This window comes from Acartia tonsa, chromosome 13 (genome assembly GCF_053477335.1).
Source record: "Acartia tonsa isolate MP-2025a chromosome 13, ASM5347733v1, whole genome shotgun sequence".
In the NCBI taxonomy this organism is placed as follows: Eukaryota; Metazoa; Arthropoda; class Copepoda; order Calanoida; family Acartiidae; genus Acartia; species Acartia tonsa.
In genome coordinates, this window is record NC_137272.1 from 505,167 (window position 1) to 577,255 (window position 72,089).

At 30.7% G+C, this 72,089-nt stretch overlaps 5 protein-coding genes, 5 long non-coding RNA genes and 1 pseudogene across 12 annotated transcripts in view; 8 read left to right on the forward strand and 3 right to left on the reverse strand.

Annotated features, from left to right (window-relative positions):
• Positions 1-10,205: 10,205 nt before the first annotated feature.
• Positions 10,206-13,439, reverse strand: LOC145334943 (uncharacterized). The gene is made up of 2 exons (XM_080180584.1): positions 13,334-13,439; positions 10,206-11,442 (listed from the first exon to the last, which is right to left on the reverse strand). The coding sequence occupies exon 2, from the start codon at positions 11,415-11,417 to the stop codon at positions 10,704-10,706; it is 714 nt and encodes a 237-aa protein (XP_080036710.1). The 5' UTR covers positions 11,418-11,442; positions 13,334-13,439; the 3' UTR covers positions 10,206-10,703.
• Positions 13,440-21,799: 8,360 nt separating this feature from the next.
• Positions 21,800-24,282, reverse strand: LOC145335414 (uncharacterized). Of its 3 annotated transcripts, none has more exons than XR_013885214.1 (3): positions 24,185-24,282; positions 22,320-22,486; positions 21,800-22,144 (listed from the first exon to the last, which is right to left on the reverse strand). It is a non-coding gene; the product is annotated as an uncharacterized LOC145335414 (long non-coding RNA). The 3 variants fall into 3 exon arrangements; XR_013885213.1 differs by having other exon boundaries at positions 21,800-22,172; XR_013885212.1 differs by having other exon boundaries at positions 21,800-22,189.
• Positions 24,283-24,565: 283 nt separating this feature from the next.
• Positions 24,566-27,760, reverse strand: LOC145335413 (uncharacterized). Its single transcript, XR_013885211.1, has 4 exons — positions 26,283-27,760; positions 25,521-25,590; positions 25,061-25,118; positions 24,566-24,654 (listed from the first exon to the last, which is right to left on the reverse strand). It is a non-coding gene; the product is annotated as an uncharacterized LOC145335413 (long non-coding RNA).
• A 2,312-nt stretch (positions 27,761-30,072) lies between these two features.
• LOC145304089 (uncharacterized) lies at positions 30,073-32,852 on the forward strand. Its single transcript, XM_080145846.1, has 2 exons — positions 30,073-30,146; positions 31,873-32,852. Exon 2 carries the CDS (start codon positions 32,142-32,144, stop codon positions 32,850-32,852), a length of 711 nt encoding a protein of 236 aa, XP_080001972.1. The 5' UTR covers positions 30,073-30,146; positions 31,873-32,141.
• A 4,126-nt stretch (positions 32,853-36,978) lies between these two features.
• Positions 36,979-40,242, forward strand: LOC145303727 (uncharacterized). The gene is made up of 2 exons (XM_080145331.1): positions 36,979-37,073; positions 37,748-40,242. Exon 2 carries the CDS (start codon positions 37,773-37,775, stop codon positions 39,153-39,155), a length of 1,383 nt encoding a protein of 460 aa, XP_080001457.1. The 5' UTR covers positions 36,979-37,073; positions 37,748-37,772; the 3' UTR covers positions 39,156-40,242.
• Positions 40,243-40,439: 197 nt separating this feature from the next.
• LOC145303728 (uncharacterized) lies at positions 40,440-41,807 on the forward strand. Its single transcript, XR_013873797.1, has 2 exons — positions 40,440-40,583; positions 41,324-41,807. It is a non-coding gene; the product is annotated as an uncharacterized LOC145303728 (long non-coding RNA).
• A 1,628-nt stretch (positions 41,808-43,435) lies between these two features.
• LOC145303744 (uncharacterized) lies at positions 43,436-44,148 on the forward strand. The gene has a single exon (XM_080145346.1). The coding sequence runs from the start codon at positions 43,501-43,503 to the stop codon at positions 43,966-43,968; it is 468 nt and encodes a 155-aa protein (XP_080001472.1). The 5' UTR covers positions 43,436-43,500; the 3' UTR covers positions 43,969-44,148.
• A 509-nt stretch (positions 44,149-44,657) lies between these two features.
• Positions 44,658-45,843, forward strand: LOC145303743 (uncharacterized; annotated as a pseudogene).
• Positions 45,844-45,995: 152 nt separating this feature from the next.
• Positions 45,996-52,593, forward strand: LOC145303900 (uncharacterized). Its single transcript, XR_013873858.1, has 4 exons — positions 45,996-46,142; positions 46,898-46,993; positions 47,534-47,618; positions 51,372-52,593. It is a non-coding gene; the product is annotated as an uncharacterized LOC145303900 (long non-coding RNA).
• Positions 52,594-52,675: 82 nt separating this feature from the next.
• Positions 52,676-56,868, forward strand: LOC145303856 (uncharacterized). The gene is made up of 4 exons (XR_013873839.1): positions 52,676-52,763; positions 53,961-54,057; positions 54,423-54,499; positions 55,701-56,868. It is a non-coding gene; the product is annotated as an uncharacterized LOC145303856 (long non-coding RNA).
• Positions 56,869-71,750: 14,882 nt separating this feature from the next.
• LOC145304376 (uncharacterized) overlaps positions 71,751-72,089 on the forward strand; it is a 1,895-nt gene continuing 1,556 nt past the window's right edge. The window contains exon 1 of the mRNA XM_080146251.1: positions 71,751-71,890. The gene's annotated coding sequence lies outside the window, so the exon portion shown is untranslated. The remainder of the gene's footprint in view (positions 71,891-72,089) is intronic.

Below are 72,089 nucleotides of genomic sequence, written 5' to 3' on the forward strand. Positions count from 1 at the left end.
CAGAGAAAGAGATCAAAATTAATCCGTATGAGTTGTGTAGACATCAAATGCTATTAGCAAAAAAAGTCTGAATACCCAAAACTAAAAAGTTTGGTATCAACAAATTTTCGCTGGAGAAAATACATTACAAACACAAAGACTATCTTTTTAGAGACCCCTGTTTTGAAGGTCCCAAATGGGAATCAAAACAAAGCATTACCAAAAATTATAATTAAAGGAAAAAGTAATTAAAAAATATATTATTTTTTTCTTCAAATCATATAAACCTGATTTTATCTAAGCTGTTGGTACCAATGAAGGCTTAAAGAAATATTGTTTTAATATAATTTTATTTCATTTTTCTATTTGAAAACTATTTAGTATAACGCAAGAAACATTGTAAGATAACTATAATGTTCTACATTCAATAGGAGAATAATCAAAATATTAACATAATAAGTACTGATACAAAGTTAGATTTTACAGAAATTGTACCAGAGCATAAAATTAAAACAATACAAGAATTAATTAATCAAATAATTTACATTGAATAATGAAAAGTAAAAAAAAACAGTAAATACACGATATTATTAGTTAAAAATATTTGTAAATAAATCTACTAAGAATAGATATCTTCAAATTAGTTTATAATATTTCAATCTTGTGTTCAATAATGTCAATAGTAGTAATTATATTAACATCATTATGTTGACAAGAAAGTGAATCTTTATACTGATTACCCTCTTCTTCTATTTCCTTTTTTATAGTTTCTTGTGAAGATTAATATGTAACAGACCAAAACCTATGTTTTATCTAGGTATGTTTTACCAGTGCTCACAGACCAAGTATTAAACTGGATGTCTAATCTACACGAGAAGAAGAGGCCGACTTTAAATGACCAAGGGAGGACTCTTCTGCTAATCACAAGCATCCAGTGATCCTAGACCAAGAATAGTATTTTATCTAATTTTAATATAAAAATATATTCATGTGTATTTTATCTTGTCTATTTGATATTATCATTTTTATGTACCTATGAAGCTTTTATACATTCCAGAAATAGTTTAGTTTATTCTGGGGTTTTACTTTATTCAACATTAAGTCAAAGACCAAGTATTTGTGAATTTTACAGAAACACAAGATGCTGTCGTCTACCTGGATAAATGGTTACACATGTTTGTTTTGTGGTGAGTCACGCTACTTTTATTGACTTTCACATTTCTTCAACATTCTCAGCCTCCATGTTGATAGACAGAGGATCTTCATCAAGAGTTTCTTCTTTTAATTCTTCTATTATTTCTTGTTTAAAATCAGCTTCACCACAATCAACAAAACTAGTAGATGGAGCAGAAGATGGAACTGTTTTTTCCTCAGCAGATACTAACTTCTTCAAATGTCCTGCTGATTTAACAGATTCTAACTTTTTAAGATGTTTTGCTGATTTATTGTGTGTTGACAGGTTGGAACTTGTGCAAAAAGATATATGGCACAAATCACAAGAGTATGGCTTCTCTCCTGTATGAATCCTCTTATGTTCAGCTAATACATCTTGTCGCGAGAAAGACTTTTTACATAAATCACAAGAGTATGGCTTCTCTCCTGTATGGGTCCTCTTATGAACAGTTAAATTAGTTTGTTGTGCGAAAGTTTTTCCACACGTATCACAAGAGTATTGTTTCCCTCCTGTATGGATCCTCTTATGTAGAATTAAATTACTATGTTGTGAGAAAGCTTTTTCACATGTATCACAAGAGTATGGCCTCTCTCCTGTGTGAATCCTCTTATGTGCAGCTAATGTACTTTGATGTGAGAAAGACTTTTTACATGTATCACATGAATATGGTTTTTCGCCTGTATGCATTCTTCTGTGTTTTATCAAGGCACTTCTTTCTGAAAATGCCTTTTCACAAAAATCACATTTGAATGACTTCTCTCCTGTATGAATTCTCATATGTGTTGTTAATTGGCTCTTATAAGAGAATTCCTTGCAGCAGATATAACACTTGTTCATGGTGGTTTCTTAGTTGTTCTTGCACCTGGAATAAATAATATATCATGTAATACTTGTGTAAAATGTAAATAATAATTTTAAGCCTTATACATCCTTTTTATTAATCAAATATTAAGATTCTGCTACATAATATTCGTAATAGAAAACCTACTTTACTTTGCTAAACTCGTTTTTTCCTTCTTTATATAATCTTAGAGTCTCAATTCATTTTATATTCAGTCTAAAAATAAATACAATAATGATTTTACAAGTTACACAATTCAAATAATGATATTCGACTAATTGAATATAAGAAAATGAGAAATAGTAAAAGGTGTGTGTTTTAAGACTTAAAAATAGGAATAGAACTCAAAAATTTTGTATAGCAGTTGCTTAAATATAATATAGAACTGTGAAGCAACAGGGACAAAATTGCCGCTGTCTTGGAGAACCAGTATATCCCACCAATTTTTTTTTCTCGCTAAATTACATGAATTTGTATCATTCAAGACAAACTTATTATTTTCAAATAAAGTTGACCTTTTATTTGCATTGTATACATAAAATTTTGCTGTTTACGGCGGGAGCAGCGGTTTAGTCGCCGTTTTCTTACAATCCACGTAATATCCCCATTAAAGCAACTGCAACTCGTAGAGTACTACTCCTATTTTAAAGTCTTACAACATACACCTTTACGAAAATCTGCGAAAGCTACTACTTCTTTTATAAACAAAAACAGTATCTACCCAATTTAGTTGAAATATTATCAATATTTGCAAATAACTTGTTTTCAAAGAATTATGATTTTTTTTATTTAAAATTATTTTTGGAAAAGGAATATTATATACATTTACTATTAAATACAAACATTAATATAAAATAAAGCATTTACTAAAAGACGTTTACAACAAATTCGCAATTTAGGAACAATCATTTTTACTTTTATCTACTTAAACAAATTCTTCACTCTCAATTACTTCTTCTTCATTTATTTCCTCTTTTATAATTACTTCCACACTCTCAGCCTCAATCTTTATAGATATAGGATCCTCATCAAGAGTTTCTTCTTCTTTTATCTCAAGTTTTATATCAACTTCACCACAATCAACAAAACTGGTAGAAGCAGGAGATTCTGTATTCTTAGTAGTTTCCAACTTGTAGGGTGTGTCCGTCACTATGTAGGTTAATGTATATTACAGACATGGTGTACTATTTTTATTGTAATTGACATGATCATCCTTGTACATTCAGCTACTGCATTACAAGCCCTGTTGCTTATAAAGATACCTGCACTGTAACAAAAAGAAAAACTGAGTCAGCAAAAAAATTTTTGTTCAAATATCTTAAAATGAAGTAAGTAGCTCACTTATAAAATTAAGATATACATGTGTCACAGGGTTTTTTTTATAAGGAGGAAAATCTAAAAACAAAAATATCAAATGATTCCAAATTGACTGATTCTGAGAGAAATTATGAAAACAAATTCTGGCACAATCAATGAAAGTAATCACATTTACCTGATTTATCTTAAATGAAGGCTTTTATTTCATTATTATCCAATATCTGAAAAAAATCAAAAGGTTCAAAAATGATTTGATTTGCAAAATAGAAAAAATATTTTTAACCAAATAATCTTAAATAACCAGCAACAGTAGAAAAATAATATTTACAAATTTTATAAAGATAAAGTAAGTGTTTGGAGGTGAGGGGAGTTTTGCCAATTTCACTTACTACGTGCTTATTAATTCAGGTATTAATGTTAGACAACATAACCTAAAAGTAAAGTTTTATCCCAAATAACCTATAGTCTAACATTAATATCAACTCTAATAATGACAGAGTAAGTGAAAGTGGCAAAAAAGCTTCCCCCCCCCCCCCCACTCCTTTAAATACTTACATTAAAAATGATACAATATTTACAAAATTTTGTATTTCATATAAGCAACCCAATAGTTTATCATTATATTTAAATCTTGTGTTCAACGATGTCAAGAGAATCTTTATCCTCAATTTCTTCTACTTCTATTTCCTGTTTTACAGTTTCAACATTCTCAGCCTCCATGTTGATAAAGAGAGGATCCTCATCAAGAGTTTCTTCTTCTTTTATCTCTAGTTTAACATCAGCTTCAACACAATCAACAAAACTGGTAGATGCAGAAGGTTTCACTGTATTCTTAGATGTGTGTAACATATCAAGATGTGAAGTAGTTCTGTTGTGCAATGACAAGTCTGAATTAGAGCAAAACGATTTTTTGCACAATTTACACAGGAATTGTTTCTCTCCTATGTGAAACATTTTGTGTGCAGTCAAATGGTTTAGCTGTAAGAATGATTTTTCACATATATTACAAGAGTATGGCTTTTTACCTGCTTTGCCTTCCGTTAGCTCTTTTATATGGATCTTTTTATGTAAAGTTAACTCATTATTTGTGCGTAAAACATTAATACAGATTTCACAAGAGTAAGGCCTTTCACAAGTGTGGATTCTCATGTGTACAGTTAGATCAATATTTGTACCAAAAGCTTTTTTACAGATTTTACAAGAGTAGGGCCTTTCAGTATGAATCCTCTTATGTTCAGTTAAATGACTTTGTCTTGAGAAAGTCTTTTCACAAGTAGCACATTTGAATGGCTTCTCTCCTGTGTGAATTCTCTTATGTAACATTAAATTGCTTTTTGTAGAGAATTCCTTAGCATAGATATGACACTTGTTCATGATTAAAGCCTCATTTAATTACATTCATTTCTCTCATCATTATATTTATATTAAGATGTGTCCGTATGTCTGTAGGTAATATTATTTCATACGTACTCTTTGAAAACTATCTCCTTACATCTATATCAAATTTAGTATAACTACTCTATTTGTAGGGTATGTCCGACACTATGTAGGAAAAAAATCTATATGTACTATAATGTATGAAAACTATCTGCTTACATTCATATTTTATTTAGTATATCTACTCTATTTGTAGAGTGTGTCTGTAAAATGTAGGAAAAAGCATTCCAAATATGCTGTGCTGTTTGATATTTTAGGTAAATAATTAAATGCATAAGTTAAAATTGTACTGATTAACATCTAGTACTTAATCAGGAACCTCTAAAGTATCTAAAGCCTTGTTATTTTAAATGATTTAAAAAAAATTATATACGGTTTATAAATGTTGTTTAAATCATTGAAAAGGAAAAAAATAGGTATATGTGGGTCACTAAATTAAAGTTAAAATATATTTCAAGATTCTACCCATTTACATCCTAAATCAATCATATAAGATATCTTTAATATCTAATAACCTATGGCCTTACTTTAATGCCTAACCCAATATATATGTAGTGTCAAAATACCTGTTTTTATGTGTGATATTCTTATTATTTCATGTAATCAAATTTCATTTTTGTGTTCTGAAAATATAAAAAATTATTAAGAAATAAAAAATTATATGTACAGAAAACAAACAAGAATTACAGGTTTATACAAAGAGAGATTACTCTCAAATCCTTATTTAATCTATTTAAAATGTTTAAGAAAATAAAAAAAGTGAAAAAAGTCTTGTTCATATACCGAATATAAGAATAAACAACTTTGTAGGTAAGTAATATATTGTCTTTTTATATACAACAATTTAATTAACTGAAAATTAACCTTTCTTATCAAATGAAATTCTATTTTTGGATAAAATTAATACTATCATAAAGCTAATCATATTCAATCTTGTGATCAACAATGTCAATAGTGTTTATATAATCTTGATCAGGATTATGTTCAAAAGAAAGAGAATCTTTATCATGACTTTTTTCTTCTTCTATTTCCTGTTTTATAGTTTCTTCAACATTCTCAGCCTCCATGTTGATAGAGAGAGGATCTTCATCAAGAGTTTCTTCTTCTTTTATTTCTAGTTTAATATCAGCTTCACCACAATCAACAAAACTGGTAGAAGCAGAAGGTTGAACTTTATCCTTAAAAGTTTCTAACTTTTTCAGAAGTCCAGCTTATTTATTATGGTAATACATGCTAGAACTATTGTAATACAATTTCTTACATAATTCACAAGAGTTTGGCTTCTCTCCTGCATGAGTCCTCTTATGGACAGTTAAATGACTTTTTTTTGGAGAAAGCCTTTTTACAAGTAACACATTTGAATGGCTTCTCAACTTTATGAATTCTCATGTGTGTTGTTCATGATGGATTCTTAATTGTTTCTTCACCTGGAATGAAAAATATTACTGTCACTAGGTTAATGTACTCTTTAAAACCCCTTTTCCTTATTTCCAATTCTTACAACACTATGTCTCTCCACTCTCCTTAAAGGACATGGACAATATGTACAATATACTTGACATTCACAAATCTGTAACGTCTGTTATTAATCCACTAGGCTGTCTTTCTTTTGTTATTATGAAAGAACTATTGGTAATAACTTGATAACTAACAAAAAATTACTGCTTTTTATGATAGGAAAGGTTATGGCAAAATCATTTTTACCTGATTTATCTTATTTACTGGTTCCAATGAAGGATCTAAGAAATTAACTTTTCATTTTGCATTATCTGAAAAAAATTAGTACAATGCAACAAAAAAATCAGTTTTGATTTGCAGAATAATAAAAATACTTTTCAACAAAATATTGTTAAATTAAAAAGTAGAAAAATAATATATACAGATATCATTTTACAAAAATAAACTAATTATAACTTACATAGAAATTATTACAAAACTTACAAATTCGGGTATTTCTTATAAGAAAACCTAACGCTATCAAAAGTTAAAGTGAAATAAAAAGGATTTTTTTTGGGAAAAAAGTTTGTATCAAATGATTCACAATTGTCTAATTGACGAGAAAAAGATATTGTTTGCTTTTGGCAGTTCGACCAATGTTTTTTTTAAAGCCAAATTGTACCCCATTAAAGCAACTGCCATGTCAAGTTTTACCATTCTACTCCTGTTTTAAAGATTAGAACATATACCTTTATGGAAAATAAGCAGAAAAAATATCACCTTTTCAAATTATTTGCTCTAGTTCCTGCATAGTCCCATTTTAACAGAGAAAAATAAAATATAAGAACTTATATAATTGAATGAATCCTGGAATTAAGACAATAAATGAAAAAAAAAGGTTTATACATGATATTATTGATAAAAGTTCTTGTAATCAAAATACAATCATACACAGAGAGGGTCCTCATCAAGGGTTTCTTCTTCTTTTATTTCTAGTTTAATATCAACTTCACCACAATCAACAAAACTGTATTCTTAGTAGACTCTAACTTCTTAAGATGTCCAGCTGTTTTCTTGTGCTGTGACAATTCTGCATTTGATTTGAAAGATTTATTGCATATTTCACAAGAATATGGCTTCTCACCAGCATGACCTCTCTTATGAACAGTTAATTGACTTTTTCGTGCGAAAGTCTTTCCACATGTACCACAAGAGTATGGCTTCTCTCCTGTATGGATCCTCTTATGAAGGGTTAAATGACTTTTTTGTGTGAAAGTATGGCTTCTCACCTGTATGGATTCTATTGTGATTTGTTAATATACTACTGTTTGAAAACGCCATTTCACAAGTGTCACATTTGTATGGCTTCTCTTCTGTATGAATTATCTTATGTTTTGTTAAACTGCTCCTACTAGATAATTTCTTCAGCAGATACGACACTTGTTCATGACAAATTGTTAATTGTTCTTGCACCTGGAAAAAATAATATTTAATGTTATTCTTGTGTAGAATTTAAAAAATAATTCCACTTTTATTATTTTTTGTATTTGTATGACTTTATTATTACAGCTTCTTTTTATCTAAGGTTGTTTCCGTAGGTCTTTCACTATGTATTTTATGAAAACTCTCCTTACATCCATATCTTAACTAGTATAGCTACTCTATATGTAGGGTGTGTCCTCCAATATGTAAGTAAAAGTATTCCAAATATGATGTGCTGTTTTAATCAATGTTATGGACAAAATTATCTTTGTACATGTTAAAAACTAACTTACTTTAATTTTCTTAACTAAGACTGTGCTTGGTTTGTTTCTCTTTATGTTGACTTCAGTTTCAAATATAATTTCATTTTATTTATGTCTGAAAATAGACAAAATTATAATTTAATAAGTAGATCTAATTGAATTAGAGAAGGTATACACATTTTTGCATTCAAGAGAAGGACAGAAAAATGTATAAACAGAAACAGTATTTACATGATTTAGTGGAAATGTAATTAATATTTATAATTTTTTATCAATTACTATTCCTCAAACTTAGGTTAGGGTTATTTTGGTATGTACAAGCTAGCCCCGCAGGGTTAGGACAATTCAGATTTATGTTTAAACAATAAACAATAAAGGAAACAAAGAATATAAGACACTACCAAGGTAGTTGTCATCTTTATAAATTTTTCTTTAAAAGTGTTTTTGGAGTAGCAATATTATATACTCTTACTATCAAATCTTAAATACAAACATAAATATTAGGGTTGGCAATCCGTATCCGGAATCTGCCCAATTTTTGGCCAATTTTGGAATCCGAATCCGGAATCCGTTTTTTAATAGTTGATTTTGGATTCTTATTTGGTAGGCTAAAATTAGCGTCTTGGGTTTTTTCTTTCAACTCCTCCTCTTTGAAGGCAAAGCTTTTCATCATTATAAATAATATCTTTTAAAATCTGGTTCGATTCTCGGAAGTGAATTATAGAGAACACCAAGAACATTGATTTTTAGGACATATGTAGCACTTAAAGGGGTAGTTTCACAAAATGCATTTGAGCTTAATTTAGTGAACCGCATATTTTTTGCTACTTAATGGGTTAAACTATATTTATATGGCATATATTTGAAAGACTTTCAATTTTCTACCAAGTAGTTTTGAAAATATCAAGACTTGAAAATCGTCTTTTTGTGATATATGCAATTTAAAAAGACGGTCTTGATATTTTAAAAACTACGTGGTAGAAAATTGAAATTCTTTCAAATATATGCTATATAAATGTAGTTTAACCCATTTACTAGGAAAAAATATGCGGTTTACTAAATTAAGTTCAAATGCATTTCGTGAAACTACCCCTTTTAAATTTTTTTTTAAAATCCTTTAAAAATATTGCTAGAATCCGAAATCCGCAAAAAATAAGAATCCGGAATCCGCAAGGAATCCGCTACTTTTTTGACGGATTCTTTAAAAATCCGGAATCCGGATCCAGCCCAAAATTTCGACGGATTGACATCACTAATAAATATATAATAAAGCCAAAAGACATTTACAACAAATTCACAATTTAGGTTCATTAATTTATAAAACATCTTAAACTTAAACAAATTCTTCACTATCAATTCCTTCATCCTCTTTTATTTCCTGTTTTATAATTTCTTCAACACGATCAGCCTCTATGTTGATAGAGAGAGGATCTTCATCAAGAGTTTCTTCTTCTCTTATCTCTAATTTTACTTCACCTTCACCACAATCAACAAAACTGGTAGAAGCAGAGGGTGGAACTGTATTCTTAGTATAATGTAACTTCTTGATATGTTCAGCTGTTTTTTTATGTCTAGTCAGGCTTGAAGTGCAAATATAAGATTTCTGACATAAATCACAATAGAATAGTTTCTCTCCTGTATGAATTCTTATATGTTTAGTTAACTCACTATTTGTATGGAAAGCTTTGTCACATGTATCACAGGAGTATTGCTTCTCTCCTGCATGAATCCTGTATGAATGGCCAGTTAAATGACTTTGTTGTAAAAAAGTCTTATCACATTTATCACAAGAGTATGAATTCTCTTTTGGACTGTTAACTCACTACTTGTAAGGCAAGCTTTATCACATGCATCACAAGTGTATGGTTTCTCTCCTGTTGATCTTATTGAGTGAGTGGGGGAAGATCAACCAATTAAATTAATTCTTGCCAAGCAAGCATAAGATTCACTCCCCCTATTTTTTTTTATAGAACATACGAGATATTGAGTTTCTTTTCTTGTATCCTCCTACCCAGTTCCCAATATAACCTAACCTAAAGTAAAACACAAACATAAAAAAGACTACCCAGCAATATAGAGTGGAGGGGGGGGAGGGGGAGTTCTGAATTTGATTAGGCATATTGAGAGAAACCATTCTTATAATAAATGAGAGTAAAAATAAACGGAAAACAGACAAACGATTATTTATTTTAATTTGATAAAATAAAACTTACTCTTATGTTTTATGATCTTGAGTCATATTTCATTTTATATTCAGTCTGAAAATAAATATAATAATAATTTTACATCTAACAAAATTTTAATATGAGAAAATGAAAAATTTATAGGAAAAAAAATTAATTAAAGAAGGTATACAACACATTTTGGCATTCAAGAGAAGGACAGAAAAAAATAAATAAACAGAAAAAGTATCTACACGATTTAGTTTAAATAAAATTAATTTTTACTTTTTTATATCAAATAGTATTCATCAAACTTAGGTTAGGGTAAATTGGGTATGTATATGTACAAAGTAGCCCTGTAAGGTTAGGACGACACAGATGTTTAAACAATAAAGCAAACAAAATATATAATATATTACCTATTTACAAATTTTGACAAATAACATTTTTTCAAAGAATTATGATTTTTTCTTTAAAATAATTTTTGGAGAAGAAATATTATTTACACATTACATCAAATCTTAAAAATAAACATAATTAAGCACTTGTTTAAAGACATTCACAACAAATTTGCAATTTAGGTTCATTCATTTATCAAACATTTTATTTACTTAAACAAATTCTTCACTCTCAATTCCTTCCTCCTCCTTTATTTCCTCTTTTATAATTACTTCCACACTCTCAGCCTTCATGTTGATAGAGAGAGGATCTTCATCAAGAGTTTCTTCTTCTTTTATCTCTAGTTTTATATCAGCTTCACCACAATCAACGTAACTGGTAGAAGCAGAAGGTGGAACTGTATTCCTAGTAGATTCTATTTTCTTTAGATGTCCAGCTGATTTATTATGTATTGCCAATTGTGTACTAGTTTTATAAGATTTCTGGCAGAATTCACAAGAGTATGGCTTCTCTCCTGTATGAATCCTCTTGTGGACTGTTAACTCACTACTAAAACGGAAAGCTTTGTCACATGTATCGCAAGAGTAAGGCTTCTCTCCTTTATGGATCCTTTTATGTTCTTTTAATACACTTTGATGTGAGAAAGCCTTTTCACATGTATCACAAGAGTATGGTTTCTCACCAGTATGGATCCTTTTGTGAATTGTAAGGTGACTACTGACTGAAAATGTCTTTTCACAAAGATCGCATTTAAATGGCTTCTCTCCTGTATGGATCCTCTTGTGGACATATAAAGCACTTGTGCCTGAGAAAGCTTTTTCACATTTATCACAAGAGTATGGCTTCTCACCTGTATGAATTCTCATGTGTCTTATTAAACTACTCTTTGTAGAGAATTCCTTGCAGCAGATATGACACTTGTTCATGGTGGATTCTTATTTGTTCTTCCACCTGGAATAAATAATGTTTATTATAATATTAGTGTAGATTTAAAGATAATAATTCCAATTATTTATCATCATTTTTGAAACATTTCATTTTTTTTTGAATTTAAGATTTATTTAAGATCATGTCTGAAGTCCTTTCAACACGTAGAAAAGTGCATTCTATGAAAACTTTCTCCTTATGTTAATATCTTAACTAGCATAGCAACTCTATAATCTTTACCAGTATTTCCATACATAAAAAATTTCAAATATATTAATTTTTAACTATTTATATGATTTTTTAAATAATAATTCCTAGGACAACAAAGAAGATTGTTGTAACCAAAGCATTCCTATTATCAAGTACTAAAAATGTAAGTTTACTAAAACTGTTTCATCTATTCAAGAAATTCAAATTTACACACAATTTTGTTTAGACGTGTAAAGGGATAGTTTCACAAGTGCAAGTGCATTTGAAAAAAAATAGTGAACTTTTAATTTTTATTGTTTTAAATAACGTAGTAATGCATAATATTAGGTTATTGATAAAAAGAAAAAAAAATGACAAGGGATTTTTCACAAAAAATGAGTTTTCATCTTAATATTCAGCTTATTTACATGTGATTTATGGCAAAAGCTTTTTTGTCAAAAATGAAACTTTAAAGAGCATTTACTAATCAATAGAACTTTTAACATTTGGAACAACAAAATACAGGGACATTTTATTGGTTATGGAAAAGAAAAAAATCGACCAGAGATTTTTCACAAAAAATGAGTTTTAAATCTTTATATTCAGCTTATTTACATGTGATTTATGGCAAAAACTTTATTGTCTAAAATGAAACTTTAAAAAGCATTTACTAATCAATAGAACTTTTAACATTTGGAACATCAAAATATAGGGACATTTTATTGTTTATGGAAAAGAAAAAAAATCGACCAGGGATTTTTCACAAGAAATGAGTTTTAAATCTTTATATTCGGCTTATTTACATGTGATTTATGGCAAAAACTTTTTTGTCAAAAATGAAACTTTAAAGAGTATTTTATATTGTTTGTATTGATGTTAAAATAAGTTGTTGTTGCTCTATATGGTACATTACTTGTATAATATCTTTATTAGTTTTAAAGAATAACTCATGTATAATTATACCTAGTCAAGTGCTATTTTAAATAATGATATTGTGATTTATGTACGATCTTTACATATGATCTCAGTTATTCTTTGAAATGTGTATTTTTGTAATATTGATGTAAAACTTACATAAGTGTGTGTGTATACCTATGTACCTATATATATATATATATATGTTTATATTGTATGATTTGTTATTTTGTATATCGTGTGAAATAATGTGTATATCGTACTTAAACCGGACGTTTTTTTTTGTTTTTTTTAAAGAGTTTCTATAGAAAAACCTGTCCCATGACGTACCGGACGTTATTTTTTATGTCTTTTTAAGTAACTATAGAACAATTGTCCCAAGGGGAACCCCTGTTCAATTTTTTAAAAACTCTTGTGAATTATGTGGAAATATATTCTCTAATACTGGAATACTGGTGTTTTGGGTATACATATTAGGGAAAAAAGACCATTCTCATTTAATTTATGTGGCAAATAACTTTAACTTTTTTTAGAATTTGCTGAATAAAAAAAGTTCTGTCAGGTCAAAGTTAAAAATTCTTTTACAGATCATTAAATGCCTAATATATTCTACTAAGACCTATAAAAGTTCACTACTCTAAGTACCTTAACTCTTTAAATACACTTCTTAGAACTATCCCTTTACATTCTGCTTATTAAGTTTTCACTCTCAACTGGTGTTAATGTTTTTATGTACTACAATCTGATATTTAATTGCATTGCTTTTGTGGATGTTTTCAAACTTGTTTTTATATATAAAAAACTAACTTACTTTGATTTGCTAAACTCAATTTACTAGTCTTTTCTTGATCTTTTTGTTTCTACGGACTTTAGTTTTATAATCTTCACTTCAGTATTATTTCATTTTAAATTCAGTCGGAAAATAAATTAAATGTGGTATTTTCTAACACAATCTTTACCATAAATGAATATTCACATCCCAAGATATTACATGAACAAGAGATAAACCACTTGTATGGATCCTTAAATCTAAACATGTTTTAATAAAATAGATACTTAAATCTAAATAAATATGACTGTAAAAAAAATCATCAAACTTCGGAAAATTAAAATTTCATAATTTTAAATCTTCGTGAATCAAAATTGCGTAAAATTAAAATTGCAATTGAAATATGCAAATTAAATTTACCAAAATAAAACAAAAGCTCAATATAAGAAAAGAACTTCTCTAAATGCTGAGTTTGCAATTTCTCTCTGTTTTAAGAAGAAAGCAACTTATACATATTCAAACAGTCATAATTAAGGCAAATTGGGGCCTCAGTCAGAATGAATCCCTCAAGATACAAACTAACAAATCCATCAAATATTAATAATTGCCATGTTCCAGCTATCCTGTCGGACGTTATGACTTTTCATCACAATTTTTGATACTGCATAATTTCTAACAGGATTTCTGGCGCAGGGCTACATCAACTGAACAAACATAATTAGTGATGTTTAATCAAATTAAATAAAAAGAATCATGAAATAATTCAAAGAAAACTTTTAAATCATCAATCAAAGCAAATCGAAATTAAAAAACAATTATCTTATGCTTTAGTTTTGCCGTTCTGCGGTATGTCTGGCCGAGGAAACAGAGCTAAGATACACCGTAGAGCGGTCTTATTAAGCTTAATTCTTCGATACTCAAAGAATCTACTTATTCATCAGCGAAAAAAATCTGCATTTTTTCTTTAGGTACATCAGTTCAAAGGTAAATAGTAATAATTTTAATATGCATATAATATTAAATTATTTATGTGATTATAATAAATCATAAAGAAATATTTAAATGATGTAAAAAATCTCATTTTGTTAATTTCTTATCATATCAAATTTCAATCCAACAAGGATAAAAATGTTTATATCTGCGTAGGTACCTAGGAAAATTTCCGCGAAAAAAATCCCTGGTCCCGGAAAGACTTAAATCATTGAAAGAACTTGCGTAAACGTATAAAAAACTTAAGTTTGCATTTCAAATGAAAAAATCTTGCATCGATTTGAAAGTTTAAACGAAATTGTATCAAAATTTGCGTTACTTAAATCTTAAGAAATGAGTAATTTCTTTTTAAAAAATACTGCTTCAATTTTTATATGTGCGATAAAAATGAAGGTAGAGTTAATTTAAAATATGCATAGTTTATCTTAAATTAATTCTGTGACATTCAGATAAAATATTAATCAATATTTTAATAATATCATACATCGTGTTCATTATTATAAATGCTTAAACATGGAAATAGAGTTTTTTCGTTCATGTTTAAAGAATATATGTACCTAGGAAAATAATTGCTAAAAATATTTTCTCAAGGTTTAAAATTGTCCGAAATCGCTAGGTACGTATATTACTACGAATCTCTGCTCTCGGAATGAAGAAAAAAAAATCTTTACACGTGGATTAATAGGAATCCCAGCTCCCGGAGTGAAAGAAAACTTTTGTACATGAATTGTTAAGAATCTCTGCCTCCGGAATGAAAGAAAATCTTTGATTTGCTTACAAATTTAAACAAATATCTTGATTTTTGCGATAATCTTTTAAAATAATAATGAAGAATATTTTAAACATTATCATAATAATATTACATGTTGTGTTCTTTACTTTAATGCATTATTTCATATGAGAATCTGAGAAATAACATTTTTTAAGTAAACGTGAACCAAAAAAATACTTAATCGAGGTATTTTTATTCTGCAAAAATCATTTGGTAGTTAATACATACGAACTTTTGCTTTTCAAAATCATACTTAAAGAAACAAAATCTTTTTAAAATCTGCTTTAAAAGTCTAAACAGTTTTGTAGAATTTTTGTGCTTAGGTATGAACAATAAAATTAGTTGAATAATGAATACTTATTCTTTACAGAACCCATTTTGGTTCCCTTCACAAGCCTAATATATAACTTGTAATATTTTTTCTTTGAAGATCATTTTCACATAAATAGTTTATGTTGTAGATTAGATATGTGTGGTTTGAAAAATTTCAATGACTTTCTGGCGGCAACACCCGCCATATTTCCACCCGCCATTTGCAGGCCTCTTACCCTGTGTCGGGCGGCAAAGTTGGCGGCAGCCAAGTCGATTCTTGATTCATGACAGCACCAGGGCAAGTAATAAAAGTGTGACTGTCATAAAACTTAGAATCATCTACCGGCTTTTGTCCGGCCGGAACCGAAACTCCCGTCGGCTCTTGTCCGGTCGGAACCGAATTTCTTATCGGCTCTTGCCCAGCTGGAACCGAAACTCCCGTCGGCTCTTGTCCAGCTGGAACCGAAACTCTGATCGGCTCTTGTCCAGCCGGAACCGAAACTCCCGTCGGCTCTTGTCCGGCTGGAACCGAATCATTCAGCGGCTCAACACCCGCCGTAACAATATTATCAACGGCCACAGTATCGTTACCAATATCATCAGGAATAACTGCAGCACAACTAGCATCATTATCAGTAATAGCCACGGCAATACCCGCTGTAGCCAGGTTGTCAACGGCTGCAGCACTAGCAGAACCAAAAGGTTCATCAGCAGCGTTACAAGTAGAACCAACAGGTTCAATAATAGCATCACAAGCAGCACCAACAGTTGGCTGCGGCTGAACATCTAAGCTTTCTGGTTTTAAAAACCCTATAGCTTCACTTTCCAACTCGAAATCTGAGCAGACAACATACCTACTCTTTGCTAAACCATTAGCACTAACAGCAAAATACCCAGATCCAAACAGGCTGGAGTAAAGCATGGTTTCTCCTACTGAACGTTCAGAGTAGGGAAACATCGATGGGTGCAGGTGCCCTACGAGCAAATCAACCTGCCCATTAACCAAAGTAAAATCTTCAGGTTTCATATCAAACAAAACAGCTGCCTCCACAGGATTTATGGAGCAGATCGCCTCTTTTGAACCAATGAGAGGCACTACCACAGGTTCTAAAATGTGATAATTCTTGTGTCGATCAACTAAACATAGCTTGACCGTCGGGAGACATTTAACTTCACCGTCAGCTAGAGAAATTCTTGCTGAACGTCCAGTAAAAGGTAACTGAAGTTTATTAACAAGTGACTGGGTTACCATTGAGGTAGTTAAACCTGTGTCCCACATGGCGTTCACTGGGACCTTCTGGCGACTAAAATCAACGACGTCTAATTGTTGTAACATTAACATTAGGTTCGCCTCAGGGGAAGTATGTACTTCATAGACGGCGGCAGCCATATCAACACTCTCATGGAGAAGGTTGTTATGGGTCATACCACAATTATCCACTTTGCATCCGCCTATTACATCTGCCTTCGGGCAATCCACAGATTTATGCCCTTTTTGCATACAAAGCCAACAGCATCCAGCACTCTCTACAACACTCTTCCTGTCTGGCACTGACAGGTCATGAAATTTTGGGCACTTATAAAGTAAGTGCATGTCATCACAGCCATTAACAAAACATGACTGCTTCATCTTAGATTTACCAGGTTTACCTACGGCGGTAGCGGCTGTCGCAGGATTACCTTTCTTCTTAGAGGGGGTGTCCATATCAGTCGAACACCTCATTAAAATGGCGCCCCGCTGTTCTTCAATAATCTTTAACAGCTTTGGGACGTTTGGGACATCCATCGAGCCCAATGATAAATTGAGCTTATCTTGAAAATCACGTGGCAACTTCTTGGATAACATCTCAAGAAGTATCACGGTCAACCACTGGCTGGTGGTGACCTCATCATCTTCATCATCTTTAGTCAGCTGCTCGAGCTGGCTAACTGCACCACCAAACTCTGCTAACACAGAAACAATCTGGTTGGAGTCCGACGGTTTAGACTTCTTCTCCCATTGGTTGAAAAGGCAGAGCATTTGACGTGTTTTGGACTTGAAACGTGCGTCAAGGTAGGCCCACTGAGATTCATGCGAATGAATCTGAATTAACTGGAGTCTCAGCTCTTTATTTCTACAGACCTTCTCACTGCTCAACAATAACTGCAAATACGACGGGTCTTGTCCTACAGTAAGCTTTTTAAAAGTGTCTTTAAAACTTACGTAGGATGCTTCCAGGCCGTCGAAAGATGGAAGAAGACGTTCGTCGACACGATTCATATATCCTGGCGTGAATATAGAACCGGCGGCGAACTGTGGTGTGCCAAACGGTGACACAAATGGCGATGCTGTCAAGGCACCCGCCGTCGTTGTAGGTGGCTTCACAGGTTCAAGCTTAACCTCAGCCAAACGTTTCATCAAAGCAGACAAAGTGTTTATAATTGAATCAGGCAAGGGAAAATATGGCCCTTTAATAACTTTCACAATCTTCAAACATCGATCATAAAGTTCAGCCTGATGGTTAGGCAAATTATCACCAACTACATCAACAACACTTTGAATGTCACTAAGCTCTTCTATAGCATCAAGAGCATCTTTCAAAGCACTATAGTCTTTTTGCACAGTAACTATATCAGAATAAATGTCACTAAACTCATCAAGCTCTTGGATTCTCAACCCAAGCTTGCTAAAACCGCCCATGATGCTGTCGAACGTTTCGAACTTGTCGTGGACAAGGATTGACTCCTTAGTGAGATGTCTAACATTAAGTTCTGAAGTATCACTGACCAACTTCATCACTCTATTTAGCTCACTGGTTAGGGCATCAACGGCTGGACGCAGCCGCTTACTCAATTGTTCACCTTTATTCTTTTTAGGACCCATAATTGTCACTAAAGTTAACTGTACTGATTACGACTATAATAATGTGTGGTAAGGTATCACAACCAACACATTCACAAAACTTCACAGATCTTCATAGTTGCATCTGTTCTGTCTTGTTTTCATTGTTTCGGAACGCATGCCTTGCCGTTCTCGAAATCTTAATCTCAAGCCCTCCGAATGACCAACATAGTGAAGTTTACGAATGTGTATTTATTACCATGAAAACAGTAAGTCTAAAACAAAAATATAGAATTAATTACATAATATTAATGGCTATTATTTTTGTAAGATCGAGGTTGCGTGATTTCAATTTAATTAAAAATATAAAATTTCTAAAAACTTTAAATTGGCACGAAACATATTAAATCGCATCAGAAATTGATAATTTTAGATTCAAATGATCAATAAAATAAAGGAAAATATTTGTATGATAAAACTTAGCAGTTAAATGGTCTATTTGTTGAAAAATTAATGTTTTAAATTTCTTCATAAATTTGTACCATTCTACGCTTATTTTCAAGAATTAAAAGATAAATTCTTACCACATATGATGTCAACTAAGCAGAAGGCTTATTTGAGATATTCCACACATCAGAGCGCATGTATATTCAAGCAATACATTATTTTCATTCACGTAGCTCCTCACGTGGGACTAATCAAAGGAAAAGTGCGCGTCTTTTTTGTTCGTTTACAAGCCACGAGACGCGCGGAGATAGTTAGGAATGCCGCGTAACACACTCATTCTCTGGGGAAATTTGGTGTAAGGAAAAGGGATTAATGGGTTCGAACTTGCCAGGGAATACAAGAAATACATACCGAAACATTTAGATTCAGACAAAAAGCCTTACTACTGTATATTACAGGATTAAGAAGACATAAAATTGGATTAGCTGTACTCCAGGTATTTTATTAAAAAAAAAAAATTACCTAGGTGCCTATTCTCAAAAAGGTGAAAGTTCAGTAAAATATTTGAGACCAAAATAAAATGACCTAAAAATTTTAATTGGTTAGAGGAGGAAACCAGAGAATATTGTTATCATACCCCTGCAACCACACTAACCTAAACTCTGCTTTACAACTAGATGAATCTACCCCCCCCCCCCCTTAATTTTGACATATTAAAAAGGCACACCCACCTAACAATATTTTACCTTAAAAGAAAAGTTATTAAGTACTACGCAGCAACAGATAATATATCTATACAATATTTGATGTTTGCATTTATACAAAAAGGGCATAGGTACCTAACTAATTAAACTTCTGAGAATTTATTGAAGTTAGTTAAACTTTTTTTATAAAATAAAAATTTATTATCATACAAAATATCCTGTTTAACACCCCGTCCTCCCCCCCCCCCCTAAAGACAGGCCTGTCTTTTCAAAAGGATTATATATGATTCGGATATAAGACTGGCAAAAACCTGTGCACCCAACAAAATATGTTGCTTTGCTATACCATTTAAAAATCATATTTCTTTCATAATCAAACCTAACAAAGACTTAAAGAGGTTCAAGTCCTGATTATAGAAATATCAGAATGTCTAACATGATTGCAAATAATTTGACATGGTTGTAAATTTTAACCATTACTGATATTCATTGTTAAATATTATTTGTATTTGCTGCACTTAACATGCCATTTCACTAGAAGTTTCCAATTGTACTAATTAAGAACAATTCTACTTTATTTTAAATACATTGCTTATCATATATGTTTCATTTACATATATAATTTATATTTATAATTTTCATTTGATTTATTTTTGAACAATAACAGTAACAAAGATTTAAATCAAAAATAGTTTTGTTTACAAATAATGCTCAAATGCCGCACTTTATGTAGACTTTAAAATATTGTCTTTGATTATAGTTCATATTTATAATCTTGATTTCGTTATGAACAATAGCATTTGATATTATTAACAGTTACAAAGATCTAATTCAAAGTAGTTGTTTATAAATAATGCTCAAATGCCGCACATTATGCAGACTTTTAAATGTCGTCTTTGAATATACTTAAAACTATGTTAAAAATTCCCTTTGCATTTTCTTTGAAAAAAAAAATTAAAAAAACAAAATTTATTTATAGTTTGATTTTAATATTGTCATTAAAGTATATACAGCTAAAGATATTGACTTGTCTGCATGAAATATGAAAATTTTTATCAAAAAACAAATTTTTTTTCTGGGGAAAATATGTTCTAGAATATTTTGACCAAACGATTTTTGAAAGACGACATTTTGTAATAAATAGAGAGTGCGGCATTCGTACAGTGTAAATAAACATAGCATTTTTCAAAACAATTCCAATAACAAAGCAAATATTTGATTGTAGAATATATCTATATGTTATACCTAATCAATAATAATTAATTGGTAGAGACATATATCTGGATGGAATATCTAAATTTAGAGTATTTTTCAACATCAAAAATGTCTATTTTTCATTATTTATTAATATTTTATCATTTTTGAAAATATTTATTATAATTTTATAGATCAAACACAACTTTTTCGCACTTAGACAGAAACATTCCTAATTGTTTACAGACATTATTATTAGGATAAAAATTGTATGGATAATTGTAACCAAATTTTAAAGAAAAAGATATATTTTTTCTGGCATCAAACCATTGATAATGTAAAAAATTGTAATAAGACTGACATACAGTCAGTGACTAGAGACAGTGATTCTGACAAACAATTCTAAGTAAAAATTTTCTTACAACCCAAATGCTTCTTCCGCCCCCCCCCCCCCTTTATTACCTTAATATACGCACTTCTCTTTAGTTACAGAACAAAACAAGTTTTAGGCCACATAAATATTCAAATATTCAGCATTTTCATATGAAATTAATCATGGACCTTCCATGCAGTATCTTTAGTATTAGAAACTATCAAAATATTCCCTACAATAATGATATATAATTAAAAATCATTTTTGTGAATACATTAAAATACTTATTATGTTATACATAGGTAAGTAAATAAATAAAATAAGATAAACATTTTCTTATTCTTTCCATTTCATCTGTTTCTTGTGGAAGCTACTAAATTATTACATTACCATTATTGAGTATGCCCAGTAACATGTTTTTGAAAAATGTCACAACTTTTTCCGATGTTAACGTTTGTGACATGTCACAATGTCACACGCCTAAACTTGTGACCGGTCACACACTTTATATAGTGAGTTTGTCATCAAAAATGTGACATGTCACAAGATTTTTGAGTGAAATGTCACAAAATATTGTGTGACTTGTCACAAAGAATGTGTGTGACTTGTCACATAGAATGTATGAATGTCTCAGAATATGTGACTTGTCACAAAGAATGTTTGTGACTTGTCACATTGAATGTATGAATGTCTCCGAATATGTGACTTGTCACAAAGTATTGTGTGACTTGTCACAAAGAATGTTTGTGACTTGTCACATTGAATGTATGAATGTCTCCCAATATGTGACTTGTCACCAAGTATGTGTGTGACTTGTCACAATTTTTTATTAACATGAATTATAAGTGACACGTCACAAGTGACATGTCACAATGGTACTACAGAAATAAAAAGGTAATAAAAAATAGATTTATTTATAAATATTAACTTCTTAATAATCACACCATTTGACAAAACTTAATAATCACAGCATTTGATAATAGTTATTTCTCGCATCATATTATAAACAGCTTTCCGCGCATATAGAATATACAATTATAAGATTAAAACCAGTTTTTTTGCCCCGAGGTACCGAAGGCACGGGCTAAAAAAACTGTTTTAATCTCATGATTGTACATTTTTATATTCGTAGAAAGCTGGATATAATTCGATGCTAGACATAGTTTTTTGGTATGGATGAGAACCGGTTCCTATCCACCGGATTCGAATGAATACGAGAAAACATATTTAAAGTTTGATACTATAGAAAGAAGTATTCCCGTCTAATGCTTGCCGACCAAACAAACTATTTTGATACTTATTTTAAGTGAATTTATGTTAAGTTAATTAAGGATTAAAGACTCCCCCCCCCCCCCCTCAATACTTTTGTTGTTTTAATTTGTGGTTGGTTTGTCGCCAAGCATTATAGTAAAAACCACTGCAATTTATTTATGTTAATAAGTTCAACTCTTGCAAAACAAAAAGTTCTAATGCTAAAAATTACTCTCCCAAAAAAAGGAATGCAGGATATATGTTAATTAACGATGGAGGTCAGTTACAATAAGGCTTCGAAATCAACGGCATGCTTTCTTCTACAGTATCCCTGAAAAAGAAAACTTTATTATTAAGATTACTCTTAAAGGGAGTGTGAATGTAAAAATTTCTCATCTGATTATCAAATCTTAACATTTACTAAGCACATTTCACTACACTGATCAACCAAAAATGTCCTATTCACAAAAATATCCAGAAATAATGCCTTGATTTTATGGTATTTTGAGAGGGAAAAAGGAAAAAACAGGGAAAATCTGAACGTTTTTGTTTCTTATAATGTTTGTAGGGATATTTAACTTGTCATATATAGTTGAAACAATTTACTTACTGTTAAGGATTTATTTTATGCTATAAAATTGCCAATTCGTTTTTTTATAACGTAGTAATTAGGTAATAAAGACATATTTTAAATTCGTATTATTGACAAAAAAAATACCTCACTGTCTACAAAGGGTTGAATCTCATAGGTTATATAAAATAATAATATCCTTTTTTATTGTGTTGAACAATAAATAACCCACTTTGGAGAATTAGTTTACACTTTTATCAGACTGTTTATAAAGAAATATTGCGTCTTTATTATTTACAAATTTGTAATTAAAGGTGGGCGAGAGATGGGCCATTTAAAGTTAATTGGATACTAATAAAAAACCTGTTTCTGGCTTTGTTATTGTATTTGGTTTTCAATAAAAAAATATTGCTTATTTGATCAATTTCTAAGTAACTATACATTGGATTAAAGCAAGGATTATGTTAAAAGTCAGCTTAACTGTTAGGAAAAATCTAGAACTATGTGAAAAAGTTTAATTTTAGCTATAATGGGAGAAAAAAGCAATTTAATGCACATTTTATATAATACGGAAAATTTCTTCCTTTCCCCGTACCTTATAAAAATCGTCGGAAAAAGCCGTTTTTTAAGCAAACAAAAGCGCGTTTTGCTCTATCTGTGAGATATTATGAATGAGATAATGTTAAGATTTGATATTAAGATGAGAAAAATTTACGTTCACAGTCCCTTTAACATTCAAGTATTATTATGACCATAATACACGAATTTATGTTTTTAAAAGCGAAGCTTTTCTATAATTAGGGTCGGTCCGTCCGTCCGTCCGTCCGTCCGTCCGTCCGTCCGAGATAGATAGCTTTTATTCGTTAATTTAGGCATGTTAGAATTGTCCTATCGATTTCAAACTTTGCATGATTATTCCTGTAGTAGTTAGGTACGATTTAGAAAGCGTAGCAACTCTTTAATCATTACCAGAATGTCCGTACGTCCATTTTAAACATGTTGATTTTTCTAATTTTTTAACAGCAAATTTTTATGTGATCTAATTATCCGTTTGATGTGATTTTTGGTATATTGATTCCTGGGACAACAAAGAACAATATTTTAAGCGAAGCAACTCTATAATCAAATCCTAAAAATGTAAGTATGTCCATAAACTCAATAAACATTATCCTGTATCAAGAAGTTTTTCAACAAATTTACTTACAATTTTGCTTCGACTCTTATACTTTTATATTCTGATAATTCAGTTTAGACACTATACAAGTGTTAATGTCCGTTTGTCCTAACGTTTCAGTGCTTCGCTTTTATGGATGTTGTCATCCTTGTTTATTCTTATGATTATTAAACATGATTTTAAAGCAAAATTACTCTATAATTTGAATGCCAGTATGTCGTAAACCTTGTACATATTTTTTTAAAACATCTTAGCTGCTATTAAAGATACAGATATAGAATTACCTGTTCTTTTGCATTGAAAAAAGTCCTTGGTGATTCAGTTTTCTTTGAAATTATGTGGAATATCGGATCTTATTCTTTTATACAGGTTTCAAATCCCTATCATTTTTTTATGAATTCATAAAATAAACATTCTTAGGTTATTTCCTTTGTTCGACATGCTAGGTATTAATTCAACATTACATATTGTCATGTATCTAACATAGCAAACATAGGAAACTTTTTTTAGTTAAGTTAGAATAAGTCAAGACTCAAACAAGGAGGGGGGGGTGAAGACTTCAATAGGATGTGTCTTCTAACATAGGTTTTTTTTTATATTTGCCTTTCTATATTTTAATTGCATTTGAGACTTAAAAAAACAATAATTTGATATGAAATCTTTCCTTAGCATACAAAGCAGCCTGTGCGCTGATAAATGACTGTTACCATCCAGCTTCAGATGCTGGAAGTTTGCCCCCAGCAGTTACGACATCCTTAATGAAAATATATTATTAACTTTACTATTAAAATGAAACTACTGTATAAAAAGAATCTGTCTGTTCGTCTCGTAGAAGTATTATGAAGAAGAAATCCATTTGTAGATTATCTAAATTATCTATTATCAATTTTATCTAATTGTATAAACATCAGTATTAAAAAGAAATTTATTTTCAAGAAAAGAGCAAACAGTTTCAGAAGGACGGAAGTACGGACGGACCTAACCTAATACTAGAAAAGCTTTGTTTTTAAAAATTATTGATTATAAGGATCCTAAATTAGATCTATATAGGCTATACTCCATTCTTAATTGTGTGACACACAGACAGACATCCTGGAACTTTTACATAAGGACTTTTTTCTGGGGTGTAATGATTGTTCATGTGGGAATGTGAATATTACCTTAAGGGGCGAACGGACAGGCAAGACAATGGTGAAACTAAGCACCAAATCTGTTTAACTAAAATCAACAGAGAAATAAGGTTTACATAATATCTGGCATCTTAAGTTACAACTTTACAAGTCAACAAAAACGATAAATGTATAGGTATACATCTCCTGATAAATAAAATTAAAGAACATTTCGACTCTATTAGTGTATCTACATTTTATAGCCAACGAATATCAGAAACTAGAAAGCGTTCTTAAAACTTTGGTAGTTAGTGCAATGTACAGTCAAATGTCCCCTCCCTCCCTGATTACGACTATTTTCAGGAGACTAGGCAAAACATGCTTTTTAAAGTTTCTAGGATGTCTTCTAAATTATTTTTATAGGAACGTCTACCTATTAGTTATTAGAGATACATTTAATACATGTATAATTTTGGTTTTAAATAGGTTGTCAAATCAATTAAGCATAAACCTTATTCCTTGAGCTAGCACTAAAGTCCACAGCAGTTAATTTCGATTTCACTTTTGCTCTCGTTGCTCACCTTAACATAAAACAAGAATTTGACTTTGGTATGTGCGTATCTTTAGGTTTTAAGTTACTCTATCGTACTGCGAATAAAACAACTGTTAGTTCAATAGCAAAAAATTTTCAGGGATTTTAGGGGATAAGACTTTGGAAAAAAAATAATTTACGACTTTTGTTAGTGGGTGAACTGTCTACTATTAACAGGGATAAGACAATGGAGATAAATTGTTATACATCCCCAATAATCATGAACAAAATATAATTATTTGTTATAAACTTCAAAATACTCCCTACTAGTTTTAAACCAACCAATAAAATTCAATATTAGTACCAACCCAAAGTATTTGATCCAACGAACATGATTATAAAACTTTGGGTACAAATAGTATGTATCCCTCTCCTCTGTGATGTATTTGCTTGAAGAGTACATATAAACATCAATGTTACTTTTTTATACCTAAGCAAGTTGAAGTCATATTTTTTTTATAGATTTATAATTTTATACTATGAAGATTTTTATATTATTACTTTATTTATTTAAAAAGAGAAAGATACCTAAAGTCTCATCCTTAATCATAAGATCGATCTATAAATTTCAAAAACATAATTTTTTTCTTTTAAATGACCACGGAGTTACTTTAATCTTTTTATTCAAAATGTCATGATACCTAAGTGATTATTGACAAAATTTTAAGAAAAATAACTTGCCTATTTATTTATACAAATGATTGTTTATTCGCATTTTCAACGCTTCAACTCTGGAGTGACTACTGCTGTTAACAAACTGAAAAAGCTTTTGTAAAACTACCATACAACCCAGATTTATATATAAGCTTCAAACTCTGATATAACTCCTGCATTCTTGATTCTGAAATTTACAGATCAATTTATTAATTATAGGTTGAATTATTAAAAAGTTAATAATTATTCTTTTATAGGTACCCAAAGTTTTAAATTTAGAAAAATATTTACTTTAAAAGAAAAGCAGCTTGTTTTGCTTTACTTTAACGAAAAAAACAATATTTATAAAATTAATTATTAAAAAGATGTAAAAAATAACTAAAAAATACCACAAACTTATAACTTTTATTGTTAAATTAACGTAATTTAGAATTTTACACAAATTAATTTTGCAATTTCATTTAAATTTGAATCCGGGTGCGCAAGAGAATGCCGCGGAACATGTTACAACAGAGTTCCCGCATTTTCAATTATTTAAATCACCACATTTAAATAAAACTTTATTGTTAACCACTACATTCGACGCAAAGTTTATTTTTTTCTGATTATATGAATTCTAATACAAAGCTTTGATTCATAAAAAAAGCTTTGATGATAAAAATTAAATAAATATTTAAAAATCACTCAATTTTATTATCAATTCAGGGTTCCCGCATAATATTTTTTTATATTTGAAATATTTGGTATGGATAACTTTTTTTGTGAAATGTCACAAAAATTCTAAAATTATAAAACTAGTGACATGACACACATAACTTTTTATGAGGGAATCATTTTTTGTGAAATGTCACAAATAATATTTTTGGAGGAAATTATTTTTTTTGAATTGCTATGGATATTTTTTTTGTGAAATGTCACAAAAATTCTAAATTTATATAACTAATGACATGTCACAAATATTTTTTTTGGAGGGAATCATTTTTTGTGAAATGTCACAAAAAATTCTAAAATTGTAAAACTAGTGACATGTCACAAATAATATTTTTGGAGCGAATAATTTTTTTGTGAAATGTCACAAAAATTATAAAATTGTAAAAACTAGTGACATGTCACAAATAATATTTTTGGAGGGAATCATTTTTTTGTGAATTGGTATGGATATTTTTTTGTGAAATGTCACAAAAATTCTAAAATTATAATACTAGTGACATATCACAAATAATTTTTTTTGAGGGAATCATTTTTTTGTGAAGTGTCACAAAAAAATCTAAAATTGAAAAAACTAGTGACATGTCACAAATAATATTTTTGGAGTGAATCATTTTTTGTGTGAAATGTCACAAAAAAATTCTAAAATTAGAAAAGCTAGTGACATGTCACAAATAATATTTTTGGAGTGAATCATTTTTTGTGAAATGTCACAAAAAAATCATAAAATTGTAAAAACTAGTGACATGTCACAAATAATATTGTCACAATTATTGTGACATGTGACCAACATTTTACTGGGTGGCAGGTGTTCCATTATGTATAGAATGTTTATAGGAATAAAGAGCAGAGATGAGGAAAATCCTAATTTAATTTGTTCAATTTGTAGAGTTGCATACTTCTTGCAAACCTCATCTTTATGCACGCATCATATAGACACTAGCAAGAAACTATTATTGACAAATTATAAATGAATATGTCATTCATATTTATTGTCTGTGAAGAGAATTGAACTTATATTTAAGAAGTCAGTGGGTAATCCTCCCAAACTTCCTAATTATCAACAGTATTATTAGCTTATTTTTTCTATGCACCTCTTAAAACACATTTATGATGTTTTATTACTCAGGTACCTATATATACATAGACACTTCTCAAACCTCAATTTTAATATTATAATTAGCTACCTAGGTAACCTTAATACTTTAGTAGACTATAGTTTTCATTTAGATTTATCCTTTTGACTAGCTCAAGCTCCATGTTTAATTATGCACATTAGTCCTTGATATGTTGTCTTACAGGAGCTTCTCATTATTACCTCACCTGTATGAGTATGGCAGGTGTCTCAAATTAAATTACTAGTAAATGACGATTTTGCAGAGAAGCTAAGGCCAAGAGTTGTGAAATATTTTTTACATTCTTTATCAAAACTAGGTACTCAATTATCCACCAAGGTTATGTAGACTAAGCGGAGGCGAGAATTAGCCAGGAAGAAATCTTCCAGTCAGTCCCTTGAGTCACTAGCCTCAAATACATATTTTAACAGAAATATTTTTTTTTCAGTCAATTGAAACATAAGGAGAAAATAATCTTCAATTTTGAGTTCAGAAAAAAAGTAAGTTAGCTTATAACAAGTACAATGATAATTTTATCTATAAGTAGTTCAGAAAAAAATAAACAACATTTTAAAGAAAAATTTAAGTAACTTAAGTACTTTGTTGTATAGAGAAGCTGTAAATATAAAGCCATACAATAAACAGATTTTAAAAATGATAAAGGATTAAAATTATAATTTTTAATTCTTCACAGGTATTCATTAAATATCCGTTTATTCCAGGTGCAAGAACAGATAATAATCCATCATGAAAAAGTGTCATATCTGCTGCAAGGAATTCTCTACAAACGGTAGTTTAATAAGACACATGAGAATTCATACAGGAGAGAAGCCATTTAAATGTGATCTTTGTGAAAAGACATTTTCAGAAAGTGGTCTCTTAACTAAGCATATAAGAATCCATACAGGATACATGTGAAAAAGCTTTCCGTATAAAGTATGAGTTAAATTATCATTTTACTGAGCATAGTGAGAAGCCATACTCTAGTGAATTAACTCTACACAAGTGTCATATCTGCTTCAAGGAATTCTTTACAAAGAGTAGTTTAACAAGACACCTGAGAATTCATACAGGAGAGAAGCCATACTCTTGTGATACATGTGAAAAAGCTTTCCTATATCAATGGGAATTAAATAACCATAAGAGGATCCATACAGGAGAGACGCCATACTCTTGTGATACATGTGAAAAAGCTTTTTTATATCAATGGGAATTAAATAACCATAAGAGGATCCATACAGGAGAGACGCCATACGCCTGTGATACATGTGACAGGGCTTTCTCTCATCTAGGTCATTTAACTATGCATAAGAGGATCCATAAATCCAGTTGGAATTTTGTCACACCTTCTGCTTCTACCAGTTTTGTTGATTGTGGTGAAGCTAATATAAAGATGGAAATAAAAGATGAAGAAACTCTTGATGAGGATCCTTTATCTATAAAGATTGAGGCTGAGAGTGTGGAAGTAATTATATAAGAGGAAATAAAGGTGGAAGAAGGAATTGAGAGTGAAGATTTTGTTTAGAAATAAAAATGTTTGATGAATGCATGACCCTAAATAGCGAATTTGTTGAAATTGCCATTTTGTTGTAAATGTCTTTTAAAAAGTGCCCAATTATGTTTATTAATGTTTGTATTTAAGATTTAATAATATGTGTAAATAATATTACTTCTCCAAAAATAATTTTTTTAAAAATCATAATTCTTTGAACAAACTGTGTAAATAGTTAGTATCTTATATATTTTGTTTGCTTTATTGATTAAACATAAGCATGTGTCGTCCCAACCTTACAGGTTTACCTTGTACATACCCAAATCATCCTAACCTAAGTTTGAGGAATACTAATTGATAAAAAATTGTAATTTTTTTCTGTCCTTCTCTTGAATGCCAAAGCTTTTATAACTTCTTTAATTTTTGTTATCCAATATATTTCTCGTTTTTTTCTCATATTTAGAATTGTTTTACATGTGAAATTATTATTATATTTAATTTCAGACTGAATATAAAATGAATTGAGACTCTGAGGTTATGTAAAGAAAGAAAACACGAGAATTTGAGTAAAGCAAAGTAAATTAAGATAGTTTTCTATATTACAAATATTATTTAGTAGAATCTTTAAAGTATTAATATTAAAGATGTAGATATCTATCTGTCTGTCATAAAAGTTTTCTGTAATAAAATTATCATTTAAACAGTTTAGGTTTGTGATGGTTTTTTATATAGTATGTATTTTAAATAAAAACTGAAGATGTACAATGAATAAAACATCAAAAGTAGAGCATTTAATATCACTATATTTATGTACATGTAAGTGGATAGAAGGGAAAGTGGGATAAGGATTAGATGTGAGAGGAGAGTTTTCATAGAGTACATCTGGAATACTTTTACCTAGATAGTGACGGACACACCCTACATATAGAGTAGGTATTCAAATTAAGGTATGGATGTAAGGAGATGAGTTATAATAGAGTACTTTTACCTACATAGTGACAGACGTACGGACACACCTTGATCACAGAGTAACTGTAATAATAAAATCAGTATTTGAAATGATTATACAGTATGACACAAGAAAAAGTATCTTTTAGGGTTAACAGCCCTTATTTTTCAATGTCTCATCAAAAATAGCATATATCCGTGTTCTCTGTACATTTTCACACAAGCATATATAAAAAATTAATTTTACTTCTATTAACACCAGAGATTTTTAGAGCTAAAGTTTTGAAAAAGTGACTGAGAAAAAGATTTTTTTATGTTTCTCATAATTTTTGGATGGTTTTATTATGTCTTTCTGATAACTGAAGTATGATATACAAAGAAAAACAAGTTAACTAATTATTTTTTTTTATTCCACAAAAAAATATAAATTTTTAATGGCAAAATATACTACTGAATGAATTGATTATTTGAAAATTTCAGGCTATTTACATACCCTTGTTTATGGAAAGGATTAATTATGGCAGTTGCTATAGGATTTCTATCTTAATTTTTCTGAAAAAGTCATTTCATGTTAAAAGTTACTTTTTGCTCAGTCACTTTTTCAAAACTTTAGCTCTAAAAATCTCTGGTGTTAATGGAGGTAAAATTTTTTTTTATATATGCTTGTGTGGAAACAACATCATCAACATCAACATCAAATATTTATTTCAGTCAACATATTAAAATACAGTGATAATGACAGATTAAGAATATTTACATATAGCATAAGTTTAACGCAAACATAGAGTGCAAGCTAAAATTATATAATCAACAATTTTTAATTAGTAACCCTAGGAACATGTGGTGAAAGGATTAAGCCCTAAACAAAAAACTTAATATAAAATATACAGATGTACTGAAGTAAATGGAATTAAAGAAAATAAGAATTTAGTATTTTTTTATTAAACTCAGGAGCAAAAGAATAAGGTTTAAGGTTAAATGTTAAAATTTTTAAAGATTACAACAAAACATAAAAAAGAAGTTGACGGCGATGTAGTACGTTTAATTGGGTTGGGTTATTTAAAAAAAAACCGGGTTTTTACCAACCCTGATTCAAAGTCCAATAATTGCTTATTTTAAATGATTTAGGCTGCAAATCCTGTATATAGAGATACTTAAAATTTAATTTAAAATAATGTGCAGAGAACACAGATAATAGTTATATGCTATTTTTGATGATACATTGAGTAATAAGGGCTGCAAACCCTAAAAAATACTTTTTCGTAGGTCATACTGCTGTAAAATTATACGGGCTTAGAATTATTATTTTCATTTCTACACAAGTACCTATTGCATTAAATATTATTTATTCCAGGTGCAAGAACAATTAATAATTCATCATGAACAAGTGTCATATCTGCTCCAAGGAATTCTCTAGAAAGAGTGATTTGACAAGGCATATGAGAATTCATACAGGCGAGAAGCCATACTCGTGTGATTCATGTGAAAAGGCTTTCTCACAAGAAGTTCATTTGGCTGTCCATAAGAGGATTCATACAGGGGAGAAACCATACTCTTGTGATACATGTAAAAAGTCATTCTCACAACTGCAGGATCCGGATCCGGATCCTTGGACTTGAAAATATGCGGATCCTTGCGGATCCGGATCCAGATCCGGATCCGAAACCCTGCTCACAAGAAGTTCTTTTGGCTGTCCATAAGAGGATTCATACAGGGGAGAAGCCATACTCTTGTGATACATGTAAAAAGGCTTTCTCACAACAAAGTGCGTTAACTGTACATAAAAGGGCCCATACAGGAGAGAAGCCATACTCTTGTGATACATGTGATAAGGCTTTCTCACAACAAGTTTATCTAATTGAACATAAAAGGATCCATACACGTCAGAAGCCATTCAAATGTGATACATGTGAAAAGTCTTTCTCACAACAAAGTTCATTAGCTGATCATAAGAGAATCCATACCGGAGAGAAGCCATACTCTTGTGTATTATGCCAGAAATCTTATTACTCTAGTTCAAACCTGGCAACACATAATAAATCAGCTGGACATCTCAAGAAATTAGAATCAACTAAGAATACAGTTCTACATTCTGCTTCTACGAGTTTTGTTGATTGTGGTGAAGCTGATGTAAAAATAGAGGTTAAAGAAGTAGAAAATCTTGATGAGGATCCTCTCTCTATAAAGATGGAGGCTGAGAATTTGGAAGAAACTATAAAACAGGAAATAGAAGAAGAAGATTTTCAGAATAAAGATTCTCTTTCTTGTGAACATAATTCTGATGAGGTTAGAGTAGACACAATTGATATCATTGAGCATAAGATTGCAATGTAATTAACAATAGGTTTTCTTATATGAAATACCTGATTATGTAAATATTGTAATATTTTCAATGTTAATATTAATTACTTTTTTTATAGAATTAAATCTGTATATACTGTATTTTTTCTGCTTTTACTGTTATTTTAAGATAATTTTTTAAAAATTATATTCTCCTATTTTGTAAATCAAAACTAATTATTTTGTTACAAAGGCTTTACAGCTTCAGGTTTAGCATTTGGCATGGTTTTAATCAAGGGTATTATTATATAAATTAGTTTTGTAAACACATTTGAGAGGTGTGAAACAGTTCAAATTTTGTGAAAAAACTTTAGATGATTGTATCCATTTAATTATTATAAAAAAGCAGATCCATACAGGTGTGTAGCTATTTAAATGTTATTTATGTCACATTTTATGAAAATAGGAAGCTAATGTTTAATACAAAGTAGAATAATGTCTGTCCATCTGTCTGTCCAATGCTTAAGACCCTTCTAACCCATTTTCATCAGTATTTATGATTATCTATCTCTTATTCATGTAATATCTTGGGATGTAAACATTTATGGTAAAGATTGTGTTAGGAAATAACTCATTTAATTTATTTTCAGACTGAATTTAAAATGAAATAAGACTGAAGATTATAAAACTAAAGTCAGTATAAACATAAAGATCAAGAAAAGACTAGTAAATTGAGTTTAGCAAATCAAAGTAAGTTAGTTTTTTATATAAAAAAAAGTTTGAAAACATCCATAAAAGCAATGCAAATTAATATCAGATTGTTGGACATACAAACATTAAAACCAGTTGAGAGTGAAAACTTAAGAAGCAGAATGTAAACTTACACGTCTAATCAAAATTGTGTGTAAATTTTAAGCAAAATTTCTTGAATAGATGAAACAGTTTTAAGAAAAAACTTACACTTGATAATAGGGATGCTTTGCTTACGATTGTAGAGTTGTTATGCTAGTTAAGATATTAACATATGAAGAAAGTTTTCATAGAATACTATTTTCTACGTGTTGAAAAGCCTTTGGACATGATCTTAAATAAATCTTAAATTCATAAAAATGAAATGCTTCAAAAATAATGTTAAATAATTATAATTATTATCTTTAAATCTACACTAGTATTACAATAAACATTGTTTATTCCAGGTGAAAGAACAATTAAGAATCCATTATGATCAAGTGTAATATCTGCTGTAAGGAATTCTCTACAAACGGTAGTTTAATAAGACACGTGAGAATTCATACAGGAGAGAAGCCATTTAAATGTGATCTTTGTGAAAAGACATTTTCAGAAAGTAGTAACTTGACTAAGCATATAAGAATCCATACAGGAGAGAAGCCATACAGGAGAGAAGCCATACTCATGTGATACATGTGAAAAAGCTTTCCGTACAAAGTATGAGTTAAATTATCATTTTACTGAGCGTAGTGAGAAGCCATACACTAGTGAATTAACTCTACACAAGTGTCATATCTGCTTCAAGGAATTCTCTACAAAGAGTAGTTTAACAAGACACCTGAGAATTCATACAGGAGAGAAGCCATTCAAATGTGATTTTTGTGAAAATGCATTTACACTACAACAACATTTGGCAAGTCATATGAGGATCCATACAGGTGATAAGCCATTCAAATGTAATTTGTGTGAAAAAGCTTTCTCGCGATCAAGTTTATTAACTTTACATAAAAGGATCCACACTAGTGAGAAGCCATACTCTTGTGAATTATGTCAGAAATCTTTTTACTCTAGTTCAAACCTGACAACACATAATAAATCTGCTGGACATCTCAAGAACTTAGAATCTACTAAGAAAACAGTTCAAACTTCTGCTTCTACCAGTTTTGTTGATAGTTGTAAAGCTAATATCAAACTAGAGAAGATAGAAGAAGAAACTCTTGATGAGGATCCCATATCTATACAGATAGAGGCTGAGAGTGTGGAAGTAATTATAAAAGGGGAAATAAAGGAGGAAGAAGGAATGAGAGTGCAGAATTTGTTTAAGTAGATAAACATAAGGAAGTTTGTAAAATGCATGAACCTAAATTGCGATTTTGTTGTAAATGTCTTTAAAAAGTGCTTAATTATGTTTATTTATGTAATTAAGTTTTGATAATATGTGTAAATAATATTACTTCTCTATAAACATTTTTAAAGAAAAAATCATAATTCTTGGAAAAAAATGTACACTACGTAGAACTATCCCTTTACCCTAAACTAAGTTTTAAATATGCTAATATATATATTATTTAAAAATAATAAAATTATATTTCAACTAAATTTTTAAGATACTGTCTCTGTTTAGTCATTTCTCTTTTTATAACTTTTGTTATTTATTTTCAGACTGAATATGAAATGAATTGAGAATCTAAGATTATAAAAAGAAAGAAAACACGAGTAATTTGAGTTTAGCAAAGAAAAGTAAGTTAGTTTTCTAAATAATAAATATTATATAGCAGAATCTTTTAACATTAATAATACAAATGTAATGTCTATCTGTCTGTCATAAAAGTGAATTAGTTTTCTGTAATCAAATTATTATTCAAACAGTTGAGGTTTGGGATGGTTGTTTTCTATAGTATGTATTTTAAATAAAAGCTGAAGATGGACATTTAATAACACATCAAAAGTAGATCGGGTAATAAGACATATGCATGTTTATGTGAGTGGATACAAAGGAAAGTGAGATAAGAATTAGATGTAAGAGGAGAGTTTTCATATAGAACATCTGGAATACTTTTATCAACATAGTGACAGCAGCACGAACACACCTAAATATATACTAGTTGTTATACTAAAATCAGTATTTAAAATAGTTATTAAAAATTATCAAGGATTGAAATCATTATTTTCAGCTCTACATAGGTATTACATTCAATATTATTTATTTTAGGTGTAAGAACAATAAAGAATCCATCATGAACAAGTGTCATATCTGCTCCAAGGAATTCTCTACAAAGGGTAGTTTAACAGTGCATATAAGAATTCATACAGGAGAGAGCCATTCAAATGTAATACTTGTGAAAAAGCTTTCCGCTCAAGTGGTCAGTTAACTGTCCATGAGAGGGACCATACAGGAGATAAGCCATTCAAATGTGTAAGTTGTGAAAAAGCTTTCTTTACAAGTCGTAGTTTAACTGTCCACAAGAGGATACATACAGTAGAAAAGCCATACTCTTGTGATACATGTGATAAGGCTTTCTCACAACAAGGTTATTTGACTGTGCATGAGAGGAGCCATACAGGAGAGAAACCTTACTCTTGTGATATATGTAAAAAGACTTTCAATAAACAAGGTGAATTAAGTATACACAAGAGGATTCATTCAGGAGAGACGCAATACGCCTGTGATACCTGTGACAGGGCTTTCTCTCAACTAGGTCATTTAACTATGCATAAGAGGATCCATAAATATTGTTACACCTTCTGCTTCTACCAGTTTTGTTGATTGTGGTGAAGCTAATATAAAGATGGAAATAAAAGAAGAAGAAACTCTTGATGAGGATCCTATATCTATAAAGATTGAGGCTGAGAGTGTGGAAGTAATTATAAAAGAGGAAATAAAGGAGGAAGAAGGAATTGAGAGTGAAGAATTTGTTTAAGTAGATATAAATTAAAATGTTTGTTATATGAATGAACCTAATTGCGAATATGTTGTAAGGATCTTTTAGTAAGTGCTTTATTATATATTTATGTTCCTATTTAATATTTGATAAATGTGTAAATCATATTGCTTCTCCAAAATCAATACTAAAGAAAAAATCATGTTACTCTGAAAAAATGTTATTTATAATTAAGCACTAAAATGGTTGTCATGTTTTTTTTTTTTTGAAAAAAATACAAGCATCTATGTTGCAGATATCAGAAAAATATGAATCATAATATTTTAAAAACTACATGGTAGAAAATTGAATTTTTTTTAATCAAAAACCTTGTCCTAACCTTGCATACCACCTTGTAAATTTTTAAAATTTATTTAATTTCAATAATTTCAAAATTCATGTAGAAACGGTTTCTATTTTTTCTGTTCTTCTCTTGAATGCCAAAATATCTACTTTAATTTTTGTAAACCAATTTATATTTATCATTTTATCATCTTTAATTAGTTCTTATAACTAAATGTTACTTGTAAAATAGTGATTTTTTTTCAGACAGAATATAAAATGAAATAAGAATAAATGTTATAAAACTGAATTTTATTGAAATATTTAAAGAAAAAAAGCATAGGTATGTTTTATTTTAGCAAATTAAAGTAAGTAAATGTCTATCTGTCCTCATAAAGAGACTTCGCTTACTACTGAAATGATTCAGTATAGTATAGTATAGGTATAGTTTTTAATTTTTGTTGGAGTGTAGTACAATAATAACACACAGTGTAGTACAAACCTATAATAGTTAAAGGCCACTGAAAAAATTACCTTTTTTCATTTGAAATAATAATGATTTCCCTAGTAAAGCTCAGAAATCCCCCCCCCCCCCCTCCTATATTGGGAAGAATTCGTTCGTGCTTTTGTGTTTTACTTAAGTTCAGGTTAAGTTAGGTTATATTGGGTTGCATTGCAGCGCTAGTACACAACAGGTCTTGCAGGGTAGGGCTCCAGGACAGGAGGGGCTTAAAGAAAGTATTCCCTATTTTCAACTTATTTTATTTGTTAAAAACAAGGGTTTGTGGTTGCTTATGCTCGCTAGGCACATTAAGGTAAAGCACTAAAAAGAGAAATAATGTTGTTGGTTAAACGTCCTCCTCCTCAACACCCCCAATTCACTAAAACACAGCTAATAGTCAAAGATAAAATAATGTAAGCAAAGAATAATTATTTTCTATTCAGAATATACAATAAAAATTTGAATTTATTATTTTTAATTCACACAAGTATTACATTAAAAATTATTTATTCCAGGTGCAAGAACAATAAAGAATCCATCATGAACAAGTGTTATATCTGCTCCAAGGAATTCTCTTACAAGAGTAATTTAACAGTGCATATGAGAGTTCATACAGGCGAGAAGCCATTCAAATGTGATTTATGTGATAAAGCGTTCTCACTCAAAAATGCGCTAGTTTATCATAAGAGAATTCATACAGGTGAAAAGCCATTCAAATGTGATACATGTGAAAAGGCTTTCTCACAACCAAGTGCATTGATAGTGCATAAGAGTATCCATACAGGAGAAAAGCCATACTCTTGTGATGCATGTGAGAAAGAATTTCGTACAATTAGTAATTTAACTGTTCATAAGATGACCCACACAGGTGAGAAACCTTTCTCTTGTGACACATGTGATAAAAATTTCTGTACAAAAGCTCAATTAAATGTCCATAATAAAATCCATATAGGAGAGAAACCATACTCTTTTGGTACATGTAAAAAAGCTTTCCTTACAAAAAGAGAGTTAACTGTCCACAAGAGGATTCATACAGGAGAAAAGCAATTTTCTTGTTGTGTATGTAAAAAGGCTTTCTCACAAAAATATCATTTAACTGAACATAAGAGAATTCATACAGGTGAAAAGCCATTCAAATGTGATACACGTGAAAAGGCTTTCTCACAACCAAGTGCATTGATAGTGCATAAGAGGATCCATACAGGAGAGAAGTCATACTCTTGTGATACATGTGAAAAAGTGTTCACAACAAATGGTCAGTTAACCGCCCATAAGAGGATCCACACAGGAGAAAAGTCATACTCTTGTGTCTTACTCAGGTGTCATATCTGCTACAAGGATTTTTCTACAAAGTTCAATTTTACAAGACATATTAGAATACATACAGGAAAGAAGCCATTTGAATGTAATTTATGTGAAAAGTCTTTCTCACAACAAGGTCATTTAAATGTTCATAAGAGGATCCATACAGGTGAAAAGCCATACTCTTGTGATAAATGTGAAAAGACTTTCTCACGACGTAGTTCATTAACTCGTCATAAGATGGTTAATACATGTGAGAAACCATTAAAATTACCTTCCACCAGTTTTGTTGATTATGGTGAAGCTAAAATCAAACTAGAAATAAAAGAAGAAGAAACTCTAGATGAGGATCCTCTGACTATCAACATGGAGGCTGAGAATGTAGAAGAAACTATGAAACAAGAAACAAAAGAAGAAATTCAGAATGAAGATTTTCTTTCTTGTGAACAGAATTTGCATCTAGTACAAAAGTTAAGCTACGAGATGAAAATAGAGAAGAAAGAAGAAGAAATTCTTGATGAGGATCCTATCTTCATAAAGATGGAGGCTGAGAGTGTGGAAGTAATTATAAAAGAGGAAATAAAAGATGAAGAAGGAATTGAGAGTGAAGAATTTGTTTAAGTGGATAGATATAAAAATGTTTGATAATGAATAAACCTAAATTGCTAATTTGTTATATATGTATATATGTTTGTATTTAAGCCACGATTTAATGTGTGAATAATACCTATTACTTCTCCAAAAACATTTCTAAAATATCACAATTCTTTGATAAAAGTATATGTGAACGTCCTTTAGCAAGTGCTTATTTAAATATTTATGTTTGTATTGAAGTTATGATGTAAACTGTAAATGATAAAGAGAAAAACCATATTCATGTGATACATGTGAGAAAGAATTCCGTACAAATGGTGATCTAACTGTTCGTAAAATGACCCACACAGGTGAGAAGCCATACTCTTGTAAAACATGTGAAAAACTTTTCCGTACAAACGTTGAGTTAACTGTACACAAAAGGATCCATTCGGGAGACAAGCCATACTCATGTGATACATGTGAAAAGTCTTTCTCACAACCAAGTGCATTGACAGTGCACAAGAGGATCCATACAGGGAAGAAGCCATACTCTTTAGATATCTGTGAAAAGGCTTTCTCACAACAAAGTCATTTAATTGTACATTCGAGGGTCCATACTGGAGAAATGCCATACTCATGTGAATTATGCCAGAAATCTTATTACAACAGTTCTAGTATGTCAAACCATAACAAATCAGCTGGACATCTAAAAAAGTTAGAAACTATAAAGAATACAGTCACACCTTCTACTTCTGCTTCTACCAGTTTTGTTGATTGTGGTGAAGCTGATATTAAACTAGAAATAAAAGAAGAAGAAAGTCCTGATGAGGATCCTCTCTTTTTAAAGCTAGAGGCTAAGAGTATGGAAGAAATTATAAAAGAGGAAATAAAGGAGGGAGAAGGAATTGAAAGTGAAAAATTTGTTTAAGTAGATAAAAATAAAATGTTTAATAAATGAGTGAACCCAAATTGCGAATTTGTTGTAAATGTATTTTGACATTTGAATTTTGGAAAGTGCCAAAATGAAATATGTAGTGGCTATTTAGTTCATTTATGTGAAAAAGTTTTCATTAAAAATCAGCTCTTTCTTGTAAACAGAATCCTGATGATAATTATATAAATTCTATTGAACACAAGGTTGAAATATGATAAACTAAATGCTAATATGTAAATATTTATTCATAGTAGATTTAACAAATATTTTAAACTAATAATATTTTGTATATACTGTTTTTTTTACTTTTCATCATTCAATTTAAATTATTTTTGTTAAAATAATTCTTGAATTTTATTTTCCTCTGATATAATATCTGTAAAATCTAACTTTGTATCAATACTTCTGGTGCTATTGAATGGGGAACATTGTATTCATCTTAGTGAGTCTTACAATATACTTATTATTTTTCAGACTAAGCTAAACAATTAAATTATTTTAATGAATGTGCGAATCTTTTTTATGCCATCCAAAATCAGGTATTGAAAATTGAAAATTTTATCAGATTTGATATTTAGTTCTTACTATTTTATCCTATTACTAATGGACTCAAGGGGCACTTGAGGAGAGGGTAGTTGAATCCCAAAACCCATTTTTTATTTAGATTATAAAATAGTTTTAAAAAAAATTGGGGAGGGAGGTTGACACCTCCCCCTTTAACAGCATTTTTTACTTTAGTTTTAGAATTTTTAAGGGGGAGATTTTATACTAGTGGCGATTTCTCTCGGGAGGGTGGTGGTGCCCTCCCCCAAGATAGTTACAAACCTTTCCGGGACCTATGAGAAGATACCCTGTTAAAAAAAAGCTGATCGGTTAGCGATATCCTTCAGTACAGACAAACAGACAGACATCTTGTTACTTTATTATAAGGATTTACAGTAAGACCTCACTAAACACAAAACCAAGTTTTCCATTTTAAGAAAGCTTCCAATAGGTTCTGCGATGGTTTGAGGCTATTTTGATTTAAACTTGTAATATGTTGGATTGACAATTAGAGGGATACCACTCTCATCAAATTATACATTGAGGAAAATTTGGATTAGTCGTATATATTTAGAATATGACCTACAAACAATATCAAACAATTTCTGTAATGCACAGGAAATGCGTCGTTAGAGAAGACACATCTAAATAATGATAAGGAAATATGTATCTTTAACTTTATCTCAAAAATATTTTTACCTCCTTAATGGCTCTATTTAATTTTGTAATATTTTAGGATTTAATCAACTACAATGGTCAAGAATACTCTCCAGATAGATAGTTTTTACAGACACAATACAGTTCAAAGTGTGAATTATGCGACTAAATTATTTACATATTCTTATTAGTAGAAATAGTACCTATAGTGCTTTAACTATGTATGTGTGGCTTCCCTGTTTTTAGTTTTTTTTTAACCCAACCTAACCTAGTATTAAACAATTCAAAAGTTTATATGATTGTTATATGATCTTATCAAATTCAAATTCTTATTTTGATGATTTTCATTATGTTTGATAATATCAGTTAAAATAGTCTATAAATCCTATTTCTAATTATACTTAGTTACTAGAGACAGCTTTTACTCATAATTTTCTTACAATGTCTTTTTTCTAAATTAAAATATTTCTATTCAAATCTTGTTAATAGTTTTGTTTGATTTATTTAGATCCTATTATTGGACTTTTGTTAGTTGTAAAATGATAATCATATATATTTTCAGACAGAACATAAAATGTAATACGCCTTAACAGTATAAAGCTGAAGTCAATAAAAATTATAAACATCAAAAGAAAGAAAACTTTAGTGTAAGTTTATTAGATTAAAGTAACTCAAAGTCTGTAATAAATAACTTTGCTTACCACTGATATTCAGTTTTACTCTTTGTTGAGGTGTAGTATAATTTTTTTAAAGGAAAAGTCAGATGGAAAATTTCTCTGCAAACTATTCTTTTTTCATTCATTTAAAAACACGGTTTAAGGGCAAAGAATTATCATTTACTTTTCTACTGAGGAATACAGGGTGCGCCACATAAATCCGGACTTTTTTCAAACGGCCATAGCACCAAAACTACTTGACCAATCATGACGTTTGACCACACTATAAAAAGCTTGGGTAATTACCTTTTTGCCCATAAAAATTTTTAGACGATGGAGGACGTGTTCTCCGAGCTGGCAGCGCTTATGTTCAACATGGCAGAATCGAAACGCGCAGATAGTTTACCCTGGATTCTTGACTAGGGCCCACTAAATGTGACCTCGGCCCATCTGTAGGTGAGGTAGAGTTATGCAACTTGCTGGGGATACTGTTAGATACACAAGTAAGACACTAGAAAAGACTAGAGCTCTTTATCTGAAATGGCTTGGCCGTAGTACTCCATCAAAGTGAAACGTGGCAGATTTTGAGATGTCAAAAACGTCAAAAATCGTGAAAATTCGTGAAAATTTCTCGGTTCTCGACTACATGGGCCCATTTGTAACCTTAAAACTCGTTTTAGATTATGTGTTGCGATGATAACCCTAGCTTAATCTTCATGCCATTTCCAAAAAAGTATTGAACGTTGTTCTAGCTTAATTGTGGCCCAAATGAGAGCCGCCGTGTCGAAGAGTAGCTTGAAAGATGGGTGAATTTGGATCCTGCAGTTACTCACGTCCCTAAGGAGATATGGCCTCCCAGCAGCCCCGATCTTCATCCAATTGACTTTTGGGCTTGGAGCGCCATTAAAGCATGAACCAATAGACGCGCCCATACCACAAAGACCTCCCTCATTGCCACTATGAAGGAGAACTTCGCCAGCTTGGACAGGGACATGGTGACCAGGGTCTGGGGGCTGTTCAGGGGGCGGGTAGAGGCGGTGATTGAGGCTGGCGGCGATTTTATTGAATAATCTAATAGTCATATAGCTAGTTTGCTTCCCAGTTTTAAATTCAATAAAATCTTTAAAATTGACGATTTTATGTTCATTTTTTTAAAAATAAGAAAAAGTCCGGATTTATGTGGCGCACCCTGTATAATATATGAAATATTATATATAAATATTATATTATTATTTCAGGTGCAAGATTAGTTAACTGTTCATCATGTTGTCGTGTTATATTTGCCGCAAGAAATTTTCATTCAAGAGCGATTTACTAATACATTTAGATTTTCATGAAGAAAACAAGCCATTCAAATGTGAATTGTGTGAAGAAACATTTTCAGAGGATAGTATTTTAACAGCACACATGAGAATTCATACAGGAGAGAAACCGTTCAATTGTAATTTTTGTAAACAGGCGTTTTCAGAAAGTAGTGACCTGACTATCAGAGGATAGTATTTTAACAGCACACAAGAGGATCCATAAAGGTGAGAAAGCATTCTCTTGCAATACATGTGAAAAAGCTTTTAATAAGAATCATGATCTGACAAGACATAAAATGATCCATACAGGAGAGAAGCCTTACTCTTGTGATACATGTGTAAAAGCTTTCCGTACAAGTAGAGAGTTAACTGCCCACAAAAGGATCCACATTGGGAACAAGCCATACTCTTGTGAGTTATGTAAGATATATGTTTGCTCTAATTTAGAACTTCTAAGACATAACAAATCAGCTGAACATCTCAACAAGCTGGAACCTACTAAGAATACAGATTCACCTTATACTTCTACCAGTTTTGTTGATTGTGGTGAAGCTGATATTAAACTAGAGATAAAAGAAGAAGAAACTCTTGATGAAGATCCTCTCTCTGTCAACATGGAGGCTGAGAATGTTAAAGAAACTATAAAACAGAAAATAGATGAAGAAGAAATTCAGGATAAAGATTCTCTTTCTTGTAAACGGAATTCTGATGAGGATCATAAAAATATTATTGACATAGTCGAACATAAAGTTGAATATGATTAAGTCTATGATAGTATTAATTTTATCAAAAAAAGAATTTAATAAGAAAGATCCATTTTCAGTAAATGAAATTGTTGCATATAAATAATACTTACCTACAAAGTTATTTTATTTCTTTGTTATATATACAAGACTTTTTTTCACTTTTTTTATTTTCTTATACATTTTTAAATTTAAGTTATCTCTCAGTGTAAACCTGTAATTCTTGTTCGTTTTCTGTATATAATTTTTTTTTATTTAATTATTAATTTTTTAATTTGCAAAATATGAAAATGAAATTTTCTTACATGGTACATAAAAAATATCACGAATAAAAACAGGTACATAGTGACGGACACACCCTACATATAGAGTAGCTATATAAAATAATAAATAGATGTAATGAGATACTTTTTATACATTATAGAACATATAGAATATTTTTATCTACATAGTGACGGACACACCCTACTTATAGAGTAGCAATACTAAATAAGATATGGATGTAAGAAGATAGTTTTTATACATTAAAGAACACATAGAATATTTTTATCTGCATAGTGACGAACTCACCCAACATATAGAGTAGCTGTACTAAATAAAATATGGATGCAAGGAGATAGTTTTCATAGTGACAGACGTACGGGCACACCTTAACTAGAATTATTATTTTCAACTCTACATAAGTATAACATTAAATATAATTTATTTCAGGTGCAAGAACAATTAAGAATCCATCATGAACAAGTGTCATATCTGCTGCAAGGAATTCTCAAAGAAGAGTGATTTGACCAAACATGTGAGAATACATACAGGAGAGAAGCCATTCCAATGTGATTTTTGTGAAAGGGCATTTTCAGACAGTAGTGCCTTAAAAAGACACAGCATGATCCATACTGGAGAGAAGCCGTACTCTTGTGATACATGTTAAAAAGATTTCCGTTTGAATAGTGAGTTAATTATTCATAAGAGGATCCATACAGGAGAGAAGCCATACTCTTGTGATACATGTAAAAAGGCTTTCTTACAACAAGGTCATTTAAATGAACATAAGAGGATTCATACAGGAGAGAAGCCATTCTATTGTGATACATGTGAAAAAGCTTTCCGTACAAGTAGTGAGCTAACTGTCCACAAGAGGATCTATACAGGAGAGAAGCCATACTCTTGTGATGCATGTGAAAAAGCTTTCTCAAGACAAAGTTTATTAAATGATCATAAGAGGATTCATACAGGTATAAAGCCTTACTCTTGTGAATTATGCCAAAAATATTTTACATCAGGACCCGAACTGTCATATCACAATGTAACAGCTAGACATCTCAATAAGTTGGAATCTACTAAGAAGACAGTTACACCTTCTGCTTCTACCAGTTTTGTTGATTGTGGTGAAGCTGATATTAAACTAGAAATAAAAGAAGAAGGAACTCTTGATGAGGATCCTCTCTCTATCAACATGAAGGCTGATACTTCTACTTTTGTTGCTTTTAGTGAGGTTCAGAATAAGAAATCTTTCTCATGTGATGTTTGTTTTAAAATATTTAAATCTAAAGAAGTCTTAAGTATTCACAAATATTTACATCCAGAACCAAAAATTAAACTAGAGATAAAGGAAGAAGAAACTCTAACTGTGGATCCTCTCTCTATCAACATGGAGGCTGAGAATGTTGAAAAAACTATAAAACATGAAATAGAAGAAGAAATTGAGGATAAAGATTTTATTGATATCATAGAACAAAAAATTTAATTATGATGAACAATTGGTTTTCACATATGAAATTCAAAATATTGTATTATTTTTAATAAAAATATTAAAGGGAGGGGTGGGAGAGTTTTGCCACATTCACTTACTCGGTCATTATTAGGCTATATATTAATGTTAGACTATAGGTTATTTCATTTGGGATAAAGCTTTATCATTAAGTTGTATTGTCTAACATTAATACCTAGCCTAATAATCACGGAGTAAGTGAAAGTGGCAAAACTTTCCACCTCCCTTACTTTATTATTATTATAAAATATATTTTTTTCTACTATTTTAGATTTTTTGGTTAAAAATATTTTTCTATTCTACAAAACAAAAATTATCATTTTTTTGTACCTTTTGATTGTTTTTCAGATAACGAATAATGGATAACAATGATATGATAGTATACTTCTTCCAACCTTCATTTGAATAAACAGCTAAGATAAATCAGGTAAATGTGATTACTTTCATTAACCATTATTACTTGGGACCCTTGCCGCACCTTGATCGGTCGGAAAAGCTATCTTAAAGGAGAATCATATCGGTTCAGCGGTTTTGCGAGATCCTTTGGAACAGACAGACAAACAGACCTCCTTTTACTTTATTATAAGGATGTAAGGGTATCTTGTTTTAATTTCATGTTATGTTTTATATGGAAATCCAATCTGCAATATTGTTGTCTGTCAGTTTATACACTTCAAATAAACTTTAAATTGTGCTCTTTCTAAACAGACTATTTCATTTAAATAAAGAATATTTTCCCTGTTTTAAAGTTAGTATGTTATTCTTCCTAATCTCCCACAGGAACATAAAGGGATAAGACAATGGCCGATAATTTGTTGTACATCCCAAATGTTAATACACAAAATTACCCCCTTCTGTAGGCCTTAATTTTTGGTTGAAACATTTGGACACCCAACTTAATATACCCACCAATCGTAATGCATTTATAGTCCCCAAAGGTGTTGGTCAAAAGAATAAGAAAACGTAATTATAAAACCTTGGGACTAGCGTAATAATCAGCTCAATGTCTCCTCCCTTCCTAAATTTGCCGCCATTATCTTTATTTAAAATAACAGCATATCATATTTGCTTGTTCAGTTTCTGATTAAAAATGGGAGGAGTCCGCGCACTGAGCATCATATTTAAGTAAATGGGCGGAGATTTAGTTAATTTAAATGAGTATAACTATTGTATATGATTTAGGTTTATAATTGAATTATTGTCAGTCAGCATCTAACATTCACAGTGAACAGAGAGAAATCTCAGAGGAATTTTGATTAAGGAATAAACTCATGAAAGGTACTTTAATTTCTTTTATTAAGTTTTAATTGCAAAGCAAATCTACAATATTGTTGTCCGTTGGTTTGTACACACATACTACGTTAAATTTGTCCTGTTTAAGCCACCACCTTTCACAAATCTTATATGATGTCGTTTCCACAACCAGCAAAATACAGCTAGTTGGGTCTTTTGTCAAAATGTTAAAATTTATGACAAAAAATACAGTCATGCTTAAAGTAACTGCCATAAATACATCTAACACTAGCATTTATACATACATTCATAATTTTACATATGTTTCTTGCCAATTTTATACCTAAACAGACGGATATTTGGAATTAGCTTCATGTAATACTGAATGATCAATAATAATTTGCCGCCAGAATCTTTATACATTTTTAAATTACATAACAACCTTTTAACAAAAGTATTTGCTTGTCCAGTTTCTGATCGAAGTGGGAGGAGTCCGCACATTGAGCATGATATTTAAGTAAATGGGCGGAGATTTTGTGCTGTTTTATTTTAATAAAACAACAGTTAACTAGTATTATATTTTAGGTTGATAATTGTATTTATGTCAGTCAGTAACTAATATTAGTGAACAGAGAGAAATCCGTTATACAGATTTACTTTATATTATAAGGTATTTATTATCATTTTTAAAAGCAAATTTTTTCTATATTTACAGTTAGCCCGTCTGTCCAAAACAGTCAGCTCTTTTCGTTAATTTTGACATGTTAGAACTGTCCTATAATTTCAAACTTTGCATGATGATTCATGTAGTAGTTAAATACAGTACACTGACAAACCTCCTACTGCGACAAACATCCTAATGCGACAAACATCCTAAACGACAAACGTCCTAATGCGACATCTCTTTAGTAAAACGTTCTAAAAATTTTCAAAAATTATGAAAAAAAAAAGATATTCCAAATTTAAGTACAAAATCCTCTAATTGTAAAAATATTTAACAATATAAAATTCAAAATCGCGATAAAACAAAGGGAATATTTTTAAACTGAATTTTTTTTATTACTTCAACCATGAGCTAGATTTTAAAATCTGTCTGACAGTTTTCCCAAAGTCTGTGTTGGCCATCAAATGGAATGGTTTCGAACCTGATACAACTGTGCATTACAAAAATAGACCTTTAATTTTTTTAATTAAAAAAACATATGTATTTCCTCTTATTTTTTAACATTTTTAAATGGGAAGATTTAATTTTTGAAAAAAAAATTAGGAGGTTTTACTTAAGAGATGTCGCATTAGGAGATTTGTCGTTTAGCAGGTTTGTTATTTAGCAGGTTTGTTGTTTAGCAGGTTTGTCGCATTAGGACGTTTGTTGCAGTAGGACGTTTGCCGGTGTACCGTTAAATACGACTTGGCAATTAAGCGTAGCAACTCCATAATTGTTACCAGAATGTCCGTACATCCATTTTTAAACATGTTGATTTTTAACTTTTTTAACAACAATTTTTTATGCATTATCATTATTCTACTCATCTGATTTTTTGAATACTGATTCCTATTACAACTAAGTACAATAGCATCTCTATATAATCAAGCTCTCATCTTGAAATTAAGCAACAAATTAACTTAAAATTTTGTTTAGACTTATACATTTATATTCTGCTTATTCAGTTCTGACGTCCATTATGTGTTAACGTTTGTCCTACTGTTCCAGAGCTTCGCTTTTATGAATGTTGTAATTTTTATTTTGTAAATAATTTACCGTCCTTTTCCGAATATCGCACCTACTCTATATACCACTTGATGTGTCTGTACTGCTTTGATTCAAATTTCTATAAGAAAATTGCTTTTCCTCAGCTTTTATAAAAGATAGATTGCAGATTTTTCTTAGATTCCCCAAAGTTTTATAATAATGTTTTCTTATTCGTTTGCTTAACAACTTTGGGGACAATAGTGAATTTTGATTGGTTGATTCATTAAGTTGAGTGTTCAATCGTTTCAACCACTAATTTTAATCTACAGAAGGGTTAATTTTGTGCATCATCATAGGGAATGTACATTAATTTATAGGCCATTGTCTTATCCCTTTACATCCCTGGATTTTTCTGACTTTCTTGAGCTTGATTTTAATTGATGTTGTTGATATCCCATCATAAATTAAATTGAAATTTAAACATTTTCTTTGGAACCATTGGTCGAGTCCTTGCCATGTTAATACTAACCTTTTATCATTCTTTTCTGGTATTTAAATGGAAAATCGATATTGCATCATACTTTGCAATACAAGGGTCATTGACGGGTCAATGTACTGTTGTGACAGTACAATAGGTCAATAACAGGTCAATGTACTGTAGAATATTCCCCCTTAAATAAGTACCTATTCCTGTTTAAACATGTCTATTCTTGTCTTAAAATGGAAAATTCGATATTGCATCATACTTTGCAGTACAATAGGGTAATGACCGGTCAATGTACTGCAAGGACAAGTACATTAGGTCACTAGGTCAATAGGTCAGTAGGTCAATAGGTCAAGGTACTGTTTGATATTCCCCTAAAAAAGTACCTATTTTTAATATTCCCCTGCAACACTATTTGGGGAACATCCATTGAATGTAAAGGACTAAGGGAAAGCTTAAAGGGAAAGAATGGAGCTTCTTTCCTTCCAGAGGATTCTCCTGAGGGGATGGTAAATATGCTCTATATAAAATCCAGAATTCCCAGTAAGGCATGTCTACTTTTGGTTTACTCTCCATCTTCAAGCTTGGAAGTAATCATAAACACTCACCATACTCACAGGCAAAATTATATCTAAACTATTTAATTAATTTAACCTTAACTTATCAATATAATGGATCCTATAACTTTACTTCTTGAAATGCCTGAAGTTGATTTAAATGCTATCTTTGAGGCTATACCTGAAAAGATAGATTCATCTTGCCAAACCGAGAATAATGTCATAGACTTTGACTCATTGGTTCCTTTAGGAAGAGCTATTCAAATAGCTAATCTTATTGGTATGTGTCTTCAAGATAGGAAAGCACATAAAGGTTTTAAACCTGGCCAAGTAACTAAATTACTTAAGCTTGTTAAGAAAAGCCCAGCTTTGAAAGACTTTGAGCCCCTAATTAATGACATAAAGGATTTTAATCAAATTGAGCTATCCCAGCTTTTATTCTTTACTGAATGCATTTGCTGCATAGAATAAATATATGTTTAATTTAATGTTGTACATATTTTCTATTATTAATGTATATATCTAGTATTATTTCTTATTATGTAAAAGACAATTTGATGTGTAATTATTTAATTCATTTTTACTATGCCAATAAAATCATAAAGTAACCAGGTTTTAATTCCTAATTTATATTAAAATTGTAACCCCAAAAACCGACCTATAAAACTAATTGTAGAGTAGCTTTGATTCCTTTAAGAATATAATTAGTTATAGAGTAGCTTCGTCAATTACAGACTTGTGTGTGTGTGTGTAGCCATAGTTTCTTAGTGTTTGGACCTAAATAAGATTTATGGAGTAAAACTTTGCTTTATTTAAAAGCTACCTAGATAACCAACTCTTACCTGCACTTAGCTTTCCAGGAGAGCATTGTATAGATCACATGGTCACTTTGATTCAGTTATCAGAAAATCACTACCTAAAATAGGTATAACTTATTATATTGACATTAAACAATGGACTGAAGGAAAATAGGGTATATATGTGAGACTAGCATCATAGACTAATATAGCTTAGATCAGACTATGAGGGGGGTGGGGTGGTTGGGTTATAAAACCATATCAACCTCTGTACACAAATATAAATACTGTCATTTCATGTTTGTCAGCTTCACTTTTGTTTAATGTTGTCATCCTTATTTATTACTTTCTTTCTACAATTTTTAATAGCTAAGCTTTTATACATTTGTTTGTATATACATACACTATCGGCTTCGCCCTCAGCCTCTAGCCAAGAGGTAATTTTTAAAAAATTGGAGATGCAACCACTTATTTCGAACATATTTAACAAACAAAAAACACCACAGGACCAATAGGTATATACCCTGAAGAGTAGATTCCGATCGGTTCAGTGGTTACCAAGATCTTAAGGGATGGACGGACTGATGGATAACACTAGATCTTATCTTAAATTTAGTCACATCAGAATTGTTCTAATGATTCCTTTAACGATGTGAAGGATCTGTAAAATTGTTACTAAAAAGGTTGTTTGTTCTTTTAAAATTATTTAGCTTTATTGACAACAAATTGGATATGACTTTTAAAATTCTTTATTGTTTGTCTGTCCGTCTGTTTTTTCTTGCTTTGCTTCTATGGAAGTTGTTATCCTAGTTTCAGTTTTAACCTTAATGTTGTTTATTTGAAAATATTGGAAAAACAAAATTTTATGTTTTTATTAATAAAAATAATATTTCAGGAGATTGAGATAGGATATACCATCATGAATACCTGTGATATTTGTAATAAGAATTTTACGCAAAAATCTTATTTGGTTGTTCATATGAGGGTTCATAACAGAGAGAAACCATTCTCATGTGATCAATGTGAAAAGACATTTACAACTAGTAATAACTTGACTAGACACAAAAATATCCATACTGGCGAAAAGCCATACTCGTGTGATCAATGTAAAAAGATATTTGCATCTGATAGTGATTTGACTAGACACAAAAGGATCCATACAGGAGAGAAGCCATTCTCATGTGATCAATGTGAAAAAACATTTTCTCTAAATGGTGATTTGATTAAACACAAAAGGATCCACTCAGGTGAGAAACCATTCTCATGTGATCAATGTGGAAAGTCCTTTTATGATAAAGGTAATTTGACTAAGCACAAAAGAATTCATACAGGTGAGAAGCCATACTCATGTGATCAATGTGACAAGACATTCAGACAAAGTAGTGATTTGACCAAACACAAAAGAGTCCATACTGGTGAGAAACCATACTCATGTGATCAATGTAAAAAAACATTTACATTCAATGGTACCTTGACTAAACACAAAAGGATCCATACTGGTGAGAAGCCATACTCATGTAAACTTTGTGACAAACATTATATCTCTAGTTCAGAGTTATCAAGACATAAAAAATCCCCTGGACATTTAGAAATGATAAAAAGCTGTAATAATACAGTTCCAACTTCTAAATCTATTACTTTCATTAAATGTGAAGAAGTTTATATCAAGGAAGAAATTAAAGAAGAAGAAATATTTGAAGAGGATCCTCTCTCTATCCAGATGAGATCTGACAATATTGATCCTCTCTCTATTTAAATGTAAATGAATGAGAGTGTTGTAAATAATTTCATCAGAGAATTTCTTCCTGGCAACATAATTTATTATCCATGTAAAAAAATATCCATAACATCCCCTTGCCCCTTGCTTGATTTGAAGATTCTTTTTGTTTTTAGTTTAATACAACTTTCTAAATTAGTGAACTGTTTATCCAGCCGTTTATGAGATAGTATTGACCAAGCATACATACATCCAGAAAGACATCCTATAAGTGTATATAATAAGCTATTTGTATTTTAACTTAGAATTAATTTATTGATAATGACAAATGAAATATTTTGTTTTAATTTTGACGACAATAAATAATGTAAAATTAATGAAACCTTATTTTTATGTTTTTTGGTATGAAAACGCATCATTGATTTGTTTATTTATCTTGTAGTGTAAATAAAATGATTATCTAATGTAAATATATTATTTTCAGATTAATTTATAAAAAACAAAAAATGCACAGAGTATAGATATCAATAAGAAAGAAGTTTTAAAGTAATTTTGTTTACAAAAACACAGGTTATTCACTTTATTACTAAATATTTCTATCATTAGAGTCAGTCAGTCTGTACCTCCGTCCTTCCGTCTGTACTTATGTCCGTAATGGTAAACTCTTTAATTTAGACATGTTAGAATTGTTCTTTTTAACTTTGCATTATGATAGCTATAATTAACAGTTAGGCACGATTTAGGAAGCATAGTAACTATATAATCATTATTGTAGCAATTACATTATTGTAAGCTATGCGTCTTTTTTTAAAAATCCAAACAATTAAATATGTCCTATACTGTATTCGGTATTTAAGCAATATTGAAACTAATTTATGTTCAATTTTATTTATACTTACATATTCAAGTTCTGACACTCAGCAAAAGTTATTACTCGTTTGTCCTATCTTTTGAGTTTAGAGCTTTGCTTTTCTGGATGTTATCATCCTTATTTTATTTCTCTTAGGTAGAATAACAACTTCCTTCACTTTCCTAAAAGCTTAAAAGCGATATTTTTGGCCAACTTTCCTGATTATTGTAGCTGTTTACGAGATCTTTGTGATTTATATTTAGACAATTCAGTGGCTGTAAATCCTTGAAGATTTAATTGCTTGTCAAGGACATCCAAGCTTTTTTTTTTTTGGGGGGGGGGGGTAATTTAAAATTGGTTGGGGTAAATGGCGCATAAAATAGTTTTATCACTTGGGTAAACTGGGGAGGGGGGTTGATTACCCCCTAATTTATTAGTGATTGTTTATAACCAGTGCAGTTTTTTAAAGGGAAATTGTGCCTTCTTATTTGTTAAAACCAAGGGCCAGCAAATGTTTTTGAGGGATTTCAAGGAGGAGAGGAGATTGGTATAATCTAATATAATTCCAACCATTATATAGTGCTTTTTTGAGGGGGGGAGGGGAGTTTCACTCCTAAACAAACTTACCTATAATATCCATTCAATTTAGATGACACTTTTTCATGTCACTTTTATTAATCCAAATCTTTTCTTAAACCTATTCAAGTTTCTCATTTATCTAAACAAGAATTTGCCGCAAGAATCTTTATCTAAAAAATAACACCCCACACCTTTTAACAAAAAATAGATTTGCTTGTCTAGTTTCTTGTTAGGTATTAGTGGGAGGAGTCCGCGTTGAGCATCTTGATTAAGTAAATGGGCGGAGATTTTGTGAGGTTTTAATATTAAACAAGAGTTAACTATTGTTTTTATTTTAGATTGTTCATTGAATCAATGCCAGTCAGCAACTAACATTTCCAGAAAACAGAGTAAAATCCACAGAGGAATTTTGATTCTGGAATAAGCTCATGAAAGGTACTCTAATTTCTTATCATATTTTATGTGCAAAGCCTTTCTCCAATTTTGACAGTGTCTGTCCGTATTAAGTTCACATTTATTCTGTTTGAGCCGCTAAATTACATTCTTATTATATAATGACAAAATAACATATTTATATTTTGAAAATCTATATCATTTAATAATGCATAATAAAATAATAATTTGCCGCCAGAATCTTTATTCATTATAAAATAAAATAATAACCTTTTAACAAAATTAGTTGCTTGTCTGATTAAAATTGGGAGGAGTCCGCGCATTGGGCATCAAATTTGAGTAAATGGGCTGAGATTTGGTTTAGCTTTATTTTTATAAACAAGAGTTAACTATTGTTTATGATTTAGGTTGATAGTTGTATCAGTGTCAGTCAGTAACTAACATTCACAGTGAACAGAGAGAAATCCATTAAACATATTATAAGGTATTTCTGTATTTTTGTGCTTTATGTCATTACTCCAGACTCATTGTCTTATGCTATTCAATGCTGATGTTTAAAAGCGAAGCTTTTCTATAAATAAGGTCGGTCCGTCCGTACCTCTGTCCGGAATAACAAGCTCTTTTCATTATTTTAATCATGTTAGAATTGTTCTTTCAATATCAAACTTAGTATGGTGATTCCTGTAGTAGTTAGGTACAATTTAGAAAGCGTAGAAATTCTATATTATGTCCATACGTTCATTTTAATCATGTTAATTCTTAACCTTTCTGACATAACGATTTTTTGTGTTCTCTATAATCAAGTTTTTTTCCTGTAGTTAAGCAGTTTTGCAACAAATTTACTTACAATTTTCTTTAGACATGTAAATTTATAATCGGCTTATTCAGTTCTGACGTCCATTATGTGTTAATGTTTGTCCTGCAATTTCAAAACCTTGCCTTTATGAAGTTTTATAATAACGTTTTCTTATTCGTTTGCTTAACAACTTTGGAGATACTAGTGAATTTTGATTAATTGATTCATTAAGTTGAATGTTTCAACCACAAATTTTAATCTACAGAAGGGGTAATTAAATTATGTGCATCATCATAGGGAATTTACATCAATTTATTGGACAGTGTCCCTTTAGAAACCTGGATTTTTCTGCTAGTCTGGGTTATTTGAGCTTGACTTTTATAGATGTTGTCATCAATGTTTTTATTCTACAATAACAATTCTGGCCCACTGTGCAATGAGAGGGAAGTATAAATTTTACCATTGGCCAATTACAATTTAGACTGGCCTCTCATTGGACAACTTTATTTTATGACGTCAAATTTTTAGTGCCAATTTGCGCTGTCTCATTACTTTCTTACTACAACTTTTAAAGCAAAGCTTTTTTACATTTGTCTGTATATACGTTTATAACACTAGCTCTTATCGTAAATTTAGGCATATCAGAATTGTTCTGATAATTCCTTTAACAATGAGTAAATGATCTGTAAAATTGTTGCTAGAAAGGTTGTTTGTCCTTTAAAAATTATTTATCTTTATTGACAACAACTTGGATACGACTTTTACAATTTGTATTGCTCGTATATGGAAGTTATTATCATTGTTTCAGTTTTTACCTGAATTTTGTGTTTTTTTGAAAATATAGGAAAAACTATATTTTATGTTTTTCTTAATAAAAATAATATTTCAGGAGATTGAGAGAGGATATACCAGCATGAATAACTGTAATATTTGTAATAAGAATTTTACACGGAGAGATAACTTGGTTGTTCATATGAGGGTTCATACGGGAGAGAAACCATACTCATGTGATCAATGTGAAAAGTCTTTCTCTGTTATTAGTAATTTGACTTCCCACAAAAGAATTCATACAGGAGAAAAGTCTTTCTCATGTGATCAGTGTGAAAAGTCATTTACAACTAGTGGTAAATTGACTCGGCACAAAAGAATACATACTAATGTGAAGCCATTCTCATGTGATCAATGTGAAAAGACTTTTGCAACTGGTAGTCACTTAACTTTACACAAAAGAATTCATACTGGTGAGAAGCCATACTCATGTGATCAATGTGAAAAGACATTTTCTCAAAATAGTGATTTGGCAGTCCATAAAAGAATTCATACTGGTGAGAAACCATTCTCATGTGATCAATGTGAAAAGACATTCAGACAAAGTAATGACTTGACTAAACACAAAAGAGTTCATACAGGTGAGAAGCCATACTCATGTAAACTTTGTGACAAACATTATATCTCTAGTTCAAAGTTATCAAAACATAAAAAATCTGTTAAACATTTAGAAATGATGAATAGCTGTAATAATACAGTTCAAGCTTCTGTATCTATTAGTTTAATTAAATGTGAAGAAGTTTATATCAAGGAAGAAATTAAAGAAGAAGAAATATTTGAAGAGGATCCTCTCTCTATCCAGATGAGAGCTGACAATATTGATCCTCTCTCTATTGATATGTAAATGAATGAGAGTGTTGTAAATAATTTTAACAGAGAATAATAATTATTATTATACTTTCTGATATGAAAATCCAAACATATATTATAATTTATTATCCAATTTTAATTAATATCCGTAAAATATCTAATTCGCCATATTACTAAATACATCGCCCCTTGCCTGTAAGGATTTTTAAAAAATTTTCTTCTTAGTTTAATACTAAACTTCCTAAATTAGTAAACTGTTTATCCAGCTGTTATGGGATAATATTGACCATGAATACATACATACAGAATGACATCCTATTAGTGTACATAATATAAATTTTCATTTGAGATGACAAATATTTTGTTTATATTTTGACAACATGTTTCTATAATGTACAATAAATATTGTAAAATTAACAAAACATTTGTTTTTCTTTTCAAAGCTTTTCTATGACTACGGTCCGTATGTTCGTCACGTTTAGCTCTTTTCAGTATTTAGGTATGTTAGAATTGTCTACTCGATTGTAAACTTTAGATAATGATCACTGTAACTTTAGGTAAGCTTTATAAAGCGCAGCAACTCTATAATCGTTACAAGAAAGTGCTTACGTCTATTTTTAACCATGCTGATTTAAACCTTTTCTGAAAACCACTTTTTATTCAAAAAGGTAAAATATTTTAAGCGAAACATTTCTATAATCAAGTCATAACTTTAAGTATGTTTTAAAACAGAATATACGCAGTTTTGCATCAAGTTTACATACCATCTTAGCCGCTACGCCACTACAAGTCTCTAGGGAGCTTATTTCAAATAATATTTTTTGGCGGTAGAAGGCTCTTATTTACTAAAACTAATAAAAACCATCACTGTATAAAGGAGAGCCATATCGTTCCAGCAGTTCTTGTGATTTTTCGGTGCAAACAGACATAATAAGTTACTTTATAATATTAAGTTCATAATGACGCCCCTTTTAAAAGAAAAAAAATAGGGTGATACATTTGTTTCCAGGGGCTATTTCTCTTCGGATGGACTTTTGAGAAACTTCTTTGTAAAGGAAATCCGTATCGGTCCAGTGGTTAAGCAAGATCCTTCGGTACAAACAGACAAACTAACAGAATGTTACTATATAATATACAGATTATAAAGGCGCCCCTCAATAACGAAAGTAAAGAAACAGTTTGAAAAAAAATAATATTAATAAAAAACCTGTCGGGTTCGAGGCTGAACTGCAAAATACTAGAGACATCAAAAATGCCATGAGTAGTTGGTGAATGTGATGGCTTGAAAACAGGCATTACCATGCACAGTTAGGACATCCAGACAAAGTTAGTAAAATCAAAGTGTTGGTTGTCAAGGATGACAAAATCCATGAGTAGGAAAAAAGAGAAATATTTAACAAATAAAGTAAACACTTGTAAACAATACAATAAATTATCTCTTAAAATTTTAAGATGGTATCATATATTTAAAGAATACATTATTTAGGATTAGTTACATACAGGATAGTTCCATACCAGATAATTTACTTTTTAAAATTCAAGATAATAAGCAATAAAAAGTTACTATTTCTGTAAATAATAAAAATAGATAAATTACAGGAGAATAATTATTCCAGTATTGCTTCGAAACCGATCAATATCCACTGGATTAGAACCGGTACCCAGCCATACTAAAAAAGCGCCTTTTACAAGACCTATATATGCTTAAACATGTCTTAATACCTGCTAATTTATATATATATATATTACTTGGATGTTGCATCATATTTTCGCATACTCTCATACAATTAACATTTCAGCTGGCTAATATAACAATACCCCCGCGTCCACTCATTTTTCCCCATCCCCTCCTTGACTACTTGAATAAAGTACTGACTAATAAATGAGGAACAAAGTAGCAAATTAAACTAGGGAAGAAATATCTCATGTCATAATATCCTAACATATTATATCCATATACCTGCTACTAATTGTATTAAAAAGATATAATTTGGAAAAAATAATTAATATGGTGCTTACAAACAAAGCACCCTAGTGAGCTATGATAAACCCCCCCCCCCCCCCCCACCCTATTCTGAAATAACTTGAGAAAAATAAGTGGATGGGGGTTTCAGTGCTCAACTAGGTACTTTGTGTGAAATCGCCAAAAATATTGCAATATACATTTTGTTCAGACAAGCTTTTATACATATGGTTTCATAGTCAGTTGGCCGCGGATGCAACGTATATGTGGATAATGTCTTTAACAACCAACTTAATTTCTGTTTTCTCTTATCTTTACTTAACACAATAAGCTGTTGTTTTTTTTTATAGCACAGCTACTCTTAAGTTTTTTATATACTTTTATCTTTATCTCTCTCTTTCTTGCTTTATATATCTCTCGCTCTCTCTCCTTCTTGCTTTATCTCTTTTTAAATCTTTGACTCTCTCTCTCTATCAATTTTCGTCTCTTTCTTTTTCCCTCTCTCCCTCATATTGCTAATAACATAACACTTTAAATTGCAACTAAACTTTGTTAACTTTTATAGCTGTGCTACCTATGGATATACGATACTTGTTGTAGAGTTCATAAAAATTAGGGATATAGACTGTTCTTCACAAATTTAATCGAACTGGATCATGTAATTTAGTTATTTATAAACTATAATTCAATAATAGAAACCCCTAACATAAATTATCTTAGTAGCGAAGTTATTTTATAACTCACTTTGCTAATTGTTGATTAAAAGCTATGGATAAAGATTTTTTAAAAATTGAACTGCTGAATTTTTTGTGTGAAGATTTCTCTTATTAATATGCAACTAACCTTTTAACTCATTAATCCGTATTTCATAATTTGGGGAAGTGTTTCTTGATTGCTGTTAAAATTAGAGGCCTTATTATTTTTTGTTAATTCCTCTATCTAAATGTGAATATAACTTACTTTTGTCTGTTTGTTTGTCAAAGCACAATGAACATAATTTCAGTTTGTAAATGTTATTTCATTTAAAGCTAAAAGGCTGTTTTTGTTGTGATTTTTTTCAAAGTTGTTCTCTATAAATTATTCTGTCTTTTTGTTTGACATGTTGTTTCCCAGCCTTATTGTAAAATAAATTGCTGTAATCATTATCAACACAGAGTATAAAGCTTGGGGTAAAATAGTTTATCTACAGATGTTATACCCCTGTCCTGGATTTTTTATCAACAAAAAAAACAGTCTCTGCCAGAGAGAGATGGGACAATGGGCTGTTTAATTCATTAAAATTCCCCAAAGTTTTATAATAACGTTTTCTTATTCGTTGGCTTAACAACTTTGGGGATTGATTGGTTGGTTTATGATTTTGATTGTCCAAACGCTTAACGACTAATTATAATCTACAGAAGGGATAGTTTTGTGTATCAGCATCAATTAGTCAACCATTGTCTTATCCCTTTAGATCCCTGGCATCTGCCACGTCCTATTAGCTAGAAATAATACTGAAAGATAAGGAAGAATAATGCATATTTTAGTTGTTTCTTTACCGTGTTGTGATAACCTATAGCAGATTTTTGTTTAAAAGGTAAATATCAAAATGTTTACATCCTATTATATAAAGTAGTAAGTATTTTTGTCTGAAGCTTGAGATCTCAATAACTTCTGGACCGATTTAGTTCTTCATTTTAGGGAAACTTCACATAACTCTAGCCCATATATGCCTCTTCGAAAATAGAGCACCTAGATGCTAGGGGCGTCCATAAACATTATCCTGTATCAAGCAGTTTTTCAACAAATTTACTTACAATTTTGCTTTGACTCTTATACATTTATATTCTGATTATACAGTTCTGACATTAAACAAGTGTTAATGTTCGTTTGTCCTTCCGTTTCATTGCTTCACTTTTATGGATATTGTCATTCTTGTTTTGATATATAAGTTTTGAAAATTCACTACTTTAAAATTTTCTCTAAATTTTATAAAGCGTAGCATTTCTATAATAATTATCATAAAGTTTACATATGTGAATTTTAACCTTTTTGGCATATTTTATGATAATATCATCTTATTCATCTGATGTTTGAAACAATGATTCCTGGGCAAACAAGGAACAATATTCAAAGCAAAGCAAATCTTTAAACAAGCCTATATTATAAATATGACCTTACGCACTATTAAAAAAAACTAAAAGATGGATTAAAATAGGTAAGGTTAGGTTAAGTGTCCACTCCAGCGTTTGTCCATTTCTGCGTTTGGGACTCCTGCGTTTGACCTAGGACCAACAGAGGTTCCAGGACAAACGCGTGAGTCTCAAACGCAGGAGTGGACAAACACAGGAGTGTTAAAATATTAATTTAATTAAGTATTTCTATACAGATTAGGTTAGGTTAAGATATGAAAGTACAAATAAGCCCCCCGCAGTGGTAAAGGCATAAAAAAACTAAAAGATGGTTTAAAATAGGTAAGGTTAGGTTAAGTGTCCACTCCAGCGTTTGTCCATTTCTGCGTTTGTCCTAGGACCACAGCAGATATAAAGACAAGTTTGAATTAATTATTTTTATGAACTAATAGGTGATATTTTGCCTATTAAATTCTGATATTCTAAGTGTTAATGATCGCTTATCGTCTGATTTTAGAGCTTCGCTTGTATGGATGTTTTCCTTATTTAGCAGAACTTTTGAGTGTTGATAACTTGTTGATAAACACATGATATATAAATATACTTGATAACACATTTTAGTTTATAACAACTTTTCACATAATAATCAAAAGTAAAGTGATTGTGAAGTTTAATTAATAATTATGTCTAAAGACAATTGAAAATCATTACAGTTAAGTCTATTGTAAATTTAAGCTTAGAAGATCTGTCTGATTTCTATGAAATTATTTATATCAGCAAAATCAGTCAAACAATCATATATATATAGATCCTATATCCTTATAATAAAGTAAACGGATGTTTGTCTGTTTGTCTGTACCAAAGGATCTTGCTAACCGCTGAACCGATCAGGTTCTCTTTAAAAGGGTAGCTTTTCATAGGTCCCCGGAAGGTTTATGACTATTTTAGGGGAGGGTACCACCACTCGCCCAAAAGAAATGGACCCTAGAAAAAAATGAATTAACTTATTTATTTTAAAAGTAAACCAGCCCCAAAAAATTATTTTTACTTTAAAAAAAATATTTAAATTAAAAGAATTGTTTTTGGGATTCAAATCCCCCCTCTTCAAGTGCCCCTAGAGGCCACTAGGGAGCGTAGCCGCTAGTGTTTTATATAGGAATTGTTTTCTATCATTATTCCTTTTCCAAATGTTGATATGACTAGGACTAAAAGTTTTAAATATCAACTTAAATATTAACTCTATATAATACAACCTGTCTATGCACATGCCTAACCTTAAATGCATAATGCATTAAATATTTCATTCTATGTTAAAATACCCTCCCCCCGGCAAATATCTGCGCATGCATCAGTCTTATAATGTGTATACGACAAAAATATTTTTTGTCATGAAATACAGGGAGGACGGGAATATTGGACTGTTTAGTATATTAGTCCCAAAAGTTTTATAATAACGTTTTCTTATTTGTTGGCTTAATACTTTTGGGACTTTTGTGACTTCAATTAAGGTTTATTTAAGTTGAGTGTCCAAACGTTTCAACCACTAACTGTAATTTTCAAAAGAGTTCATTTTTTGCATCATCATTGAGGATTTACATCAATTTATCGGCCATTGAATTATCCCTTTAGATCTATAGATGAAATAACTATCTTGGCTCTTCCACTAAAAGTGACAAATATATATGCACGCGCCTAGGGGCACTTAATGTGGGGGGGGCATGTTTTCTAACTCCCCCCACCTACCATTTTTGTTTATCCACCCTCCCAAATAAAATCGCCCCAAGAAAGTAATAATTCCCCAAAACTATTTTGTTGGTAGATTCCTTTTGTTCTAATCATTAAATAAAAGTTTTACACTTAGACAATAAAAAATAAGCTATTCTAACATAACTATAAATGATTTTGAGTATCTATGGAACAATTAATTACACAGTTTGAACTTTGAAGTTAAAAGTTGCTTGTCAACTTTTTATTTTACAATAATTTTTTAACATATTCTATAAATAAGTAAGCTTTTATTGTCTTTAGTGAAGGATCTCACTGTCCATTGAACCATTAGGGTTCTCTTTTAAATTGAAGATTCTTCAAGGGAAGGGAAAGTTTTTGAGGAAGAGTATCTCCACCCTCCCTAGAGTAATCCACTAGAATCCCTCCCATTTTTTAATTTAAAAAAAATTTAATTTTAATTTAAATTTTGAGGAGTTCGACTTCCCCTCCCCCCTCCTTTATAGGCTTCTAGGGGTGTAGCAAATATTAATACATATACAGTTAATACATAAAAAAATATTAATCTTCAGAAAGTAGTTTAAAATGTCGCGCAGCGCGCCGCAAATTTTTTTTACCCCCCCCCCCCCCCAAATTTTTTACCCTGGGGGTAAAATATGCTTGGGGGGGTAATTCCCACCCCTGAAATCTGTTGGCAGGGCTAAATTTAGTATACCCCCTCCAAAATTTTCCCCTGGGATAACATTTTTTTTTTTGGGGGGGGGGGGGGTAATTTAAATTTTATTAAATATTTAGTATTAAAAATGCGCGAGAAGCGCACAAAAAATTTTTTGTTAGAGATTTTTTATTTTGGTGGGGGGGGGTATTTATTTAGCCCCCCAAAATTGTTTGGGGGGTTAAATACCCCCTCCTAAATGGTTGGGGGTGCCTACGGCACCCCCAGGGTAGGGGTAAATTTTAAATTGGGGGGGGGGGGGGGGGGTAAAATAAAAAAATAATTCGCTTGGAGGGGGTAATCACCCCATTACCCCCCCCCCCCCTTGGACGTCTATGGAAGAGCTGCACTTTTTAAAAGATCTAAGCAATGTTTCCGTGAAATTACATCTCCCTTTGTTAGTAGCGAAGCTACTCTATTTACTTTGTCCGCCAGTCAGTCAGTCTTTCTGTAAAGCTATGGGGGAAATGGGATTTACTCAGCTACTATAAAAGATAGAAACTTCTTGTCAACATTCCCAGCAATATGGAGCATAATTAAGTATAAAACATCAATAGCGGTCAGACTGTTTTGAAGCAGATTTTACCGCTTATATTTTACAAAACTGATTTTCTGTAAAAGAGAGAAGGCTAAAACTTTTTGTCAACATTCCAATTAATATGGAGCATAAATAAGTATAAAGCATCAATAGCGGCCGGACTGCTTTTAAGCTGCTATTTAGTCGCTTTTACTCTTTGCAACAGATTTTCTCGGCTTCTACTAAAGATACAGACTTTGTTAGGTATCTTTATATAAACCTAGCTTTTGTTTTGGAATTTTTAATAACGTCTTTTTAAAAACGAAGCTTTTCTATAATTAGGGTCAGTCCATACGCCCTTCCGTCTGGAAATAATAACTTTTTATGTATGTCTAGGTATGTTAAAATAGTCCTATAGATTTCAAACTTTGCATGGTGTTTCCTGCAGTAGTTATTACGATATAGAAAGCATATCAACTCTATAATCGTAATCAGAATATCCGTACGCCCATTTTAAACATGTTGATTTTTAACAACAAATTTTTATGTCATGAAAGAATCCGATTGATCTGATTTTTTAATAATGTTTTCTATGATAACAAAGTAAATGTTATAAGCGTAGCATCTCTATAACCAAGTACTAAACATGTAAGTATGCCCTTAAACATTATTTAGAATTTAATCAGTTTTAAAACAAGTTCAGTTTTAATTTTGCTTCGACTGTTATTCATAGATATTCTGATTATTTAATTCTGAACTCTACAAGTGTTAATGTTTGTTTGTTCTACCGTTTCAGAGCTTCGCTTTTATGGAAGTTGGCATCCTTGTAAGTTGTTATATTATTGACGCAGTTACTTTAAAACACTCCATATATTATTTCTTGGATGTTGCACCAGATTTTCATGTACTCTAATAAAATTATAATCGCAGCTGGCTAAAAATCGACACCCCCACACATCTCCTTTAGCATATATACTCCGCGCCTGCTGGATGAACGAACTGCCAAATGAGTTACATATTATTATTAGCAACCTAAAGTGATGACAAATTTTTCCCCTGTCAATATATCCACGTATACTATATCCATTTTTAAAACACTTATTTACTTCTAGCTTTACATACCTGTACTTTAAAGAAAGAGGGGACAATGGACTGTTTATTTCACAAGTTTCCAAAGTTTTATAATAACATTTTCTTATTAGTCGGCTTAACAACTTTTGGGACTTAAGTGAATTTTGATTGGTTCGTTCATCAAGTTGAGTGTTCAAACGTTTCAACCATTAATTTTCAACTACAGAAGGGGCAAACCAAATGTCTGCCCAATATCAGGCTTCTAAAAGGATAAGACAATGGCCAATAAATTGTTTTAAATACCCAATGTTGAAAAATAAAATTACCCCTTTTGTAGGTTACACATGGTAGTTGAAACGTTAAAACACTAAACTTTATGAATCGAAATTAATTAAAAGTCCCCAAGGTTGTTAATCCAACGAATAAGAAAAAGTTATTATACAAATATAGGGACTAGTCTAATAAACAGCCCAATGTCCCCTCCCTCCCTGGTCCATAATGTAGTGCTTCATTTCAATGGGGGTAAAGTAATTTTTTTAGGCTTCTATATAAAGTTTGATTCTGAAATTTGTTGGTCAAATTATATCTTTACAATAGACTGGCCCTAAAAAAATGAATTTCTAAATCTTTACCATATCAATTTGCTGATACCTTGAAGTTTTACCGACTTAAAACAGACCTTCTAGTGAAAACTATTAAAAAATTAATACTGCAAAAAATAATTTGATTGTTTATCATTAAACCAGGAACAAAGAGTAAGGCATATCTTTAATTAGTTTTTGTCAATAATTTTTCAGTATGAATTAGTTTTCCCAAATTATTGTAATTGCACATAAATATATTTTAACACTTTTTATCTTTATATGTTTGTTCCTGGTGATTTAATATTTTAATTCAATGCTTGTAAACAAAATCAGACAGAAAAATTGATGTTTTGCTTTATATCTTGTGTAAGGCTTTCTTAATCGGGGAAGAAAAGGTGAAAATAAAAATGCATTTGATTCGGTAGCAATAGATTTTTTTCTTTAAATCAATTATAGGGCTAAAATCTATAAAAAATGCATAATAGGAAGGGTCGATTTAAATCTTTTTTTTGGAATTTCACATTAGACACTGGCAAGGGTTACTGGACTAATATAAAACCATGTGACACTTGAAAGAGTTTTTTTACTCCAAAAACAACGGGCATATTGATATGCAACATGCCTGTGTTTGAAGGAATTTCAATTTTTGGCTTTATAAGGGGGCGGGCACATTTTATACCCCCCGCGCGCACGTTGTTTTTGGATTTAAAAACCTCTTTCAAGTTTCACAGGGTTTTATATTGGCCCAGTAACGCTTGCCAATGTCTACAAATGTTAAATTCCAAATCGACCCACCCATAACTTATTTTAACTTACAGTGCATTGAAAAGCGATTTAGACCTTCATTATGGCCACTCTAATATACAATTAACAAATGTAATGGATAAAGATTTTAAGTAGATGTATTGACAGGGGAAAGTTTGTCGACAATTTAGCTTGCTAATATCGACCCAATTTATTGGTCCAGTGAGATCGTCATATTATCAGAGTTTCAGGGTTTATAAAAATCTGGTGCAACATCCAAGTAATAATATATCCATTAAACAAAAGTTTGTTATAAATTATCCACGTCATATTCTAATATATATCGAATATTCAAAAAACAAAGATAAACGGTTTTTCAACTGCTTTGTCTTATCTCTTCCTCGCCTAATAAAATGAACACGTTTTTACTTTATTATTACAGTTGTTTATAGTTATTACACAAACGTCACAAGGTAAAAAAAATCTTTATTTTAGTTTAATGACATTTTAAAATGCCTAAAACTTTTTTGTTTTTGAAGCTGAAGGCTTCAAATATAGGGTATGGGTTCTACTTGTGGCAGTCTTTCAGCTGTTAGAGCGGTGTATTTCTTGCAGGATTCTTTATATTTTTAAAAGCGAAGCTTTCCTATAATTAGGGTCGGTCCGTCCGTCGTTAATTTAGGCATTTTAGAATTGTCCTATCGATTTCAAACTTTGCATGGTGATTCCTGTAGTAGATAAGTACGATTTAGAAAGCGTAGCAACGCTATAATCGTTACCAGAATGTCCGTACGTCCATTTTAAACATGAGCAAAGCATCTCTATAACCAATTATTAAAAATGTCAGTATGTCCTTAAACAGAATTCTGTATTTAAGAAGTTTTGCAACAAATTTACGTTTAATTTTGTCAAACCTTATATTTTCATATTTTGTATATTCAGTTCTGACACTCAACAAAAGTTAATGTTCGTCTGTCATATCGTTTCAGAGCTTCGCTTTTATGGATGTTGTCATCCTTGTTTCTACTGTAATTCTTAAATACTTTTCCAATATAGCGTCAAAAAAATATTACTGGATTGCAAACGGTTATGAGTCATACTGAAAAATCATGTAAGATTTGGTATTACAGACAATTTTGTATAAATATTAAAATGAAAAATTAAGAAATAAATAGCAGTTTAGTTAGCACCGAAGGCCGAGGTTTATAAATTTTTGTTTTTATTATCCACAGAAAGCTGTCTATAGTACAATATGATAAACTAGTGGCTTCGCCCCTAGACTCTAGGAGCTCTGCCCCAAGAGGTTTGATCAAACCAATTTTTCGTATTTTAGATTTAAAAGAAAAATTTTATAAAATTTCTTTGGGGGGGGGGGGGGGTAGTTGAACCCACTATTTCAATTTTAGTTTTAAAAAGAAAATTTTTTGGGGGGGTGGGGATTTTTCATTTTTTTGGGGGGGTTGGAGGTGTCCCACCCCCCAAGAAAATAGTTTAAACCTTCCCGGGACCTATGAGAAGCTACCCTGTAAAGGAGAACCCGATCAGACAAACATATCAGACAAACAGACAGACAGACAGACAGACATCGTTCTACTTTGTATTATAGATAACTATCAAAGTATTCATATACTCTGGATTAAAACCGGTTCTAGTCAATACTGAAAAATCGTGTATTGTGTTTAGACAGTTTTCTTTCTTTCTTTTTTCCTTTCTGTTTTTTATTCCTCTCTATCTCTCTCTTTTTCTGTCTCTCTCTTTCTCTCTCCCTCTCTTTCTCTGTCTCTCTCTCTCTCTTTCTCTCTCTTTGTCTCTCTCCAATGTATGTCTGTCCATATCTCTTAGTTGCTTTTTTTCTCTTTACTTTTTTCTCAGAGTTTCTCAGAGATTTGTTAACATGAACGTTTAGCTTTTGATGAGTAGATTTGACTTTATTTCATCCACTTTATGTTAAAGTCCCGACTATTATGCTTTTTAAAAGCGACGTCCGTACGTCCATCCGTCCGTCCGTAACGTATAGCTTTTTTCGTAAATTTAGGCACGTTAGAATTTTCCTATCGACTTTGCATTGTGATCCCTGCAGTAGTTAGGTACGATTTAGAAAGCGTAGCAACTCTATAATCATTACCAGAAAGTCCATACGTCCATTTTAAACATGTAGATTTTTTTACTTTTTTAACAACGGAGTTTTATGTGATCTAGTTATCCGATTGATCTGATTTTTAGTATACTAATTTCTGAGACAACAAAGTTCAATATTACAAGCAAAGCAACTCTAAAATCAAGTCCTAAAAATGTAAGTATGTCCATAAATATTATTCTGTATCAAGCAGTTTTTCAACAAATTTACTTATCATTTTGCTTCGACTCTTATACATTTATATTCTGATTATTCAGTTTTGACACTATACAAGTGTTAATTTCCGTTTGTCCTACTGTTTCAGTGCTTCGCTTTTATGGATGTTGTCATCCTTGTTTTGCTTTAAAGTTTATGTAAAAAGTAAAAGGGAGGGGACTTTCAAAAATAGGGTTAAGAGTAATTGTCTGAAGAAGGGGAAACTATGGGATGAAAACATCTTTAAACATTAAGTAATTAATCAAAGCTTTAATATTGGCGCAGCTACTATATACAATATACCTAAAAAATCAGCATGTTTTAAATGGACATACGGTAATGATTATAGAGTTGCTACGCTTTCTAGATTGTTCCTAACTGTTACAGGAATCATCATGCAAAGTTTGAAATTGATAGGACAATTCTAACAAAAAAAGGTAACCGTTACGGACAGACAGACCGACTCTAATTATAAATTTTTTTTGTTACTAATGTGTTTATTATTTTAGTTAAAGAGAAGCTTTGTTGCCAAGCCTTGCAGTTATATGTCATATTTAGGTAAGGAGTAAAATTTCATAATTGTTTAATAGCACATATACTACTCTATGTATATAATTATGTCTGTTTTATTCTCTATATAACATATACATAACAACAACTTTTTATATAGTAAAGCAACATATTTTTACTTCAATTTTATTTATCTTTAATTTAAAGTTTTATGCTTCCGCAAACGTCATAGAACCAACAAGGATGACAACATCCATAAAAGCGAAGCTCTGAAACGATATGACAGACTAACATTAACTTTTGTTGAGTGTTTGAACTGACTATACAAAATATGAATTTATAAGTTTTAACAAAAATATACGTAAGTTTGTTGCAAAATTTCTAAATTACAGAATTCTGTTTAAGGACATACTGACATTTTTAATACTTGATTATAGAAATGCTTCGCTCATAATATTGTACCTTATTGTAATAGGAATAGTAATCCAAAAATAGATCAATCGGATGATTTTATCACATAAATAATATTATTAAAAAAGTTAAAAAAATCAACATGTTTAAAATTGACGTACGGACATTCTGTTAACGATTATAGAGTTGCTACGCTTTCTAAATCGTACCTAACTACAACAGGAACCATCATGCAAAGATTGAAATCGATAGGACAATTCTAACATGCATAAATTAACGAAAAAAGCTATCCGTTACGGACGGACTGACCGACCCTAATTATAGAAAAGTTTTTTTGATATTAATGGTTGTATTTATTATTTCATTTATAGAGAAGCTATGCTACCAAGCCTTGCAGTTATCTATAATACAAAGTAGAACGATGTCTGTCTGTCCGTCTGAAGCTTAAGATCTCAGTAACCACTGAACCGATTGGGCTCTAATCTTCAGGGAATATACCTTTTGGTCCTGTGATGGTTTTAAGCTATTTTCTTGGGGGGTGGGATACCCCCAACCCCGCAAAAAATGAAAAATCCCCCCCCCAAAAAATGTTTTTTTACTTTTTCTTTTTAAATCTAAAATACGAAAAAATTAGGTTGATCAAACCTCTTTCATATTTAGGTAAGGAGTAAAATTTCATAATTGTTTAATAGCACATATACTCCATCTATGTATATCAGTTTTATTCTATATATTATTTATTAGCTTACTGTTGGCTGATGAGGCCTCTAGAAGCACGTAAAATATTTTCTTTTCAATCTTAACTAAAACCAGCTTTTTACTAAAAATATTTTTTTCACCGCTGCACTGGATGGGGCTAGTCATTTTTTTTCTAGGCGGCGTTTTTAATATTTATTTTTAATTTTGGTGATTTCTCTTGGGTGGGTGGTGGTACCGTCCCACGAAAATAGTTATGACCCTTCCCAGGACCTTTGAGAAGCTACACTGTAAAGGAGAACCATATCGGTTTAGCGGTTAGTACTTTAGTACTTTATTATAAGGATACATTATAAGGAAAATATATATTAAGTAGAGTTATCACCTACTCCAATTGTCTTGGTTACTCTATATTTATATATATGTATAGTGTATACCAACTAGTCAAGGGGCACTTGTAGAAAGGAGGGGGGGGGGGGGAGATAGATATAGTGTAGGTAATAAAGACGTATTTTTCTATCTAAAGAGTAGATTCGCTTCTAAAGCATAACTTGGTTTCAAAGTTATATATAACAAACTACTTATTTTTATAAATAACGCAGTTACTCTATATCTAAGTTATTTCTGTCTGTGTTTCCAAATACCCTTTTCTCACTTTAATATTAGCGCAGCTACTATATACATTTATTTATATATCCAATCAGGTGATCTATCAAATAAAAAATAGTTTTTAAAATAGTTGAAAATCAATATTTTAAAATGACGTTCGGACATTCTTTTTACCATTATAGAGTTTTCAATCAATAGGACAATTCTATCCTGTTTAAATTAACGAAAAGAGCCAACAGTCCCTGATATACATATGGACGACCATCCTAATTATAGAAAAGCTTCACATTTATAAATATTGAAGAAATATTACTTCTATTGCATATATTTGTTTTAGTTGTAGCGACTCTTCGCGCCTGAAGAATAACTGTGGAATTGGTGTTTATCATCCATAGTTAGGTAAGTATTAAACCATTTTCATAAATAGCAAAGCTACTCGTTAACCAGGTTATGTATGTCCGTTCCTACAAATAGCTCTTTCTCTTTTTTTTGCCACATAAAAACCTGGGTTGGTATTTTTTTTGTTGGGGGGGGGGGAGGGGGGAGAGGTTGGGGGTGTTTCAGTAACCCAAAAAATAGCTTAAACCCCAACCAGGACAAATAGCTATATTCTAATCAGTTCAGCGGTTACCGACATCTTAAGCTTTGGACAGACAAACAGACAGACAGACATTTTCCTATTTTGAATTAAAGATAATTTACTGATATTTAAGCTTTCATTAGTAATATAATATAGAAATATTGATTGATTTATCTATTAATAGTTTAAGAGAAGCTTTGCTCATAAGAATAACTTGGCCTTGGTGTTATCTTTTGTGCTTGGGTAAGGAGGAGAATTATTCATTATTATAAGTAGTGCAGCTATTCTATAATTAAGTTATGTCTGGTCTTTCCTATAAATTCAACCCCCCAAAAAGTATATTTTTAAAATTTCCACTAAATAGCTGTTATAAGGATTTTAAAACTGACAAGCAATGATAGAGGAAAAGTAATAAAACTATGGCTCATACTAAAATAAAGAAGATTATATACATATAGTGTAATTATTAATGGACTTATTTTTTATATTCAATTTCTTAAGTATTGCAGCTACTCTTTAATTAGGTTATGTCTGTACTTTTCTTTAATGATTTTAAAACTCAGTGGATCAAAAAATAAAGAAGATTATATACAAAAGGTGCAATTATTAATGGACATATTTTTTGTTTTAGTTCTAGAGAAGCTGTGCTCCTCAGAATAACATTAGCCTAGGTGTTATCTATTATATCTATGCAAGGTTACCTAGTACCCAATATAACCTAACCTTACCTAACCTGACCTAAAGTAACAAACAAACAAACAAGAAACAACTATACAGCGTTTAGAGCTAGATATATTTTTTAAAGAAGTATTTATTGTTTAGGTTCAGAGAGGCTTTGCTTGTTGGTCTTGGACATATCTGTATAAGTAAGAGGTAAAATAAACCTATAAATAGCAAAAATTTTCTATAACTGATAATATCTATTTCTCTTTCTCTTCTTCCTTTGTGTACCATTATATTTTCTAATTTGTTTTATCTTTATCATGAAATATATACATGATTATAATATAACACAAAAATATTTTCATAGACAACAAGAATAAAAAACTACTATACATAATTGGATAAAAAT

Excerpts from the sequence above, each read along its gene's own strand:
- LOC145334943 (XM_080180584.1), bottom strand. The coding sequence starts at position 11,417 with ATGAACAAGTGTCATATCTGCTGCAAGGAATTCTCTACAAAGAGTAGT.
- LOC145304089 (XM_080145846.1), top strand. The coding sequence starts at position 32,142 with ATGCGGATCCTTGCGGATCCGGATCCAGATCCGGATCCGAAACCCTGC.
- LOC145303727 (XM_080145331.1), top strand. The coding sequence starts at position 37,773 with ATGAACAAGTGTTATATCTGCTCCAAGGAATTCTCTTACAAGAGTAAT.
- LOC145303744 (XM_080145346.1), top strand. The coding sequence starts at position 43,501 with ATGATCCATACAGGAGAGAAGCCTTACTCTTGTGATACATGTGTAAAA.